We start from the raw sequence: 72,089 nt of genomic DNA, 5'->3' as shown, positions 1-72,089 counted from the left end.
CCCACTTGCACTAGAGTCAATAATCTAGATCACATCGCCATGTGATTTAACATCAATAGTTCACATCTTTATGTGATTGGTTCACATCTCCATGTGACTAACACCCAAAGGGTTTACTAGATTCAATAATCTAGTTCACATCGCTATGTGATTAAGACCCAAAAAGTGATCATGTTTTGCTTGTGAGAGAAGTTTAGTCAACGGGTCTGCCACATTCAGATCCGCATGTATTTTGCAAATTTCTATGTCAACAATGCTCTGCATGGAGCTACTCTAGCTAATTGCTCCCACTTTCAATATGTATCCAGATTGAGACTTAGAGTCATCTGGATCAGTGTCAAAGCTTGCATCGACGTAACCCTTTACGACGAACCTTTTGTCACCTCCGTAATCGAGAAACATATCCTTATTCCACTAAGGATAATTTTGACCGCTGTCCATTGATCTACTCTTAGATCACTATTGTACTCCCTCTCTTAACACAGTGTATGGTATACAATAGATCTGGTACACAGCATGGCATACTTTATAGAACCTATGACTGAGGCATAGGGAATGACTTTCATTCTCTTTCTATCTTCTGCCGTGGTCGGGCTTTGAGTCTTACTCAACTTCACACCTTGTAACACAGGCAAGAACCCTTTCTTTGCTTGATCTATTTTGAACTTCTTCAAAATCTTGTCAAGGTATGTGCTTTGTGAAAGTCCAATTAAGCGTCTTGATCTATCTCTATAGATCTTTATGCCTAATATGTAAGCAGCTTCACCGAGGTCTTTCATTGAAAAACTCTTATTCAAGTATCCCTTTATGCTGTCCAGAAATTCTATATTATTTCCAATCAGTAATATGTCATCCACATATAATATCAGAAATGCTACAGAGCTCCCACTCACTTTCTTGTAAATACAGGCTTCTCCGAAAGTCTGTATAAAACCAAATGCTTTGATCACACTATCAAAGCGTTTATTCCAACTCCGAGATTCTTGCACCAGTCCATAGATGGATCGCTGGAGCTTGCATATTTAGTTAACACCTTTAGGATCGACAAAACCTTCTAGTTGCATCGTATACAACTCTTCTTTAGTAAATCCATTAAGGAATGCAGTTTTGTTTATCCATTTGCCAGATTTCATAAAATGCGGCAATTGCTAACATGATTCGGACAGACTTAAGCATAGATACGAGTGAGAAAATCTCATCGTAGTCAACACCTTGAACTTGTCGAAAACCTTTTGCGACAATTCTAGCTTTGTAGATAGTAACACTACTATCAGCGTCCGTCTTCCTCTTGAAGATCCATTTATTTCCTATGGCTTGCCGATCATCGGGAAAATCCATCAAAGTCCATACTTTGTTCTCATACATGGATCATATCTCAGATTTCATGGCCTCAAACCATTTCGCGGAATCTGGGCTCATCATCGCTTCCTCATAGTTCGCAAGTTCGTCATGGTCTAGTAACATGACTTCCAGAACAGGATTACCGTACCACTCTAGTGCGGATCTCACTCTGGTTTACCTACGAGATTTGGTAGTAACTTGATCTGAAGTTACATGATCATCATCATTAGCTTCCTCACTAATTGGTATAGTAGTCACAGGAACAGATTTCTGTGATGAACTACTTTCCAATAAGGGAGCAGGTACAGTTACCTCATCAAGTTCTACTTTCCTCCCACTCACTTCTTTCGAGAGAAACTCCTTCTCTAGAAAAACTCCGAATTTAGCAACAAAAGTCTTGCCTTCGGATTTGTGATAGAAGGTGTACCCAACAGTCTCCTTTGGGTATCCTATGAAGACATATTTCTCCCATTTGGGTTTGAGCTTATTAGGATGAAACTTTTTCATATAAGCATCACAAACCCAAACTTTAAGAAACGACAACTTTGGTTTCTTGCCAAACCACAGTTCAGATTGTGTCGTCTCAACGGACTTAGATGGTGCCCTATTTAACGTGAATGCAGCTGTCTCTAAAGCATAACCCCAAAATGATAGCGGTAAATCAGTAAGAGACATCATAGATCGCACCATATCTAGTAAAGTACGAATACGACGTTCGGACACACCATTACGCTGTGGTGTTCCGGGTGGCGTGAGTTGCGAAACTATTCCGCATTGTTTCAAATGTACACCAAACTCGTAACTCAAATATTCTCCTCCATGATCAGATCGTAGAAAGTTTATTTTCTTGTTACGATGATTTTCAACTTCACTCTGAAATTCTTTGAACTTTTCAAATGTTTCAGACTTATGTTTCATTAAGTAGATATACCCATATCTGCTTAAGTCATCTGTGAAGGTGAGAAAATAACGATATCCGCCACGAGCCTCAATATTCATTGGACCACATACATCTGTATGTATGATTTCCAACAAATCTGTTGCTCTCTCCATAGTACCGGAGAACGGTGTTTTAGTCATCTTGCCCATGAGGCACGGTTCGCAAGTACCAAGTGATTCATAGTCAAGTGGTTCCAAAAGTCCATCAGTATGGAGTTTCTTCATGCGCTTTACACCGATATGACCTAAACGGCAGTGCCACAAATAAGTTGCACCATCATTATCAACTCTGCATCTTTTGGCTTCAACATTATGAATATGTGTGTCACTACCATCGAGATTCAATAAAAATAGACCACTCTTCAAGGGTGCATGACCATAAAAGATATTACTCATATAAATAGAACAACCATTATTCTCTGATTTAAATGAATAACCGTCTCGCATCAAACAAGATCCAGATATAATGTTCATGCTCAACGCTGGCACCAAATAACAATTATTTAGGTCTAATACTAATCCCGAAGGTAGATGTAGAGGTAGCGTGCCGACCGCGATCACATCGACTTTGGAACCGTTTCCCACGCGCATCGTCACCTCGTCCTTAGCCAATCTTCGCTTAATCCGTAGTCCCTGTTTCGAGTTGCAAATATTAGCAACAGAACCAGTATCAAATACCCAGGTGCTACTGCGAGCATTAGTAAGGTACACATCAATAACATGTATATCACATATACCTTTGTTCACCTTGCCATCCTTCTTATCCGCCAAATACTTGGGGCAGTTCCGCTTCCAGTGACCAGTCTGCTTGCAGTAGAAGCACTCAGTTTCAGGCTTAGGTCCAGACTTGGGTTTCTTCTCTTGAGCAGCAACTTCCTTGCTGTTCTTCTTGAAGTTCCCCTTCTTCTTCCCTTTGCCGTTTTTCTTGAAACTAGTGGTCTTGTTGACCATCAACACTTGATGCGCCTTTTTGATTTCTACCTCCGTAGCTTTCAGCATTGCGAAGAGCTCGGGAATAGTCTTGTTCATCCCTTGCATATTATAGTTCATCACGAAGCTCTTGTAGCTTGGTGGCAGTGATTGGAGAATTCTGTCAATGACGCAATCATCTGGAAGATTAACTCCCATCTGAATCAAGTGATTATTATACCCAGACATTTTGAGTATATGCTCACTGACAGAACTATTCTCCTCCATCTTGCAGCTATAGAACTTATTGGAGACTTCATATCTCCCAATCCGGGCATTTGCTTGAAATATTAACTTCGACTCCTGAAACATCTCATATGCTCCATGACGTTCAAAACGTCGTTGAAGTCCCGATTCTAAGTCGTAAAGCATGGCACACTGAACTATCGAGTAGTCATCAGCTTTGCTCAGCCAGACGTTCATAACATCTGGTGTTGCTCCTGCAGCAGGCCTGGCACCCAACGGTGCTTCTAGGACGTAATTCTTCTGTGCAGCAATGAGGATAATCCTCAAGTTACGGACCCAGTCCGTGTAATTGCTACCATCATCTTTCAACTTTGCTTTCTCAAGGAACGCATTAAAATTCAACGGAACAACAGCACGGGCCATCTATCTACAATCAAACATACATGAGCAAGATACTATCAGGTACTAAGTTCATGATAAATTTAAGTTCAATTAGTCAAATTACTTAAAGAACTCCCACTTAGATAGACATCCCTCTAATCCTCTAAGTGATCACGTGATCCAAATCAACTAAACCATGTCCGATCATCACGTGAGATGGAGTAGTTTCATTGGTGAACATCACTATGTTGATCATATCTACTATATGATTCACGCTCGACCTTTCGGTCTTCGTGTTCCGAGGCCATATCTGTATATGCTTGGCTCGTCAAGTATAACCTGAGTATTCCGCGTGTGCAACTGTTTTGCACCCGTTGTATTTGAACGTAGAGCCTATCACACCCGATCATCACGTGGTGTCTCAGCACGAAGAACTTTCGCAACGGTGCATACTCAGGGAGAACACTTCTTGATAATTTAGTGAGAGATCATCTTATAATGCTACCGTCAATCAAAGCAAGATAAGATGCATAAAAGATAAACATCACATGCAATCAATATAAGTGATATGATATGGCCATCATCATCTTGTGCCTGTGATCTCCATCTCCGAAGCACCGTCATGATCACCATCGTCACCGGCGCGACACCTTGATCTCCATCGCAGCATCGTTGTCGTCTCGCCAATTTTATGCTTCCACGACTATCGCTACCGCTTAGTGATAAAGTAAAGCATTACAGCGCGATTGCATTGCATACAATAAAGCGACAACTATATGGCTCCTGCCAGTTGCCGATAACTCGGTTACAAAACATGATCATCTCATACAATAAAATTTAGCATCATGTCTTGACCATATCACATCACAACATGCCCTGCAAAAACAAGTTAGACGTCCTCTACTTTGTTTGTTGCAAGTTTTACGTGGCTGCTACAGGCTTAAGCAAGAACCAATCTTACCTACGCATCAAAACCACAACGATAGTTTGTCAAGTTGATGCCGTTTTAACCTTCGCAAGGACCGGGCGTAGCCACACTCGGTTCAACTAAAGTTGGAGAAACAGTCACCCGCAAGCCACCTATGTGCAAAGCACGTCGGGAGAACCGGTCTCGCGTAAGCGTACGCGTAATGTCGGTCCGGGCCGCTTCATCCAACAATACCGCCGAACCAAAGTATGACATGCTGGTAGGCAGTATGACTTATATCGCCCACAACTCACTTGTGTTCTACTCGTGCACATAACATCAAACCATAAAACCTAGGCTCGGATGCCACTGTTGGGGAACGTAGTAATTTCAAAAAAATTCCTACGCACACGCAAGATCATGGTGATGCATAGCAACGAGGGGAGAGTGTGATCTACGTACCCTTGTAGATCGACAACGGAAGCGTTTGGTTGATGTAGTCGTACGTCTCCACGGCCCGACCGATCAAGCACCGAAACTACGGCACCTCCGAGTTCTAGCACACGTTCAGCTCGATGACGATCCCTGGACTCCGATCCAGCAAAGTGTCGGGGAAGAGTTCCGTCAGCACGACGGCGTGGTGACGATCTTGATGCTCTACTGCAGCAGGGCTTCGCCTAAACACCGCTACAATATTATCGAGGACTATGGTGGCAGGGGGCGCTGCACACGGCTAAGAATAAGATCACGTGGATCAACTTGTGTGTTCTGGGGTGCCCCTGCCTCCGTATATAAAGGCTCAAGGGGGGGGGGGTGCGGCCGGCCTAGGAGAGGCGCGCCAGGAGGAGTCCTACTCCCATTGGGAGTAGGATTCCCCCCCCCCCAATCCTAGTTGGAATAGGATTCACGAAGGGGGGAAAAGAGAGAGGGGGCCGGCCCCCTCTCCTTGCCCTATTTGGACCAAGGGAGGGGAGGGGCGCGCGGCCCATCTTGGGCTGCCCCTTCTCTTTTCCACTAAGGCCCACTTAGGCCCATATAGCTCCCGGGGGTTCCGATAACCTCCCGGTACTCCGGTAAAATCCCGATTTCACCCGGAACACTTCCGATATCCAAACATAGGCTTCCAATATATCAATCTTTATGTCTCGACCATTTCGAGACTCCTTGTCATGTCCATGATCACATCCGGGACTCTGAAAAACCTTCGGTACATCAAAATGTATAAACTCATAATATAACTGTCATCGTAACCTTAAGCGTGCGGACCCTACGGGTTCGAGAACAATGTAGACATGACCGAGACACGTCTCCGGTCAATAACCAATAGCGGAACCTGGATGCTCATATTGGCTCCTACATATTCTACGAAGATCTTTTATCGGTCAGACCGCATAACAACATACGTTGTTCCCTTTGTCATCGGTATGTTACTTGCCCGAGATTCGATAGTCGGTATCCAATACCTAGTTCAATCTTGTTACCGGCAAGTCTCTTTACTCGTTCCATAATTCATCATCCCGCAACTAACTCATTAGTTGCAATGCTTGCAAGGCTTAAGTGATGTGCATTACCGAGAGGGCCCAGAGATACCTCTCCGACATTCGGAGTGAGAAATCCTAATCTCGAAATACGCCAACCCAACATGTACCTTTGGAGACACCTGTAGAGCTCCTTTATAATCACCCAGTTACGTTGTGACGTTTGGTAGCACACAAAGTGTTCCTCCGACAAACGGGAGTTGCATAATCTCATAGTCATAGGAACATGTATAAGTCATGAAGAAAGCAATAGCAACATACTAAACGATCGGGTGCTAAGCTAATGGAATGGGTCATGTCAATCAGATCATTCAACTAATGATGTGATCCCGTTAATCAAATAACAACTCTTTGTCCATGGTTAGGAAACATAACCATCTTTGATTAACGAGCTAGTCAAGTAGAGGCATACTAGTGACACTCTGTTTGTCTATGTATTCACACATGTATTATGTTTCCGGTTAATACAATTCTAGCATGAATAGTAAACATTTATCATGATATAAGGAAATAAATATTAACTTTATTATTGCCTCTAGGGCATATTTCCTTCAGTCTCCCACTTGCACTAGAGTCAATAATCTAGATCACATCGCCATGTGATTTAACATCAATAGTTCACATCTTTATGTGATTGGTTCACATCTCCATGTGACTAACACCCAAAGGGTTTACTAGATTCAATAATCTAGTTCACATCGCTATGTGATTAAGACCCAAAAAGTGATCATGTTTTGCTTGTGAGAGAAGTTTAGTGAATGGGTCTGCCACATTCAGATCCGCATGTATTTTGCAAATTTCTATGTCAACAATGCTCTGCATGGAGCTACTCTAGCTAATTACTCCCACTTTCAATATGTATCCAGATTGAGACTTAGAGTCATCTGGATCAGTGTCAAAGCTTGCATCGACGTAACCCTTTACGACGAACCTTTTGTCACCTCCGTAATCGAGAAACATATCCTTATTCCAGCAAGGATAATTTTGACCGCTGTCCATTGATCTACTCTTAGATCACTATTGTACTCCCTCTCTTAACACAGTGTATAGTATACAATAGATCTGGTACACAGCATGGCATACTTTATAGAACCTATGACTGAGGCATAGGGAATGACTTTCATTCTCTTTCTATCTTCTGCCGTGGTCGGGCTTTGAGTCTTACTCAACTTCACACCTTGTAACACAGGCAAGAACCCTTTCTTTGCTTGATCCATTTGGAACCTCTTCAAAATCTTGTCAAGGTATGTGCTTTGTGAAAGTCCAATTAAGCGTCTTGATCTATCTCTATAGATCTTTATGCCTAATATGTAAGCAGCTTCACCGAGGTCTTTCATTGAAAAACTCTTATTCAAGTATCCCTTTATGCTGTCCAGAAATTCTATATTATTTCCAATCAGTAATATGTCATCCACATATAATATCAGAAAATGCTACAGAGCTCCCACTCACTTTCTTGTAAATACAGGCTTCTCCGAAAGTCTGTATAAAACCAAATGCTTTGATCACACTATCAAAGCGTTTATTCCAACTCCGAGATTCTTGCACCAGTCTATAGATGGATCGCTGGAGCTTGCATATTTAGTTAACACCTTTAGGATCGACAAAACCTTCTAGTTGCATCGTATACAACTCTTCTTTAGTAAATCCATTAAGGAATGCAGTTTTGTTTATCCATTTGCCAGATTTCATAAAATGCGGCAATTGCTAACATGATTCGGACAGACTTAAGCATAGATACGAGTGAGAAAATCTCATCGTAGTCAACACCTTGAACTTGTTGAAAACCTTTTGCGACAATTCTAGCTTTGTAGATAGTAACACTACTATCAGCGTCCGTCTTCCTCTTGAAGATCCATTTATTTCCTATGGCTTGCCGATCATCGGGCAAATCCATCAAAGTCCATACTTTGTTCTCATACATGGATCATATCTCAGATTTCATGGCCTCAAACCATTTCACGGAATCTGGGCTCATCATCGCTTCCTCATAGTTCGCAAGTTCGTCATGGTCTAGTAACATGACTTCCAGAACAGGATTACCGTACCACTCTAGTGCGGATCTCACTCTGGTTTACCTACGAGATTTGGTAGTAACTTGATCTGAAGTTACATGATCATCATCATTAGCTTCCTCACTAATTGGTATAGTAGTCACAGGAACAGATTTCTGTGATGAACTACTTTCCAATAAGGGAGCAGGTACAGTTACCTCATCAAGTTCTACTTTCCTCCCACTCACTTCTTTCGAGAGAAACTCCTTCTCTAGAAAAACTCCGAATTTAGCAACAAAAGTCTTGCCTTCGGATTTGTGATAGAAGGTGTACCCAACAGTCTCCTTTGGGTATCCTATGAAGACATATTTCTCCCATTTGGGTTTGAGCTTATTAGGATGAAACTTTTTCATATAAGCATCACAACCCCAAACTTTAAGAAACGACAACTTTGGTTTCTTGCCAAACCACAGTTCAGATTGTGTCGTCTCAACGGACTTAGATGGTGCCCTATTTAATGTGAATGCAGCTGTCTCTAAAGCATAACCCCAAAATGATAGCGGTAAATCAGTAAGAGACATCATAGATCGCACCATATCTAGTAAAGTACGAATACGACGTTCGGACACACCATTACGCTGTGGTGTTCCGGGTGGCGTGAGTTGCGAAACTATTCCGCATTGTTTCAAATGTACACCAAACTCGTAACTCAAATATTCTCCTCCATGATCAGATCGTAGAAAGTTTATTTTCTTGTTACGATGATTTTCAACTTCACTCTGAAATTCTTTGAACTTTTCAAATGTTTCAGACTTATGTTTCATTAAGTAGATATACCCATATCTGCTTAAGTCATCTGTGAAGGTGAGAAAATAACGATATCCGCCACGAGCCTCAATATTCATTGGACCACATACATCTGTATGTATGATTTCCAACAAATCTGTTGCTCTCTCCATAGTACCGGAGAACGGTGTTTTAGTCATCTTGCCCATGAGGCACGGTTCGCAAGTACCAAGTGATTCATAGTCAAGTGGTTCCAAAAGTCCATCAGTATGGAGTTTCTTCATGCGCTTTACACCGATATGACCTAAACGGCAGTGCCACAAATAAGTTGCACCATCATTATCAACTCTGCATCTTTTGGCTTCAACATTATGAATATGTGTGTCACTACCATCGAGATTCAATAAAAATAGACCACTCTTCAAGGGTGCATGACCATAAAAGATATTACTCATATAAATAGAACAACCATTATTCTCTGATTTAAATGAATAACCGTCTCGCATCAAACAAGATCCAGATATAATGTTCATGCTCAACGCTGGCACCAAATAACAATTATTTAGGTCTAATACTAATCCCGAAGGTAGATGTAGAGGTAGCGTGCCGACCGCGATCACATCGACTTTGGAACCGTTTCCCACGCGCATCGTCACCTCGTCCTTAGCCAATCTTCGCTTAATCCGTAGTCCCTGTTTCGAGTTGCAAATATTAGCAACAGAACTAGTATCAAATACCCAGGTGATACTGCGAGCATTAGTAAGGTACACATCAATAACATGTATATCACATATACCTTTGTTCACCTTGCCATCCTTCTTATCCGCCAAATACTTGGGGCAGTTCCGCTTCCAGTGACCAGTCTGCTTGCAGTAGAAGCACTCAGTTTCAGGCTTAGGTCCAGACTTGGGTTTCTTCTCTTGAGCAGCAACTTGCTTGCTGTTCTTCTTGAAGTTCCCCTTCTTCTTCCCTTTGCCGTTTTTCTTGAAACTAGTGGTCTTGTTGACCATCAACACTTGATGCGCCTTTTTGATTTCTACCTCCGTAGCTTTCAGCATTGCGAAGAGCTCGGGAATAGTCTTGTTCATCCCTTGCATATTATAGTTCATCACGAAGCTCTTGTAGCTTGGTGGCAGTGATTGGAGAATTCTGTCAATGACGCAATCATCTGGAAGATTAACTCCCATCTGAATCAAGTGATTATTATACCCAGACATTTTGAGTATATGCTCACTGACAGAACTGTTCTCCTCCATCTTGCGGCTATAGAACTTATTGGAGACTTCAAATCTCTCAATCCGGGCATTTGCTTGAAATATTAACTTCAACTCCTGGAACATCTCATATGCTCCATGACGTTCAAAACGTCGTTGAAGTCCCGATTCTAAGCCGTAAAGCATGGCACACTAAACTATCGAGTAGTCATCAGCTTTGCTCTGCCAGACGTTCATAACATCTGGTGTTGCTCAGAAAACATCTTTCTGTGTTGCATCACTCTTTTGTTGAAGTAAAGGTTCGACAACCTCATCAAGTTCTATCTTCCTCCCACTCAATTCTTTCGAGAGAAACTCCTTCTCGAGAAAGGACCCGTTCTTAGCGACAAACAATTTGCCCTCAGATATGAGATAGAAGGTTTACCCAACTGTCACCTTTGGGTATCCTATGAAGATGTGTTTGTCCGCTTTGGGTTCGAGCTTCTCCGGCTGAAACCTTAAGCATCGCAGCCCCAAACATTAAGAAACGACAACTTTGGTTTCTTTCCAAACCAATGTTCATATGACGTCATCTCAACGGACTTAGATGGTGTCCTATCTAAAGTGAATGCAGCTGTCTCTAACGCATATCCTCAAAATGAAAACGGTAGATCGGTAAAAGACATCATAGATCGCACCATATCTCATAAGGTTCGATTACGACGTCCGGACACACCATAACCCGGTGGTGTTCCAGGTGGCTTCAACTGTGAAACAATTCCACAAGTGATTGCCAAACTCACAACTCAGAAAATCCCCTTTTGATCAGATCGTAGGAACATGATCTTATTGTTATGATGATTCTTAACTTCACTCTGAAATCGCTTGAACTTTTCAAACGTTTCAGACTTGTGCTTCATTAAGTAAATATACCTATATCTACTCAAATCGTCAGTGAAGATGAGAAAATAGCGATATCCACCGCACGCTTCAATTCTCATTGGATCACACGCATCAACATGCATGATTTCCAACAAGTCACTTGCCCGTTTCATTGTACCTGAGAACGGGGTCTTAGTCATCCTGATATGACCTAAGCGGCAGTGCCACGAGAAAGTGGTACTATCATTATTAACTCTACATCTTTTGGCGTGAACATGTGTATTACCACGACCGAGATTCAATGAACCATTCACATAGGGTGCATGACCATGAAAGGTATCATTCATGTAAACAGAATAACCATTATTCTCTAACTTAAATGAATGACCGTATTGCAATGAACATGATCTAATCATATTCATGCTCAACGTAGACACCTGATAACATTTATCTAGGTTCAATACTAATCCCGAAGGCAGATGGAGCGTGCGATGGTGATCTCATCAACTTTGGAAACACTTCCAACACACATCGTCACCTCGCCCTTAGCCAGTCTCTGTTTAGTCCGTTGCTTTTGCTTCAAGTCACCAATAATAGCAACTGAACCGGTATCCAATACCCAGGTGCTACCAGGAGTACTAGTAAGGTACACATTAATAACACGTATATACTTTGTTGAAGTTGCCAGCCTTCTTATCTACCATGCATTTGGGGTAATTCCGCTACCAGTGACCGTTCCCCTTACAATAGAAGCACTTAGTCTCGGGTTTGGGTTCAACCTTGGGTTCCTTCACTGGAGCGGCAACTAGTTTGCCATCCATGAAGTTTCCCTTCTAGCCCTTGCCCTTCTTGAAACCAGTGGTCTTGTTAAACCATCAACAATTGAAGCTCCTTCTTGATTTCTACCTTTTGCGGTCTTAAGCACCGCGAACAGCTCCGGGATCAACTCCATCCCTTGCATGTCATAGTTCATCATGAAGATCTAGTAGCTTAGTGATAGCGGCTAGAGAACTCTATCAATCACTATCTTATCTGGAAGTTTAACTCCCACTTGATTTAAGTGATTGTAGCACCCAGACATTCTGAGCACATGCTCACTAGCTGAGCTATTCTCCTCCATCTTGTCGGCAAAAGAACTTGTCAGAGGTCTCACACCTCTCAACACAGGCATGAGCCTGAAATCCCAATTTCAGCTCTTGGAACATCTCATATGTTCTATGGCGTTCAAAACGTCATTAGAATCCCGATTCTAAGACGTAAAGTATGGTGCACTAAAATATCAAGTAGTCATCAGGATGTGTCTGTCAGGTGCTCACAACATCCACAGACGACGTTGTAGGGGTTTGCACATCGAGCGGTGCATCAAAGACGTAAGCCTTCTGTGTAGCAGTGAGGACACTCCTCGGACTACGGACCCAGTCCGCATCATTGCTTACAATATCTTTCAACTTAATCTTTCTCTAGGAACGTATTGAAACAGGGAGCTACAACGTGAGCTATTTATCTACAACATATTTGCAAAGACAATTTAGACTATGTTCATGATAATTGAATTCATCTAATCAAATTATTTAATGAACTCCCACTCAGATAGACATCCCTCTAGTCATCTAAGTGAAACATGATCCGAATCAACTAGGCCGTGTCCGATCATCACATGAGACGGACTAGTCATCAACGGTGAACATCTCATGTTGATCCTATCTTCTATACGACTCATGCTCGAACTTTCGGTCTTCCGTGTTCCGAGGCCATATCTGTACATGCTAGGCTCGTCAAGTCAACCTAAGTGTATTGCGTGTGTAAATCTGGCTTACACCCGTTGTATTCGAACGTTAGAATCTATCACACCCAATCATCATGTGGTGCTTCGAAACAACGAACCTTCGCAACGGTGCACAGTTAGGGGGAACACTTTCTTGAAATTTTAGTGAGGGATCATCTTATTTAAGCTACCGTCGTTCTAAGCAAATAAGATGTAAAACATGATAAACATCACATGCAATCAAATAGTGACATGATATGGCCAATATCATTTTGCTCCTTTTGATCTCCATCTTCGGGGCTCCATGATCATCGTTGTCACCGGCATGACACCATGATCTCCATCATCGTGTCTTCTTGAAGTTGTGTCGTCATCTATTACTTCTACTACTATGGCTAACGCTTTAGCAATAAAGTAAAGTAACTACCTGACGTTTATGTTGACACGCAGGTCATAAATAAATTAAGACAACTCCTATGGCTCCTGCCGGTTGTCATACTCATCGACATGCAAGTCGTGATTCCTATTACAAGAACATGATCAGTCTCATACATCTCATATATCATTCATCACATCCTTTTGGCCATATCACATCACAAGGCATGTGCTGCAAAAACAAGTTAGACGTCCTCTAATTGTTGTTGCAAGTTTTTTCGTGGCTGCTATAGGTTTCTAGCAAGAACGTTTCTTACCTACGCCAAAACCACAACGTGATATGCCAATTTCTATTTACCCTTCATAAGGACCCTTTTCATCGAATCCGATCCGACTAAAGTGGGAGAGACAGACACCCTCTAGCCACCTTATGCAACTAGTGCATGTCAGTCGGTGGAACCAGTCTCACGTAAGAGTACGTGTAAGGTCGGTCCGGGCCGCTTCATCCCACGATGCTGCCGAATCAAGATAAGACTAGTAACGGCAAGTAAATTGACAATATCGACGCCCACAACAACTTGTGTTCTACTCGTGCATAGAAACTACGCATAGACCTAGCTCATGATGCCACTGTTGGGGAACGTAGCAGAAATTCAAAATTTTCTATGCATCACCAAGATCAATCTATGGAGTAATCTAGCAACGAGGGAAGGAGAGTGCATCTACATACCCTTGTAGATCGCAAAGCGGAAGCGTTCAAGTGAACGTGGTTGATGGAGTCGTACTCGTCGTGATCCAAATCACCGATGATCCTAGTGCCGAACGGACGGCACCTCCGTGTTCAACACACGTACAGCCCGGTGACGTCTCCTATGCCTTGATCCAGCAAGGGGAGAAGGAGAGGTTGGGGAAGACTCGATCCAGCAGCAGCACGACGGCGTGGTGGTGGTGGAGGAGCGCGGGACTCCAGCAGGGCTTCGCCAAGCACTACGAGAGACAAGGAGGGAGAGGGGTAGGGCTGCGCCAACAGGGGAGGAACTTCATGTCTTGTGCTGCCCCTTTGCCTCCACTATATATAGGGGGAGAGGGAGGGCTGCGCCCCACCTAGGGTTTCCTCCCTAGGGGTGGCGGCAGCCCTAGATCCCATCTAGGGTGGCGGCCACAAGGGGGAGAGGGGGAGGCGCACCTGAGGTGGGCCTTAGGGCCCATCTGCCCTAGGGTTTGCCCCCCTCCCCTCTTGGAGGCGCCTTGGGCCTTGGTGGGAGGTGCCCCAGCCCACCTAGGGGCTGGTCCCTTCCCACTATTGGCCCATGTAGGCCTCCGGGGCTGGTGGCCCCACCCGGTGGACCCCCGGACCCCTCTGGTGGTCCCGATACACTACCGGTGATGCCCGGAACACTTCCGGTGGCCAAAACCATACTTCCTATATATTAATCTTTACCTCCGGACCATTCCGGAACTCCTCGTGACGTCCGAGATCTCATCCGGGACTCCGAACAACATTCGGTAACCGCGTACATACTTTCCCTATAACCCTAGCGTCATCGAACCTTAAGTGTGTAGACCCTACGGGTTCGGGAGTCATGCAGACATGACCGAGACAACTCTCCGGTCAACAACCAACAGCGGGATCTGGATACCCATGTTGGCTCCCACATGCTCCACGATGATCTCATCTGATGAACCACGATGTCAAGGACTTAATCAATCCCGTATACAATTCCCTTTGTCTAGCGGTACGATACTTGCCCGAGATTCGATCGTCGGTATCCCGATACCTTGTTCAATCTCGTTACCGGCAAGTCTCTTTTACTCGTTCCGTAACACATCATCCCGTGATCAACTCCTTGATCACATTGTGCACATTATGATGATGTCCTACCGAGTGGGCCCAGAGATACCTCTCCGTTTACACGGAGTGACAAATCCCAGTCTCGATTCGGCCAACCCAATAGACACTTTCGGAGATACCTGTAGTGTACCTTTATAGCCACCCAGTTACGTTGTGACGTTTGGCACACCCAAAGCACTCCTACGGTATCCGGGAGTTGCACAATCTCATGGTCTAAGGAAATGATACTTGACATTAGAAAAGCTTTAGCATACGAACTACACGATCTTTGTGCTAGGCTTAGGATTGGGTCTTGTCCATCACATCATTCTCCTAATGATGTGATCCCGTTATCAACGACATCCAATGTCCATGGTCAGGAAACCGTAACCATCTATTGATCAACGAGCTAGTCAACTAGAGGCTTACTAGGGACATGGTGTTGTATATGTATCCACACATGTATCTGAGTTTCCTATCAATACAATTCTAGCATGGATAATAAATGATTATCATGAACAAGGAAATATAATAATAACCAATTTATTATTGCCTCTAGGGCATATTTCCAACAGTCTCCCACTTGCACTAGAGTCAATAATCTAGTTCACATCGCCATGTGATTAACACTCACAGGTCACATCGCCATGTGACCAATATCCAAGAGTCTACTAGACTCAATGATCTAGTTCACATCACTATGTGATAAACACTCAAAGAGTTGTGGGTTTGATCATGTTATGCTTGTGAGAGAGGTTATAGTCAACAGGTCTCGCCATATTCAGATCCCTATGTACTTCGCAAAACTTTGTGTCATATCGTAGATGATGCTACCACGTTCCACTTGGAGCTACTCCAAATTGTTGCTCCATTATACGTATCCAGTATCTCTACTCAGAGCTATCCGGATAGGTGTTAAGCTTGCATCGACGTAACTCTTTATGTCAAACTCTTTATCACCTCCATAACCGAGAAACATTTCCTTATTCCTCTAAGGACAATTTTGACCGCTATCTGGTGATCCATTCCTAGATCACCTTTGTACCCTCTTGCCAGACATGTGGCAAGGCACACATCAGGTGCGGTACTCAGCATGGCATACCGTATAGAGCCTATGACAAGAGCATAGGGGACGACCTTCGTCCTTCCTCTTTCTTCTGTCGTGGTCAATCTTTGAGTCTTACTCAACTTCACACCTTACAACTCAGGTAAGAACCCCTTCTTTGACTGATCTATTTTGAACTCCTTCAAAAACATGTCAAGGTGTGCATTCTTTGAAAGTATCATCAGGCGTCCTGATCTATCTCTATAGATCTTGATGCCCAGTATGTAAGCAGCTTTATCCAGGTCTTCCTTTGAAAAAAATTACTCTTCAAACAACCATTTATGCTTTCCAGAAATTCTACATTATTTCGGATCCACAATATGTCATCCACATATACTTATCAGAAATGTTGTAGTGCTCCCACTCACTTTCGTGTAAATACAAGTTTCTAGCAAACATTGTGTAAACCTAAAAGCTTTGATCACTCCATCAAAGCATATATTCCGATTCTGAGATGCTTGCTCTAGTCCATAGAACGATCGCTGGAGCCAGCATACCTTTTAGCATCCTTAGGATCGACAAAACCTTTTATTGTATCACATACAACTTTTTCTTATGAAAACTGGTAAGAAAACTTGTTTTGACATCCATCTGTCAGATTTCATAATCGAAAAACACAGCTAATGCTAACATGATTCCGACGGACTTAAGCATCGCTATGGGTGAGAAATTCTCATCGTAGTCAACTCCTTGAACTTGTGAAAAGACTCTTTCCCACAAGTCAAGCTTCATAGAAGGTAACATTACCGCCCACGTCCGTCTTCTTCTTAAAGATCCATTTATCTCGATGGCTTGCCGATCAACGGGCAAGTCCACCAAAGTCCATACATGGATCCTATCTCGGATTTCATGGCTTCTAACCATTTGTCGGAATACGGGCCCACCATCGCTTCTCCATAGCTCGTAGGTTCATTGTTGTCTAACAACATGATATCTAAGACAGGATTACCGTACCACTTAGGAGTAGTACATATCCTTGTCGACCTACGAGGTTCGATAGCAACTTGATCCGAAGCTTCATGATCACTATCATTAACTTCCTATTCAACAGACGTAGGCGCCACAGAAAACATCTTTCTGTGTTGCATCACTCTCTGGTTGAAGTAAAGGTTCGACAACCTCATCAAGTTCTATCTTCCTCCCACTCAATTCTTTCGAGAGAAACTCCTTCTCGAGAAAGGACCCGTTCTTAGCGACAAACAATTTGCCCTCAGATATGAGATAGAAGGTTTACCCAACTGTCACCTTTGGGTATCCTATGAAGATGTGTTTGTCCGCTTTGGGTTCGAGCTTCTCCGGCTGAAACCTTAAGCATCGCAGCCCCAAACATTAAGAAACGACAACTTTGGTTTCTTTCCAAACCAATGTTCATATGACGTCATCTCAACGGACTTAGATGGTGTCCTATCTAAAGTGAATGCAGCTGTCTCTAACGCATATCCTCAAAATGAAAACGGTATATCGGTAAAAGACATCATAGATCGCACCATATCTCATAAGGTTCGATTACGATGTCCGGACACACCATAACCCAGTGGTGTTCCAGGTGGCTTCAACTGTGAAACAATTCCACAAGTGATTGCCAAACTCACAACTCAGAAAATCCCCTTTTGATCAGATCGTAGGAACATGATCTTATTGTTATGATGATTCTTAACTTCACTCTGAAATCGCTTGAACTTTTCAAACGTTTCAGACTTGTGCTTCATTAAGTAAATATACCTATATCTACTCAAATCGTCAGTGAAGATGAGAAAATAGCGATATCCACCGCACGCTTCAATTCTCATTGGATCACACGCATCAACATGCATGATTTCCAACAAGTCACTTGCCCATTTCATTGTACCTGAGAACGGGGTCTTAGTCATCCTGATATGACCTGAGCGGCAGTGCCACGAGAAAGTGGTACTATCATTATTAACTCGACATCTTTTGGCGTGAACATGTGTATTACCACAACCGAGATTCAATGAACCATTCACATAGGGTGCATGACCATGAAAGGTATCATTCATGTAAACAGAATAACCATTATTCTCTAACTTAAATGAATGACCGTATTGCAATGAACATGATCTAATCATATTCATGCTCAACGTAGACACCTGATAACATTTATCTAGGTTCAATACTAATCCCGAAGGCAGATGGAGCGTGCGATGGTGATCTCATCAACTTTGGAAACACTTCCAACACACATCGTCACCTCGCCCTTAGCCAGTCTCTGTTTAGTCCGTTGCTTTTGCTTCAAGTCACCAATAATAGCAACTGAACCGGTATCCAATACCCAGGTGCTACCAGGAGTACTAGTAAGGTACACATTAATAACACGTATATACTTTGTTGAAGTTGCCAGCCTTCTTATCTACCATGCATTTGGGGTAATTCCGCTACCAGTGACCGTTCCCCTTACAATAGAAGCACTTAGTCTCGGGTTTGGGTTCAACCTTGGGTTCCTTCACTGGAGCGGCAACTGGTTTGCCATCCATGAAGTTTCCCTTCTAGCCCTTGCCCTTCTTGAAACCAGTGGTCTTGTTAAACCATCAACACTTGATGCTCTTTCTTGATTTCTACCTTTTGCGGTCTTAAGCACCGTGAACAGTTCCGGGATCAACTCCATCCCTTGCATGTCATAGTTCATCACGAAGATCTAGTAGCTTAGTGATAGTGGCTAGAGAACTCTATCAATCACTATCTTATCTGGAAGTTTAACTCCCACTTTATTTAAGTGATTGTAGCACCCAGACATTCTGAGCACATGCTCACTAGCTGAGCTATTCTCCTCCATCTTGTTGGCAAAAGAACTTGTCAGAGGTCTCACACCTCTCAACACAGGCATGAGCCTGAAATCCCAATTTCAGCTCTTGGAACATCTCATATGTTCTATGGCGTTCAAAACGTCATTGGAATCCCGATTCTAAGACGTAAAGTATGGTGCACTAAACTATCAAGTAGTCATCAGGTGTCTGTCAGGTGTTCACAACATCCACAGACGACGTTGTAGGGTTTGCACATCGAGCGGTGCATCAATGACGTAAGCCTTCTGTGTAGCAGTGAGGACACTCCTCGGACTACGGACCCAGTCCACATCATTGCTTACAATATCTTTCAACTTAATCTTTCTCTAGGAACGTATTGAAACAGGGAGCTACAACGTGAGCTATTTATCTACAACATATTTGCAAAGACAATTTAGACTATGTTCATGATAATTGAATTCATCTAATCAAATTATTTAATGAACTCCCACTCAGATAGACATCCCTCTAGTCATCTAAGTGAAACATGATCCGAATCGACTAGGCCGTGTCCGATCATCACGTGAGACGGACTAGTCATCAACGGTGAACATCTCATGTTGATCGTATCTTCTATACGACTCATGCTCGAACTTTCGGTCTTCCGTGTTCCAAGGCCATGTCTGTACATGCTAGGCTCGTCAAGTCAACCTAAGTGTATTGCGTGTGTAAATCTGGCTTACATCCGTTGTATTCGAACGTTAGAATCTATCACACCCAATCATCATGTGGTGCTTCGAAACAACGAACCTTCGCAACGGTGCACAGTTAGGGGGAACACTTCCTTGAAATTTTAGTGAGGGATCATCTTATTTAAGCTACCGTTGTTCTAAGCAAATAAGATGTAAAACATGATAAACATCACATGCAATCAAATAGTGACATGATATGGCCAATATCATTTTGCTCCTTTTGATCTCCATCTTCGGGGCTCCATGATCATCGTTGTCACCGGCATGACACCATGATCTCCATCATCGTGTCTTCTTGAAGTTGTGTCGTCATCTATTACTTCTACTACTATGGCTAACGCTTTAGCAATAAAGTAAAGTAATTACATGACGTTTATGTTGACACGCAGGTCATAAATAAATTAAGACAACTCCTATGGCTCCTGCCGGTTGTCATACTCATCGACATGCAAGTCGTGATTCCTATTACAAGAACATGATCAATCTCATACATCTCATATATCATTCATCACATCCTTTTGGCCATATCACATCACAAGGCATGTGCTACAAAAACAAGTTAGACGTCCTCTAATTGTTGTTGCAAGTTTTTTCGTGGCTGCTATAGGTTTCTAGCAAGAACGTTTCTTACCTACGCCAAAACCACAACGTGATATGCCAATTTCTATTTACCCTTCATAAGGACCCTTTTCATCGAATCCGATCCGACTAAAGTGGGAGAGACAGACACCCTCTAGCCACCTTATGCAACTAGTGCATGTCAGTCGGTGGAACCAGTCTCACGTAAGAGTACGTGTAAGGTCGGTCCGGGCCGCTTCATCCCACGATGCTGCCGAATCAAGATAAGACTAGTAACGGCAAGTAAATTGACAATATCGACGCCCACAACAACTTGTGTTCTACTCGTGCATAGAAACTACGCATAGACCTAGCTCATGATGCCATTGTTGGGGAACGTAGCAGAAATTCAAAATTTTCTATGCATCACCAAGATCAATCTATGGAGTAATCTAGCAACGAGGGAAGGAGAGTGCATCTACATACCCTTGTAGATCGCAAAGCGGAAGCGTTCAAGTGAACGGGGTTGATGGAGTCGTACTCGTCGTGATCCAAATCACCGATGATCCTAGTGCCGAACGGACGGCACCTCCGCGTTCAACACACGTACAGCCCGGTGACGTCTCCTATGCCTTGATCCAGCAAGGGGAGAAGGAGAGGTTGGGGAAGACTCGATCCAGCAGCAGCACGACGGCGTGGTGGTGGTGGAGGAGCGCGGGACTCCAGCAGGGCTTCGCCAAGCACTACGAGAGACAAGGAGGGAGAGGGGTAGGGCTGCGCCAACAGGGGAGGAACTTCATGTCTTGTGCTGCCCCTTTGCCTCCACTATATATAGGGGGAGAGGGAGGGCTGCGCCCCCACCTAGGGTTTCCTCCCTAGGGGTGGCGGCAGCCCTAGATCCCATCTAGGGTGGCGGCCACAAGGGGGAGAGGGGGAGGCGCACCTGAGGTGGGCCTTAGGGCCCATCTGCCCTAGGGTTTGCCCCCCTCCCCTCTTGGAGGCGCCTTGGGCCTTGGTGGGAGGTGCCCCAGCCCACCTAGGGGCTGGTCCCTTCCCACTATTGGCCCATGTAGGCCTCCGGGGCTGGTGGCCCCACCCGGTGGACCCCCGGACCCCTCTGGTGGTCCCGATACACTACCGGTGATGCCCGGAACACTTCCGGTGGCCAAAACCATACTTCCTATATATTAATCTTTACCTCCGGACCATTCCGGAACTCCTCGTGACGTCCGAGATCTCATCCGGGACTCCGAACAACATTCGGTAACCGCGTACATACTTTCCCTATAACCCTAGCGTCATCGAACCTTAAGTGTGTAGACCCTACGGGTTCGGGAGTCATGCAGACATGACCGAGACAACTCTCCGGTCAACAACCAACAGCGGGATCTGGATACCCATGTTGGCTCCCACATGCTCCACGATGATCTCATCTGATGAACCACGATGTCAAGGACTTAATCAATCCCGTATACAATTCCCTTTGTCTAGCGGTACGATACTTGCCCGAGATTCGATCGTCGGTATCCCGATACCTTGTTCAGTCTCGTTACCGGCAAGTCTCTTTTACTCGTTCCGTAACACATCATCCCGTGATCAACTCCTTGATCACATTGTGCACATTATGATGATGTCCTACCGAGTGGGCCCAGAGATACCTCTCCGTTTACACGGAGTGACAAATCCCAGTCTCGATTCGGCCAACCCAATAGACACTTTCGGAGATACCTGTAGTGTACCTTTATAGCCACCCAGTTACGTTGTGACGTTTGGCACACCCAAAGCACTCCTACGGTATCCGGGAGTTGCACAATCTCATGGTCTAAGGAAATGATACTTGACATTAGAAAAGCTTTAGCATACGAACTACACGATCTTTGTGCTAGGCTTAGGATTGGGTCTTGTCCATCACATCATTCTCCTAATGATGTGATCCCGTTATCAACGACATCCAATGTCCATGGTCAGGAAACCGTAACCATCTATTGATCAACGAGCTAGTCAACTAGAGGCTTACTAGGGACATGGTGTTGTCTATGTATCCACACATGCATCTGAGTTTCCTATCAATACAATTCTAGCATGGATAATAAACGATTATCATGAACAAGGAAATATAATAATAACCAATTTATTATTGCCTCTAGGGCATATTTCCAACACTCCCTCCATGAGCTTGACTGCCTCAGCTCTCACCTCTTCGCCTGGCATTGGCTCCCTTCTAGTGGGACCACGGGCCACTCCGGTGGCATCCTTTTAGGGGTTAATGATGCCACCTTCGAGGTGGGCGGCATGGACCGGGGCGAATTCTTTGTTAGCATGGAGATTCTTGAGCGAGCTCTGAACTTCAAATGGGAGGTCGTGATTGTCTATGGTCTGGCGGATCACCGCCGTTCCCCGACCTTCCTTGCGGAGCTCCACCAAAAGATCTCCGCCTCCCTCCTCCCAGTAGTTGTGGGCGGAGATTTTAACCTCATCCGTTCTCCGGACGAGAAGAATAATGATAGGATTAACCTCCCCCGGATGCAGTTGTTCAATGACTGGATCGCGGAGCTCGGCCTCCGGGAGATCGAGCGGACGGGGGCGCGATTCACCTGGACTAACCGCCAGGCCGACCCGACGCGATCCGTCTTGGATCGTGTCCTAGTTTCCCTGGAGTGGGAGTTGAGGTGCCCCCGGACCTCGCTCCGGGCGATTACCCGGATTAGGTCTGACCACGTCCCTCTCCTCCTATCCTCTGCGGACGAGCGCCCCCCCCCTCCCGCCGCGGTTTAGATTTGAGTCCTTTTGGCTCAACCAGGCCGGATTTCGGGATGCGGTCTCTGCTCGTTGGACTCTTGCTCGCGCCTCTCCCCATCGCTCCATGTACACCGTTGACTCGTGGCACTTCTGCGCCAAGCTTGCCCGCCAATTCATGAAGGGCTGGGGCGCTAATCTTGGCCGTGACCTCCGCGAGCGTAAAAGATCCCTCCTGTTGGCTATTCAGGCTCTGGACGCCCGAGCCGACTCCTCCGGGCTCTCCCCAGATGAGTGGATGCTGAGATATGATCTTGAGGATCAACTCTTCTCCATCTACACAGATGAGGAGGCATACTGGAGGTTGCGTGGTACCCAAAGATGTGTGCTCCACGGTGATGCGAACACTGCATATTTCCAGGCGGTTGCGAATGGCCGACGCCGGAGAAATTCCATCCACTGCTTGTGGGAGGATGACGCCCCCCTTGTCCGCCCCGCGGCCATTCGGGCTCATGTAGACGTCTTCTACAAAGCCCTCTTTACCCCCACCCCTCGGGGTGGGGCTAGTCTCGCCCCCGACACTTGGACGGGGGTGGAGTTGGTTTCCGACGAGGCCAACGCGGCCCTTGTTGCCCCCTTCACCGAAGAAGAGGTACTCGCGGCCATTAAAGGAATGAACCCCTCCTCGGCCCTGGGTCCGGATGGCTTGCCCGTTACGTTCTTTAAAACGTTCTGGCAGACAGTCAAACCTGAGGTCATGGCCCTCTTCGAGGAGTTCTATTCGGGCTCTATGGACCTTGGACGCCTCAATTATGGGATCATTACCCTCATCCCAAAGGTTCCGAGCGCCTCTGATATTCGCCAGTTCCGTCCCATCACCGTGATTAACGTGATATTCCGGATCCTGGCCAAAGGGTACGCCAATAGGGTGACCCTACTCGCTAACTCGATCACTCACCCGAACCAATCGGCCTTCATCCAAGGCCGGTTTATTTTAGATGGCGTGTTGGTCTTCCATGAAGTCCTTCACGAAGTTCGGGTGAAACAACATCGCGCTGTCTTCCTGAAGCTGGACTTTCATAAAGCTTATGATACTGTGCACTGGCCTTTCCTTCGGGAAGTGCTGCTGCGTAAGGGCTTTGACGACCGCTGGGTGACTCGCGTGATGCAATTAGTCTCCTGTGGGTGGACCGCGGTGAACATCAACGGCGAGATTGGGCCATACTTCCCCACTCTTTGTGGGGTGCGTCAGGGGGACCCGTTCTCGCCGTTCCTGTTCAACATGGTGGTCGATGCTCTGGCCGCCATCCTGGACAAAGCCAAGGGTGCTGGCCATATTCACGGCATTGTCCCCCACCTAGTCGGAGGGGGAGGGGTCTCCCTCCTTCAATACGCGGATGACACCATAATAATGGTTGAAGGTTCTACTCAGGACGTGGCTAACCTGAAGTTCCTCCTCCTGTGCTTCCAGCAGATGTCGGGCCTAACGATCAACTTCGATAAGAGCGAAGTGATGGTTCTTGGTTACCCTCCGGTGGAAGCTCAGGCTATCGCTGACCGACTTAACTGTCGGCTGGGTTCTTTCCCCACGACCTACCTGGGGATCCCCATTAGTGATTCGCGCCTCACCGTGGCGGACCTCCGCCCCACGGTGACCCGTATGCAACATCGCGTCGAGCCTTGGAAAGGGCGCTGGCTATCGAAGGCTGCGCATGTGATTCTCATCAACTCCTCTCTCGCCAGCCTTCTTTGGTACCTCATGAGCTTTTATAGCCTCCATGAAATGCTGCACACGGAAATTTCCAAGTACCAATCCAGGTTCTACTGGGCTGGCGAGGATGACAGACAGAAGTACCATATGGTCAGTTGGCCGGATATATGTAAACCCAAGGACTAGGGGGGGTCTGGGGATTTTGTCCTCCCGACGCATGAACATCGCCCTCCTGACCTGGTGGCTATGGCGTATTGCTAATGGTGACGGAGGGCTTTGGCTCACCATAATCCGGAACAAGTACCTCCGTGGACAGCCTCTGGCTTTCTGTCAGCGTTCGGGCGGATCCCAGTTTTGGCAGGCCGTCATTCAGCTGCTCCCTGTGCTTCGCATTGGCACGTCCATCTTGGTTGGGTCTGGGTCCGCGACCCTGTTCTGGTTTGATCGGTGGATCCTCGACACCCCTTTGGCCGCCCATTTTCCCGAGCTCTTCGCCATTGCTGTTGACCCACGGGTCTCTGTTGAGACGGCCCTTATTGACTTAGGGCGCCTCGCGTTTCGCCGCCCTTTTGGCCCGCCCGAAGTGGCTGCCTGGGATGCCCTCCTCGAGGACATCGCCCTTCTCCCGATGAACGTCACCAACACCCCGGACACCATCTCTTGGCGCCTAGAATCTTCCGGACGCTTCTCTACTAAGTCCCTATACGCGGCCATCGCGCCTTCGCCCGCCCCCGAGCCCTTCAGTTTGATCTGGGATATCCGCCTGCCACTGAAGATTAGGATCTTCCTTTGGCAATGGATCCGTGGACGCCTCCCCTCCGGAGTCGAAGTCCTCAAGCGTAACAGACCTGGAGATGGGCTTTGCCCCTTGTGCGGCACGGTGGAGGACGCTAACCACATCTTCTTCGCGTGCTCCATGGCCCAGTTTCTTTGGTCCAGTTTCCGCGAGACGGTTGGTGGACAGTGGTGAAATTCCAATTTCCCCGACCTTCTTGCTGAGATCCATGCCTCCCCCCTCGCTACCGACATATCCGTTGGCTCTGCGTAGGGGTCCTCGCCTGGACGCTGTGGACTGTCCGCAATAAGCTTGTCATCCAAAAGGTCACTCTCAGACGTGCTACTGACGCCATTTTTAAAATGTGTGGGTACCTGCAGCTTTGGCGGCCGCTTAGCCGCCCTCAGGATCGGGACGTCATCAACACCCTCCTCGCCGACCTTCGATCGCTCGCCTTCCACCTGGCGCCACCGCTTCCGCCGCCCCCCCCCCCCCCAACCTGACTAGATGCAGTCGTTTATTTCTGTTCTGGGGCTTGTTGAGTTGTGCCCTCAGCATTAACCCTTATGGATCCTGTGTTCTGTTTGAACTTGGTGTGTGTGTGTGTGTGTGTTTGAACCTCTGTGGATTGTTGGCTTGGGCATGTGCTTTATAATATAAAGCGGGGTGAAAGCCTTTTTCGGTAAGTGTGTCGTCGCCGAGTGCTCCTAGTCCACATCCCTACAAGGTCCAACTACTACTCCTTCCAACTCATAATAGCTCCTTTTTGTTCAAACATTTTTATTTTTAGGTTCGACCATCATTATAGAAATAAATACCAACATTTTTTAAAAAGGGGAATATATTAATATCTAGTAGATACCAAGCACACCCAGCCTCTTGATGGGTTTCGTAGTAATTTCAAAAAAATTCCTACGCTCACGCAAGATCATGATGATGCATAGCAACGAGAGGGGAGAGTATGATCTACGTACCCTTGTAGATCGACAACGGAAGCGTTTGGTTGATGTAGTCGTACGTCTTCACGGCCCGACCGATCAAGCACCGAAACTACGGCACCTCCGAGTTCTAGCACACGTTCAGCTCGATGACGATCCCCGGACTCCGATCCAGCAAAGTGTCGGGGAAGAGTTCCGTCAGCACGACGGCGTGGTGACGATCTTGATGTACTACTGTCGCAGGGCTTCGCCTAAGCACCGCTACAATATTATCGAGGACTATGGTGGCAGGGGCCCCGCACACGGCTAAGAATATGATCACGTGGATCAACTTGTGTTTCTCTGGGGTGTCCCTGCCTCCGTATATAAAGGCTCAAGGGGGGGGTGCGGCCGGCCTAGTAGAGGCGCGCCAGGAGGAGTCCTACTCCCTCTGGGAGTAGGATTCCCCCCCAATCCTAGTTGGAATAGGATTCACGGAGGGGGGAAAAGAGAGAGGGGGGCCGGCCCCCTCTCCTTGTCCTATTCGGACCAAGGGAGGGGAGGGGCGCACGGCCCATCTTGGGCTGCCCCTTCTCTTTTCCACTAAGGCCCACTTAGGCCCATATAGCTCCCGGGGGGGTTCCGGTAACCTCCCGGTACTCCGGTAAAATCCCGATTTCACCCGGAACACTTCCGATATCCAAACATAGGCTTCCAATATATCAATTTTTATGTCTCGACCATTTCGAGACTCCTCGTCATGTCCGTGATCACATCCGGGACTCCGAAAAACCTTCGGTACATCAAAATGTATAAACTCATAATATAACTGTCATCGTAACCTTAAGCGTGCGGACCCTACGGGTTCGAGAACAATTTAGACATGACCGAGACACATCTCCGGTCAATAACCAATAGCGGAACCTGGATGCTCATATTGGCTCCTACATATTCTACGAAGATCTTTTATCGGTCAGACCGCATAACAACATACGTTGTTCCCTTTGTCATCGGTATGTTACTTGCCCGAGATTCGATCATCGGTATCCCATACCTAGTTCAATCTCGTTACCGGCAAGTCTCTTTACTCGTTCTGTAATACATCATCCCACAACTAACTCATTAGTTGCAATGCTTGCAAGGCTTAAGTGATGTGCATTACCGAGAGGGCCCAGAGATACCTCTCCGACAATCGGAGTGACAAATCCTAATCTCGAAATATGCCAACCCAACATGTACCTTTGGAGATACCTGTAGAGCACCTTTATAATCACCCAGTTACGTTGTGACATTTGGTAGCACACAAAGTGTTCCTCCGGTAAACGGGCGTTGCATAATCTCATAGTCATAGGAACATGTATAAGTCATGAAGAAAGCAATAGCAACATACTAAACAATCGGGTGCTAAGCTAATGGAATGGGTCATGTCAATCAGATCATTCACCTAATGATGTGATCCCGTTAATCAAATAACAACTCTTTGTCCATGGTTAGGAAACATAACCATCTTTGATTAACGAGCTAGTCAAGTAGAGGCATACTAGTGACACTCTGTTGGTCTATGTATTCACACATGTATTATGTTTCCGGTTAATACAATTCTAGCATGAATAATAAACATTTATCATGATATAAGGAAATGAACAATAACTTTATTATTGCCTCTAGGGCATATTTCCTTCAGTCTCCCACTTGCACTAGAGTCAATAATCTAGATCACATCGCCATGTGATTTAACATCAATAGTTCACATCTTTATGTGATTGGTTCACATCTCCATGTGACTAACACCCAAAGGGTTTACTAGATTCAATAATCTAGTTCACATCGCTATGTGATTAAGACCCAAAAAGTGATCATGTTTTGCTTGTGAGAGAAGTTTAGTCAACGGGTGTGCCACATTCAGATCCGCATGTATTTTGCAAATTTCTATGTCAACAATGCTCTGTATGGAGCTACTCTAGCTAATTGCTCCTACTTTCAATATGTATCTAGATTGAGACTTAGAGTCATCTGGATCAGTGTCAAAACTTGCATCGACGTAACCCTTTACGACGAACCTTTTGTCACCTCCGTAATCGAGAAACATATCCTTATTCCAGTAAGGATAATTTTGACCGTTGTCCATTGATCTACTCCTAGATCACTATTGTACTCCCTCTCTTAACACAGTGTATGGTATACAATAGATCTGGTACACAGCATGACATACTTTATAGAACCTATGACTGAGGCATAGGTAATGACTTTCATTCTCTTTCTATCTTCTGCCGTGGTCGGGCTTTGAGTCTTACTCAACTTCACACCTTGTAACACAGGCAAGAAACTTTTTCTTTGACTGTTCCATTTTGAACTACTTCAAAATCTTGTCAAGGTATGTACTCATTGAAAAAACTTATCAAGCATCTTGATCTATCTCTATAGATCTTGATACTCAATATGTAAGCAGCTTCACCGAGGTCTTTCTTTGAAAAACTCCTTTCAAACATTCCTTTATGCTTTGCAGAATAATTCTACATTATCTCCGATCAACAATATGTCTTTCACATATACTTTATCAGAAATGTTGTAGTGCTCCCACTCACTTTCTTGTAAATACAGGCTTCACCGCAAGTCTGTATAAAACTATATGCTTTGATCAACTTATCAAAGCGTATATTCCAACTCCGAGATGTTTGCACCAGTCCATAGATGGATCGCTGGAGCTTGCACATTTTGTTAGCACCTTTAAGATTGACAAAACCTTCTGGTTGTATCATATACAACTCTTCTTTAATAAATCCATTAAGGAATGCATTTTTGTTTATCCATTTGCCGGATTTCATAAAATGCGGCAATTGCTAATCATGATTCGGACAGACTTAAGCATAGATACGAGTGAGAAACTCTCATCGTAGTCAACACCTTGAACTTGTCGAAAACCTTTTTGCGACAATTCTAGCTTTGTAGATAGTAACACTACTATTAGCGTCCGTCTTTCTCTTGAAGATCCATTTATTTTCTATGGCTTGCCGATCATCGGGCAAATCCATCAAAGTCCGTACTTTGTTCTCATACATGGATCATATCTCAGATTTCATGGCCTCAAACCATTTCGCGGAATCTGGGCTCATCATCGCTTCCTCATAGTTCGCAAGTTCGTCATGGTCAAGTAACATGACCTCCAGAATAGGATTACCGTACCACTCTGGTGCAGATCTCACTCTGGTTTACCTACGAGATTCGATAGTAACTTGATCTGAAGTTACATGATCATCATCATTAGCTTCCTCACTAATTGGTGTAGTAGTCACAGGAACAGATTTCTGTGATGAACTACTTTCCAATAAGGGAGCAGGTACAGTTACCTCATCAAGTTCTCTACTTTCCTCCCACTCACTTCTTTCGAGAGAAACTCCTTCTCTAGAAAGGATCCATTCTTAGCAACGAATGTCTTGCCTTCGGATCTGTGATAGAAGGTGTACCCAACTGTCTCCTTTGGGTATCCTATGAAGACATATTTCTCCGATTTGAGTTTGAGCTTATCGAGATGAAACTTTTTCACATAAGCATTGCAACTCCAAACTTTAAGAAACGACAACTTAGGTTTCTTGCCAAACCATAGTTCACACGGTGTCGTCTCAACGGATTTAGATGGTGCCCTATTTAACGTGAATGCAGCTATGTCTAATGCATAACCCCAAAACGATAGTGGTAAATCGGTAAGAGACATCATAGATCGCACTATATCTAATAAAGTACGGTTATGACGTTCGGACACACCATTACACTATGGTGTTCCAGGTGGCGTGAGTAGTGAAACTATTTCACATTGTTTTAATTGAAGGCCAAACTCGCAACTCAAATATTTTACCTCTGCGATCATATCGTAGAAACTTTTATTTTCTTGTCACGATGATTTTCCACTTCACTCTGAAATTCTTTGAACTTTTCAAATGATTCAGACTTATGTTTCATCAAGTAGATATACCCATATCTGCTCAAATCATCTGTGAAGATTAGAAAATAATGATACCTACCACGAGCCTATTCATCGGACCACATGCATCAGTATGTATGATTTCCAACAAATCTGTCGCTCGCTCCATTGTTCCGGAGAACGGAGTCTTAGTCATCTTTGCCCATGAGGCATGGTTCGTAAGCATCAACTGATTCATAATCAAGTGATTCCAAAATTCCATCAGCATGGAGTTTCTTCATGCGCTTTACACCAATATGACCTAAACGGCAGTGCCACAAATAAGTTGCACTATCATTATTAACTTTGCTTCTTTTGGCTTCAATATCATGAATATGTGTATTACTACGATCGAGATCCAACGAACCATTTTCATTGGGTGTGTAACCATATAAGGTTTTATTCATGTAAACAGAACAACAATTTATTCTCTTACTTAAATGAATAACCATATTGCAATAAACATGATCAAATCATATTTATGCTCAACGCAAACACCAAATAACACTTATTTAGGTTCAACACTAATCCCGAAAGTATAGGGAGTGTGCGATGATGATCATGTCAATCTTGGAACCACTTCCAACACACACCGTCACTTCACCCTTAACTATTCTCTGTTTATTCTGCAACTCTCGTTTCGAGTTACTAATCTTAGCAACTGAACTAGTATCAAATACTGAGGGATTGCTATAAACACTAGTAAAGTACACATCAATAACATGTATATCAAATATACTTATGTTCACTTTGCCATCCTTCTTATCCTCTAATCACTTGGGGTAGTTCCGCTTCCAGTGACCAGTCCCTTTGCAGTAGAAGCACTTAGTCTCAGGCTTAGGATCAGACTTGGGCTTCTTCACTTGAGCAGCAACTTGCTTGCTGTTCTTTTTGAAGTTCCCCTTCTTCCCTCTGCCCTTTTCTTGAAACTAGTGGTCTTGTCTACCATCAACACTTGATATTTTTCTCGATTTCTACCTTCATCAATTTCCGCATTACGAAGAGCTTGGGAATCGTTTCCATTATCCCTTGCATATCATAGTTCATCACGAAGTTCTACTAACTTGGTGATGGTGACTAGAGAATTCTGTCAATCACTATCTTATCTGGAAGATTAACTCCCACTTGATTCAAGCGATTGTAGTACTCAGACAATCTGGGCACATGCTCACTAGTTGAGCGATTCTCCTCCATCTTTTAGCTATAGAACTTGTTGGAGACTTCATATCTCTCAACTCGGGTATTTGCTTGAAATATTAACTTCAACTCCTGGAACATCTCATATGGTCCATGACGTTCAATACGTCTTTGAAGTCCCGATTCTAAGCTGTTAAGCATGGTGCACTAAACTATCAAGTAGTCATCATATTGAGCTAGCCAAACGTTCATAACGTCTGCATCTGCTCCTGCAATAGGCCCGTCACCTAGCGGTGCATCAAGGACATAATTCTTCTGTGCAGCAATGAGGATAAACCTCAGATCACGGATCCAATCCGTATCATTGCTACTAACATCTTTCAACACAATTTTATCTAAGAACATATCAAAATAAACACAGGGAAGCAACAACGCGAGCTATTGATCTACAACATGATTTGCAAAATACTACCAGGACTAAGTTCATGATAAATTTAAGTTCAATTAATCATATTACTTAAGAACTCCCACTTAGATAGACATCCCTCTAATCCTCTAAGTGATTACGTGATCCAAATCAACTAAACCATGTCCGATCATCACGTGAGATGGAGTAGTTTCATTGGTGAACATCACTATGTTGATCATATCTACTATATTATTCACGCTCGACCTTTCGGTCTCCGTGTTCCGAGGCCATATCTGTATATGCTTGGCTCGTCAAGTATAACCTGAGTATTCCGCGTGTGCAACTGTTTTGCACCCGTTGTATTTGAACGTAGAGCCTATCACACCCGATCATCACGTCGTGTCTCAGCACGAAGAACTTTCGCAACGGTGCATACTCAGGGAGAACACTTCTTGATAATTAGTGAGAGATCATCTTATAATGCTACCGTCAATCAAAGCAAGATAAGATGCATAAAAGATAAACATCACATGCAATCAATATAAGTGATATGATATGGCCATCATCTTGTGCTTGTGATCTCCATCTCCGAAGCACCGTCGTGATCACCATCGTCACCGGCGCGACACCTTGATCTCCATCGTAGCATCGTTGTCGTCTCGCCAATCTTATGCTTCCACGACTATCGCTACCGCTTAGTGATAAAGTAAAGCATTACAGCGCGATTGCATTGCATACAATAAAGCGACAACTATATGGCTCCTGCCAGTTGCCGATAACTCGGTTACAAAACATGATAATCTCATACAATAAAATTTAGCATCATGTCTTGACCATATCACATCACAACATGCCCTGCAAAAACAAGTTAGACGTCCTCTACTTTGTTGTTGCAAGTTTTACGTGGCTGCTACGGGCTTAAGCAAGAACAAATCTTACCTACGCATCAAAACCACAACGATAGTTTGTCAAGTTGGTGCTGTTTTAACCTTCGCAAGGACCGGGCGTAGCCACACTTGGTTCAACTAAAGTTGGAGAAACTGTCACCCGCAAGCCACCTATGTGCAAAGCACGTCGGGAGAACCGGTCTCGCGTAAGCGTACGCGTAATGTCGGTCCGGGCCGCTTCGTCCAACAATACCGCCAAACCAAAGTATGACATGCTGGTAAGCAGTATGACTTATATCGCCCACAACTCACTTGTGTTCTACTCGTGCATATAACATCAACACATAAAACCTAGGCTCGGATGCCACTGTTGGGGAACGTAGTAATTTCAAAAAAATTCCTACACACACGCAAGATCATGGTGATGCATAGCAACGAGGGGAGAGTGTGATCTACGTACCCTTGTAGATCGACAACGGAAGCGTTTGGTTGATGTAGTCGTACGTCTCCACGGCCCGACCGATCAAGCACCGAAACTACGACACCTCCGAGTTCTAGCACACGTTCAGCTCGATGACGATCCCCGGACTCCGATCCAGCAAAGTGTCGGGGAAGAGTTCCGTCAGCACGACGGCGTGGTGACGATCTTGATGTACTACTGTCGCAGGGCTTCGCCTAAGCACCGCTACAATATTATCGAGGACTATGGTGGCAGGGGCCCCGCACACGGCTAAGAATATGATCACGTGGATCAACTTGTGTTTCTCTGGGGTGTCCCTGCCTCCGTATATAAAGGCTCAAGGGGGGGTGCGGCCGGCCTAGGAGAGGCGCGCCAGGAGGAGTCCTACTCCCTCTGGGAGTAGGATTCCCCCCCCCCAATCCTAGTTGGAATAGGATTCGCGGAGGGGGGAAAAGAGAGAGGGGGGCCGGCCCCCTCTCCTTGTCCTATTCGGACCAAGGGAGGGGAGGGGCGTGTGGCCCATCTTGGGCTTCCCCTTCTCTTTTCCACTAACGCCCACTTAGGCCCATATAGCTCCCGGGGGGTCCGGTAACCTCCCGGTACTCCGGTAAAATCCCGATTTCACCCGGAACACTTCCGATATCCAAACATAGGCTTCCAATATATCAATCTTTATGTCTCGACCATTTCGAGACTCCTCGTCATGTCCGTGGTCACATCCGGGACTCTGAACAACCTTCGGTACATCAAAATGTATAAACTCATAATATAACTGTCATCGTAACCTTAAGCGTGCGGACCCTACGGGTTCGAGAACAATGTAGACATGACCGAGACACATCTCCGGTCAATAACCAATAGCGGAACCTGGATGCTCATATTGGCTCCTACATATTCTACGAAGATCTTTTATCGGTCAGACCGCATAACAACATACGTTGTTCCCTTTGTCATCGGTATGTTATTTGCCCGAGATTCGATCGTCGGTATCCCATACCTAGTTCAATCTTGTTACTGGCAAGTCTCTTTACTCGTTCTGTAATACATCATCCGCAACTAACTCATTAGTTGCAATGCTTGCAAGGCTTAAGTGATGTGCATTACCGAGAGGGCCCAGAGATACCTCTCCGACAATCGGAGTGACAAATCCTAATCTCGAAATACGCCAACCCAACATGTACCTTTGGAGACACCTGTAGAGCACCTTTATAATCACCCAGTTACGTTGTGACGTTTGGTAGCACACAAAGTGTTCCTCCGGTAAACGGGAGTTGCATAATCTCATAGTCATAGGAACATGTATAAGTCATGAAGAAAGCAATAGCAACATACTAAACGATCGGGTGCTAAGCTAATGGAATGGGTCATGTCAATCAGATCATTCACCTAATGATGTGATCCCGTTAATCAAATAACAACTCTTTGTCCATGGTTAGGAAACATAACCATCTTTGATTAACGAGCTAGTCAAGTAGAGGCATACTAGTGACACTCTGTTTGTCTATGTATTCACACATGTATTATGTTTCCGGTTAATACAATTCTAGCATGAATAATAAACATTTATCATGATATAAGGAAATGAATAATAACTTTATTATTGCCTCTAGGGCATATTTCCTTCACCTCTGCACCAACAAAATGCCTAAAAATATCTAGAATGCACACAACCAAAAAAGAAAATTAAAAAAAAAGGAAAAATAAAAAAAATGACCCTGCCACGGTGATCAGTTACCCGTGGTAGTAGCACTCTAACCACCAGCAAATACAACACCTGGACTAGAAAAAAGGTTCTATAAAGGCAACGAGGAAACAATGCACAAGCATTGCCATTGCCCAATCAAAGATTGTAGGTTTTCGCCGTGGACAAAGAAGGTGTTCCCAAAACAACAACGAAGTCATTGCCAGGTACAAACCAAAAAGGCCAGACCTTGGATTTTCACCGTGGAAATCACGCCTCGGTACTCAAAGGAGCACCAACAACAAAGAAGTCCTTCAATGCTGTCGCCCCACTTGCGGAGGCTACTACTACAAGTCACGTACCACAGGGCTCACAGAAACTCGTGCCCGGTCTGGACAGGAACATATCCCGCAAGGCACAAGCCTAGTCGGAACAACTGCCTGTGAAGCAAAATTTTCATTGTATCCAAGGGTATGTTTGGTTTAAGCCCCAGCTTGTCACACCAAAATTTTGATATGACCAATGCCAAGGTATGACCAAAAATTTGGTAAGCTATTCTTGTTTGGATTGTAGCCATCGGATGATCGCCCACAAATGCATGTGCATGCTAATCATGAGGGCCCACTAAGTAACTACCGGTCAAAGAATCTGCAGCCTAGTTGCATGCACCATAGTAATAAAAAAAGGTAAAACTGGCTGGGGCCCACCAAAACAGAGAGGGCAAAAGGTGACGCCAATTTTTTGGCGAAGCTTCTTCACGCCCTTGGCTCGCCAACTCGTTGGCCAAAATTATACACGCGATTAGTGGCTGTCGTTGGCGCTCCGATTTTTTGGCAGCAGTCCAAAGTAGCACCAAATTCTGCGGGTAAGCCAAAATTTTGATATGGTATGCTTTGGTTGTCATCCAAATACACCCCAAGTCCCGCTCACCGCAGAGAATAGAGACCAGATCCGCCGCCGATGGAAGGCCACGTCCAGGGTCCCCGCGGCCGTCCAAGCCAGAGGCAGACGAATCCACCGCAGCCGGACGCCGCCCTCACTACCAAGGGACCGACCTCATGTCACGCGCGCCATGGTAGCGCCGTAGCCGTGGAGGTCGCCACTAGCCGACGGAAAAATAGATCTTGGCGCCGCCAAAGGCCAGCAGCCATCGAGGCTAGGGTACCTAATCTCAGTTCACATTCTCCGATTAAGCAATCACATGCAAATACCAACATCTACAACACTAAACTGACACTACAAGATCGATCTATCACTAAATACACTTATATTCTATCATGCAGGTTTTGGAAAGTCAGGCAAAGGCCAGTGCTGTTCCAAAAAGATTTGGCGATGCTTTCCTTCCCAAAAAGAAAAAGACATTGCAGTGCTAAATTTAGACATGAATCCATGAGCTCATGCAGGAGGATGGATCTGCATTCATCCCTCAGAATGCATCAAATTGGATTAGGTGGTTACATCTACGCATGTGAACAAACCAAACCATAGAGCCTGCCCACCTACACTACACCCACCCAGACAGACATGAATTCATTTATCCAACAAACAGACCCTGCTGAGCTACACGAGTGTTAAGAGTATCTCCAACCGCGCTCCCAGAAAGATCTTCTTAGACGTTTTTTTCGTGTCGGCGCCGAAAAAATGGCCCAGTCGTGCTCCAGGAGCCTGATTTTCGCCGACCTGGGCCGAAATCAGCGCCGACGGACCCAGGCCAAACCCGGCACGCTGGGGGGTGCCGGGGCGAGTTGTTTTGGCGCGAAGCAGCCGCGAGCCCGCCGAGTCAGCGAGAACGGCGCTTCGTCGCCCTCATCGCCTCAGTTTTCACGGAAATTAATGCCAAGGCTGCCGCGCTGCCGCCGCCGATTAGCCTTGCCATTGATTCCTCACGGGGGCGCGTCACGGGGCGGCACGACGACGCCTCCCCTCCCGCGCAAGCATACACACGGGCGCGGCTATATAAGCCGGTAGCCTCCCTCGCCTCTGGTCACACCAGCCCTAGCCACCGAGCTCTCCCTCTCCCGTGCGCAGCCGCCGAGTCCTCCCTCTCCTGTGCGCCGCCTCCGAGCCCTCCGAGCACTCCGACAACCCCGGCGATGGCCGAACGTTTCCCCGGCGACGGCCAACGGCTTCGTCCGCCGCTCGCTCCGCGAACAGGAGTCGTGGCTCCTGTTCGAGGCCAACATCCCGGCGCCACCGGACATATGCGCCGGGCCGACGGGGTGGAGGCTCAGCAACGGGGGAGTTCTCATTCCCCCGCTGCCCGACGCCGTGGCGCGCGCCCCCTACTTCGCCGCCGAGGTAGAGCTCGTGCACGCCTCCCTCACCGACGAGCAGCTCGCCCTCCCCCAGTACGCCGCTTACAACCACGCGGCGTGGGCGGCGTACTTCGAGCGCCGTCAGGAGCAGAGGCTGGCGTCCACCAACGGGGCGCGGGTGGTGGGCGGCACGAAGAACAGTGAGGGGCGCCGCGTGTGGTGGGGCGTCCCCAGCCGCACGCTCGAGGGCATGCTGACGCACCTTGAGGACGACAACAACCCGCCGCTGGCATACCCTCCCCCGGCGGCCGTCCCCGCCCACCGCCGACGCGCCGGGCAATGGATGCCTAGGAGGTTCGGCTCCGCCTCGGCTTCCTCCTGGCACTCCTCCTCACGGTCTTCTTCCCACTCCTCCGGCTCTCCGGCGCTGCTCGGCGTCAAGGCCGAGTCCGCGGCGGAGATGCCACTCGGCCGGCGCACTCGCAGCGCCGGCATGGTCATCAACGAGGGAGGCCGGCACGCCTCCTCGTCAGCTCCTCCGCGCTTCGTCAAGCCAAAGACGGAGCCGGGTCTCGCGCCGGTGAAAACGGAGCCAGGGCTCCCCTCCGTGAAGACGGAGCACGGCGACGTGGAGCTCGACGACGAGGCGGCCCTGAAATGGGCGCGCGAGGACTTCCTGAAGATGGAGAGGGAGCGCCAGTGCGTCGCCTGCGGCGCTTCGAGCAGCACCGCCGGGGCCGCGACGAAGGAGGAGTCGTCGTCCTCGACGACAGCGACGACGATGACGCGCCGCCGCCGCCACCAGTCCGCCATGGCGACGCCGGGCAGGGGTGCAACAGGGACGGCCGCGTCAAGGAGGAGAAGGCCGCCGCCGACGACGGCGGCGACTACTCGGCGTTCAGCGATTTCTTTTTTTAGTTATATTTGCTATGTAGCGCGTCGCGAACATGTCTAATATATGCCAAAGTTTGTCGAAATTTAGCCGTATTTAACCGAACTTTGCCGGACGTTTTTTTTTAAATTAGACGCGTCTGGGGGCGGCCCTGGGGACCAACTCGCCCCAGGCCCTTTATTTGCGCCGGCTAGCCCCCAGGCGGCGATTTTAGGCGCCCCTGGGAGGCCAACGGCTGGAGACGCTCTAAATCCACTGTCTCGCTGCATCTTCTGCTGAGAGTTTTCCCTCTTACATGCAAGGCCATGTACACAAGTTAAGCGATAGTTAAATCTTTAAAGTCCTGACCTGCAATCTTATAGTACTTACTTTCCAAGGAGGCAAAAATCCTACAAGAAGAAACAGAACTGCTCAAAACTAATCATGAATATATTTTCTGAGGGGAGAATTTTTCCCATTATTTGTACCGCATATTTGGACACTAGGATACCCCAAGATGGTAGGGCTGATCACATGATGGTTGCACTGATTTAGACCATAAATAGCAGCCATTAACTCAATTGACTTGAACGTATATATGTGTTCAGATCTAGAAAAAACATGGAATCTGTACATATGGGTATCAAGATGCTCATATGCTCAGTGAAACGTTTCACTGGCATCGCGTTCAATTAAGAAGTGTGGAACCTACTTATGAGCTTAATTATATTGCAAAAAGACATTTTAATCTAGTAAATCATAAGGTAGTTGGTAAAAAAATCAGCTGCATCTTCAGTCAAATCAAGAATTTAACTTGTTTAGACGTTCTGGAGATAAGAATAAACTAAAGCAGAAGGAAATTACAAGGTGCTTCTACTATTACAGTGACCAGTATATAACCATGTACATTTAAAATGCAAAATGTGAAGCTTCCACTTGCCATAACTTCTTATGTGCTTCCTCCAGAGGAAATATTACCCTGCACAAATACAAAGTAATCAAGATAAACTTCTGAATAGGTCATGTGTACAGACAAAGGAACAACGAAACACACGGATATTGACTCACCAAAAGTTTGATGTTTTTTTTTATTGTAACCAAAGAAACAGAACTATGGATAGCAACTACAATAGCAGGTCTCAAGAAGAAATAGAGTAAGAAATTGCATCGTCCTCAATGTAGTGAATCTTCCTGCGTGGAAATGGCCGCATAACGCATCTTACAAAGTGACTCAAAGGATCCTGCAAGCCTTCCATTTCATAGTGGCCAAATCGCCAGTCCCGCAATACAAAAGTTCGCTCAATAGGCCGATCTAGACCCCCTGTAAGCCAAAGAAGACCAGTAATGCTTAGATTTGGGAAGCAAACACTGCAATACAACTCTCATTCTAGATAGCTGTTTTTTCTCAGCCCTCCCACAGCTCAATGAATAATTCAAACTGAGAATAGCTAAGCATATCTCAAACGTCATTATGATAACCAATTCAAGTGGAAATCTTAATCTTGAAGCTTAAGCAGAGGCCAGTAGCATTGACATATTTCATGACCAGTCAAAAGCAGTTGCAGGTTCTACTAATCAAGTTGTGTCTAGAAAAACAAGCCACCACCTATAGATCCTGGCAGTTCACTTCTTTACAAGAATGCTTTAAGAGAATCAATATATACCTGCATACATACGACCATGTTTATCTATTTCCCTGTAAAATGGGCGTGTTTTCTTCTGAATCGCAGCTTCTTGCAGTTCCCTCCAAGCAGATGTTCTGTCCTGTCTCATAATTTTTCCAGTTGTGACAACCTGTAACAAATATGTGTGCTTAATAATAAACATGCACAAGAAAAGACAAACTATTGATGGAAACAACATGTCTAGCAATGTTTCACCTTTTAAAGAACCAAAGTTTAACAAAAAAGAACACACTTATATTTTAGAAACAAGGAACAGACTTATCATGTTAGCAAGATTCGCTGAAACTAGAAGGTACCTTGGAGAACAAATAGTACGAAGGGCGAGGTTTCCGTGCTAGGTTATTAGCACGGTCAACAGCAACAAGCCCAAACTTGGGACCATAGCCATCAGCCCACTCCCAATTATCCGACGTTGTCCAGAATAGATAGCCAAGCACACGCACACCCTTCAAACAAATATGCTTATGAGTGTGCTGAAGTTACACACATTCCTCATGAAGACATACTACAATGCATGATTGACTAAGAACATACCATTAAAATGGCCGCGTATATGGCTAACAGGTGCTCCAGTATATATGGTTTCCGAATCAGATCAGTCTCATCAGAAACTCCATTTTCAGTAATGATAAAAGGTATGTTTAAGCTCTTGTATCGCTCATTGAACTTAAGTAGGATGCGAAACAGCCCATCGGGATAAACTCCACGACCAGATTCACTGTACTCATCATTTTCCACGTGCTTTAGGCCAGGTCCTGATATTACCTCCTGCATTAAAGAGGGAATTTTTTGAAATGTTGTCATATAGAGGACCAGGCAATTTATTTACGCAGACAGTACTCAACTCACCTGACCATAGTAATTGATGCCAATAAAATCCAACTTATCACAGATGCTATCGATGAAAGGGAATAGGGTCATTGAGTTAGCTATTGTGACAGCCGCAACATCAAATAGACCATATGGCCGTGTAAACGATACATGATGTGAAACACCAACTATTGGCATCATTGCATTCTTGCTGCCATCAATAAAGAATGGTTAGATAAAGAGAGGAACACATTCTTGCATTGAACCCATCATCATTGCTTTCTTGCTACCAATCAGTAAATGAATGGTTAGGAAAAGAGGGGACACACACTCTATCTATTCAGCTCATAATAGTATATATATTAATTAATACAATGCCACAAGATCCTATTTACCTTTCTGAATGAATGTAGTCATAAGCTTCAGCATGCGCAACAGCAATCCAATGCAAAGCTTGATTATATACACCGGTTGGTAAAGCAGATGTTGCTACTTCAATTGCATTAGGATCCCCACCAGGCCAAGCTCCGGCACAATAAGTTAGCATCACAAACACATGTGGTTCATTGAAAATCACCCAGTAGTCCACTAAATCTGACACACGGTCAACAACAAGCCTACACAACAAAACTAACGCGATTGTTCAAGAGCCCATAAACAAGAAAACAACATCCCAATGAAGAATGTATATGTTTGGCCAGTTTGACTACCAGAGAGGAGTACCTTACAAAATCCATGAAATAATTAGCAGTTTTTTCCATCTTCCATCCACCATATTCCCCAGCCCAAGGTGGAAGTGAGTGATGAAATAGGGTAAGCATTACTTTCATCCCATGCTCATGAACTCTTTGAATGATCCATCTATACCGCTCAAGTGCTGCAAAATTAACCTAGAAAATACACAATGTATGTCTTTGTTTCAGCAATACAGAGATTTGCATGCTACAAAGGAAAGAAACAATGTAATGTTTTGGGAGGCATATGAAGTTCATAATCATGCTCCCATGCATCAACTTACCGAGCTCTTGAAATCTTCAGTTGGTTCCTTAGGCATTATTCTTGTCCAGTCTACGCCCATGCGGAAAACACTAACGCCGGTTTCCTTAGCAAGTTTCAACTCAGTATCAGGATCGGACCAAAATTTAAGCCTCTCTTGCCTGAAGAAATAGATTGAGTTCTGTTATGACCGGTTTGGTCTATACCAGGAAGAGGCCCACCGGGCATTAGTATTAGGGGCTTGGCCCACAAGTTATCTTAGGCAAGTTACCTTAGGCTAAAGTTATAAATACTAGTTGTAAGACACCGTTTGAGATTAAGCAATAAAGATATTATAATCTTCTGTTGCCCGGCTCCCCAAGGAGCCGGAACCCTAGCCGCCGCCGCACCCAACCCTAGCCGCGACGGCGCCTGCTCGCCGGCGCGCCCGCTCCAGCCCTCATCCCCCTCCTCCTTGCCCATACAACCTGCGCCGAAGGCCTGGTAGGAACCCTAGTCCTACCAATTTGGTATCCAGAGACACCAGACCGATCATGTCGCTTCCTCCATCACCGCCGCCGCTGCCAAACACCACCGCCCCACCTACGCTGCCGCCAGCCCCTTCCGCGCCGATGCCGGCGAGCACGTCTGGGACCGCCACCCCGCCAGCGCCGACCACCACCGCGGCGGAGCCGCCCCCCATCCTCTCGCCCGAGGAGGTGTCGGGCACCCTTCGGGAGCTTGTCCAGGCGGTCAAGGGCATCAACCTCTATCTCGCCGGGAACCAGCCCCCGCCGCCGAGCGCTGCCACCGCTGCTCCAGTGGCCCGCCCGGCCTTCCAGTCGCCCTACGGAGGGGCGCCCCCGCCGCCGCTGCTGCTGCAGCACTACCCGTCCGCGGGGACTCCTTGGCCAGCGTGGCCGGCCACCACCACACCGCTGGGGGGCCCTCCCCAGCAGTTTCTACAGGCGCCCCCGCTGGCCACCTCGATGCTGGCTGCGGCGCCGCAGCACCACCAGGAGCCGCCACCGTCGACAGCACCACCACCCGCGCCCAGGCCCACTGGTCGGCCCCTGCACCAGGTGCAGTTTCCGCCATCGCCATCGCCAATTCCCGCGTGGGCGGCCGGCTCGTCTCCGGGCCTGGTGTATACCACGGCGCCGGAACACCCGACGCCCTCCCTTCGGTTTGACCGTCCCTCCGGCTCGGCGAACTACGGCCCGGAGATCCCCGACCCGGCACACGCGCTGCCGCCGACTGCAGCAACCCCCGGGCACGGCGGTCCGACACCCCCTCGATTCGCCAAACTGGACTTCGCCACTTACGAGGGCACGGAGGACCCTCTCAACTGGCTCAACCAGTGCGAGCAGTTCTTTCGCGGGCAGCAGACGCTCGCTTCGGACCGTACCTGGCTCGCGTCCTATCATCTCCGAGGCGCGGCGCAGACCTGGTACTACGCCCTCGAGCAGGACGAGGGCGGCATGCCACCATGGGAGCGCTTCTGGGAGCTCTGTCTCCTCCGGTTCGGGCCTCCTATCCGCGGGAGCCGACTGGCGGCCCTCGGCCGCTTACCTTTCACATCCACGGTGCAGGACTACGCCGACCGCTTCCAGGCCCTGGCGTGCCACGCGCTGAACATCTTCGGGATTCAGCACGCCGAGTTATTTGTGGGCGGTCTGCTGGACCATATTCGCGTGGACGTCGAGCTCCGGGATCCCCCCGACCTCCAGACGGCCATGTACTACGCCCGGGCTTTCGAGCAGCGGGCCCAGGCACTGCAGCAACCGTCCGGACGGGGCGGCCGCCAGCCCAGTCGACCAACGCCGACTCCTCCAGCACCGGGCCGGCCTCCTCCAGCCGCACCCCCGGCCACCACACGGACCTTCCGTCGGTTGTCACTGGCCGAGCAGCAGGAGCGTCGCCGTCAGGGCCTCTGCTTCAACTGCGATGAGCCCTACACGCCGACCCATGTCTGCCCCCGCCTATTTTACTTGGAGACGGTCGACTACACCGAGGCGGACGACTCGACCGACGCGCCACCACCACCCGAGGCGGCCGCGGACACGCCCGCGGATTCCAGGGCGACGGCGTGTGTCGTCTCCCTCCACGCCCTCGCCGGCATCCGTGGCGAGCGGACCATGCTGCTGCCGGTGACGATCCATGGTGAGCGGCCGGTGGCCCTGCTGGATACTGGCTCCACCCATAACTTCCTGCCCGAGGCGACCATGCGTCGGCTAGCCCTTCTGACGACGGGCGGGGAGCGCCTGCGGATCACGGTGGCGAACGGCGATCGCCTCCGGTGTCATGGGCTCGCCCGCGACGTTCCCATCTCCATCGGTGGCGAACACTTCTCCATCACCTGTGCAGGGATCGACCTCGACTGCTTCGACTTCATCCTCGGGGTGGATTTTCTCCGGACCCTCGGTCCCATCCTGTGGGACTTCGACGCGCTCACGATGACGTTCTGGCGGCTGGGCCGCCGCATCCGGTGGGACGGCCTTGGAGGCGCTGCGCCAGCCGTGCCACACCTCCAGCTGGTCGCCGCGTCCTCGGAGGCCGAGCAACCCCTGCTGGATTCCCTTCTGCAGCAGCACAGCGACCTCTTCGACGAGCCACGGGGTCTTCCGCCCGCTCGGGTGTACGACCATCATATTCACCTCATGCCGGGCACCACTCCCGTGGCGGTTCGGCCCTACCGCTACCCTCAGCTGCAGAAGGATGAGTTGGAGCGACAGTGTGCCCTTATGCTCGCCGTGGGCATCATCCGGATCTCCACATCACCCTTCACCGCACCGGTGCTTCTCGTCCGCAAGTCGGACGACACGTGGCGTTTCTGCATTGACTACCGCGCCCTGAACGCGCTCACGCTCAAGGAAAAGTTCCCTATACCGGTGGTCGACGAGCTCTTGGATGAGCTCCATGGGGTGCGCTTCTTCACCAAGCTCGATCTCCGGTCGGGCTATCATCAGGTGCGTATGCATCCAGACGACATCGCCAAGACGACGTTTCGCACCCACCATGGCCACTTCGAGTTCTTGGTGATGCCCTTCGGCCTCGCCAACGCCCCAGCGACTTTCCAGGCCCTGATGAACGACGTCCTCCGACCCTACTTACGGCGGTTTGTGCTTGTTTTCTTTGATGACATTCTTATCTACAGCGCCACTTGGGCCGAGCACCTCCAGCACGTCGCCATCGTCTTCAACGAGCTTCGGGCGCACCACCTCCACCTTAAGTGCTCGAAGTGCTCGTTCGGGACACCTACCGTCGCCTACCTCGGCCATGTCATCTCGGCCGACGGGGTGGCTATGGACGCCGACAAGGTGGCGGCCGTCTCCGCATGGCCGATGCCTCACTCGCCGCAGGCTCTCCGCGGGTTCCTTGGCCTCGCCGGCTACTACCGGAAATTTATCCGGGAGTTCGAGCTCATCGGGGCGCCCCTCACGCGGTTGCTTCGCCGCGACGCTTTCGCCTGGGACGACGAGGCGACGACGGCGTTCGAGGCCCTCAAGGGGGCCCTCACGACGGGCCCCGTCCTCCAGATGCCCGACTTCAACCGCCCGTTCGTGGTGGACTGTGATGCCTCGGGCGCCGGTTTCGGCGCCGTGCTTCATCAGGGCGATGGGCCCCTCGCCTTCTTCAGCCGGCCTTTCGCTCCGCGCCATCTTAAGCTGGTGGCATACGAGCGGGAGCTCATTGGCCTTGTACAGGCCGTTCGTCATTGGCGGCCGTACTTGTGGGGACGGTCCTTCCGCATTCGCACGGACCACTACAGCCTGAAGTTCTTGCTGGACCAACGGCTGTCGACCGTGCCACAGCACCAGTGGATCAGCAAGCTCTTCGGCTTCAACTTCTCCGTCGAGTATCGGCCGGGCCGCCTTAACACTGTGGCTGACGCGCTGTCCCGTCGTGACTCCGACCTCGCTCCCTCCGCCGACGAGTCCGCCGGGGCGGTCCTGTGCATCCGCTCCGGACCGACGTTCGGTCTCTTCGCCGACATTCGCCGCGCAACTGCGACGGCCGACGACGCCTTCCTTCTTCAGCAGTAGCTCACGGCCGGCGACCTGGAGGAGCCTTGGCGCTTCTCTGACGGACTACTTCTCCATGGGTGCCGGATCTTTGTTCCGGCGCATGATGATCTCCGTCACCAGGTGTTACAGCTCGCCCACTCGGTGGGTCATGAGGTGTGCAGAAAACCCTCCATCGTCTTCGCGCCGACTTCTACATCCCTGGCGATCGCGCCCTGGTCCGCGACTGGGTTCGGTCTTGTCAGACATGCCAGCGCAACAAGACGGAGACCCTGAGGCCGGCTGGGTTACTTCAGCCCTTGGAGGTGCCGTCTCAGGTCTGGGCGGATACATCCATGGACTTCATCGAGGGCCTCCCCAAGGTGGGCAGCAAGTCGGTCATCCTCACGGTGGTCGACCGCTTCTCCAAGTACGCCCACTTCATCGCGCTCGGCCATCCGTACACGGTGGCGTCCGTGGCCCGGGCCTTCTTCGACGGCATTGTCTGCCTACACCGGTTCCCTGCTTCGATCTTCAGTGATCGGGACCCAGTGTTCACGGGCCATGTCTGGCGCGACCTCTTCAGGATGGCGGGTGTCCAGCTCCGCCTGAGTACGGCGTTCCATCCTCAGACGGACGGTCAGTCCGAGGTGGTTAACAAGGTCATTGCCATGTATTTGCGTTGTGTGACAGGTGATCGGCCTCGCGCGTGGGTGGACTGGCTCTCTTGGGCGAAGCACTGCTACAACACCTCCTATCACTCCGCCCTGCGCGCTACGCCGTTTGAGGTGGTCTATGGTCGACCACCCCCGCCTATACTACCGGTGGACCCGGAGACGGCTCGGACAGAGGTTGCTGGTGACCTTATCCGCACCCGTGACGAGATGCTTGCTGAGGTCCGTCAGCGTCTCCTTCAGGCCCAGTAGCTGGCCAAGCACTACTACGACAATCATCATCGCAAAGCGGAGTTCGCGGTGGGTGACTGGGTGTGGCTGCGTCTTCTCCACCGCTCTACGCAGTCACTTGACCCGCGCGCGAAGCGCAAGCTCGGCCCTCGCTACGCCGGGCCCTTCCCTATCTTGGAGCGCATTGGGAAGGTGGCCTATCGTCTTCAGCTTCCAGCCCGCGCTCGCATCCACGACATCTTCCATGTGGGGCTGCTCAAGCCTTTCCGTGGCGAGCCACCGGCGGCTCCTCCGGCGCTTCCTCCAACCGCCGATGGTCGCATTCTTCCAGAGCCGGCAAAGGTGTTGCAGAGCACAGCTCTGTCGTGGCGTGTGGTTCGTCCTCGTTCAGTGGGCGGGCCTTCCGGAGGAGGAGGCTACTTGGGAGCAGCGTGAGGAATTCCGCCAACACTATCCAGACTTTCAGCTCGAGGACGAGCTGTTTGCGCAGGCAGAGAGAGATGTTATGACCGGTTTGGTCTATACCAGGAAGAGGCCCACCGGGCATTAGTATTAGGGACTTGGCCCACAAGTTATCTTAGGCAAGTTACCTTAGGCTAAAGTTATAAATACTAGTTGTAAGACACCGTTTGAGATTAAGCAATAAAGATATTATAATCTTCTGTTGCCCGGCTCCCCAAGGAGCCGGAACCCTAGCCGCGACGCACCCAACCCTAGCCGCGACGGCGCCTGCTCACCGGCGCGCCCGCTCCAGCCCTCGTCCCCCTCCTCCTTGCCCATACAACCTGCGCCGAAGGCCTGGTAGGAACCCTAGTCCTACCAAGTTCACAGACATGTGAGAGTTCATTTCACATAAGCAACCTTTTAGGCACAACACTGCCTGTGAAACAGCATCACCCAGATAATTGGACTGAATAAAAAGATGAATAGTAACATGAAGAATTATCATAAATAGATAACTGTAAATATGCACTTATGCTCTTCTCTTGGCACCGTATTTACAAATGGAACTGGTATCTAAAGTAGGAAAAAGGCAATAACATGAGGAGATCATCAGCCAGTTAAGGCAAACTGAAGTACTTTCTTAGTGGGCGGTTTCTATAGGGGCGTACCCACATAAATCCGGCCAGGTGCACAGGACATTGGGTACAAATGCTAGTTAACATATACATATAGTCCATATGTGTGTGACATCCCTGATCCAAATAGCTAAACACTGGGCAGCCAGGCAGGCCCAGCCAACAGAAGCTGCGGGGTCTAGCTAGCAGCAGCTTGGCCAGGGAATGCGGGCTAGATAGCCCAGGCATCCAAAGACAGGATTCCCCCTTATGCTAGAAACTGATCCAAATCTTTGCGCTGCTCTTTGTTTTTGCAGCATCGTCAGGCCGTCTTTGTTCTGTAGAAGTGAGAATAGAGAAGGCGTTCTATTTTGCTATTGGAGTCTGATGTTTTATTATTGTTCAATTTTGTATGTCGATTAATGATTCAAGTAAACTCTTTATTTGGTAACTAATCATTTAGACTACTATATCTATCTAATTATGGTGTATTGTTAATTGTTAAAGTATCACTTTATGCATAGTATATAAGTTTTTTTTAAATCTACACATCTTTGATGTCTACACGTACATACATCCGATAACCTTTTCCCTGGGTCCGCCCCTGGGCTTCTTATCATGAAAAAGAGGCCTTGGATTACAAAACTGAACTAAACTATCTCTTCATTCAGAAACAGTTTTGCCATGAACATAGATGTACTTACGGGCATGGAACATTGTGCCAAGCAGCAACATTGTGGCTGCAGTTATCTCCACCACTAGATTCTTCACCCTCAGAAAACTTTTCAAATCCTCTGAGCATAGCCTCCATGGCTACCCTAAGAGGCTTCCTTTTCTCTCCATCGGTACCCTTTTCGTCCCCACTTAGCCTAGAAGATGGCTGAGAGCCTCCATCACCACCAGCAGAGGCCATCACTGCATCGACTTGTTTCTGGTTGCGCATGGACTCCTTGTCATCAACGGATTGTTCGGTCGCAAACTGAAGCCAAGCATCGTCCAGCCTGTCTTCAACATGCGCAGGCGCGGTCGCTAACCCGAAGAAGAAATCATCATCTTCTGCAAACAATTTGAAGCACCATCAATGATTTTTGATGCTACAAGTATGCTAAACAAAATGTGAAACATGGTTTTAGTCTATTTCGATTTTTTTTTCCAAAGTGTGAACAGAACTGTGCCAACGAAGATCCACAAATACAGTACTGCATGACAATGGCAAATCTGATCAGCCACACCCACAGCACCACAGTTTCCAAAAATGGATTGATTATAGGTTGATCAATTGGCAGACAATGAATTGGACCTTTCCGAAAAAAAATAGACAATGAATTGGCGAACCATACAACTACATCGATAACCCACCAAATTCATCGTTACCATATAGCTAAATCGCATCAATGTAGCGCCTTTCTCAGGAGGCAGATATTAAAAACATGGTTCAGTAAAGAGAACCGGGAGGAACGCGGACCTGCTGCGGTGGCGGAGGAGGGCAGGGAGCGGAAATCGACAACGGGGTCGGCCGACTCGTCGATGGGGCTACGGATGCGGCGGAGGTGGCGCCTCCGGAACCGCGCGTAGGAGGCCGCGTTTGCCGCCGTCGCGGCGGCCGCCGCAAGGACGATGAGCTTCGCGGCCACCGCCAGGAAGGCCGGCCATGGCATTTCCGTAAATACAACCACTCAGCCAGGTTTTATTTATTTTTCCTGGAGGAGAAGATAGGAGTGGCGGGAAGAGTACTGCGGCGCTCCCGGGGATGAGGATAGGGGCTTGGTCCGTTGGTTGAGGGCCCACAAGACACTTGGCGTTAGCAGGTGGTGTTCCCAGATTTTTCTAGGCCCACCAGTGAGTGCGACCGTTGACGAGAGTGTGAGACTTATCGTTTTTAACGGACTTTCTTGGATATTTTTTCCTAGGCTTGCTCCAGTTCTTATAGTCCTCTCGTCACTAGATGGTCTATGAATGATGAATGTAATTATTATTATGATTGATGTTTGTTGTACTGTTATGACTAAAGATGAATAAGTCCGAAATTTTCTCATAAAAAAACGCCCATCAAAACAGACATAGTATTTGTTCACGAACACGTCCGCAGCCAACCATCCAACCACAATACAAATAAATTTGAATATGATTCATACAAATACGATGAAATTCATGCAAACGAACATAAAGTTTGATAAAATTTCATTCGTAAAACTTAATAAAACCTAAACTGATTTGTAGCCGACGGTGACCTCGTCCGCCTGGCTGGACGGCGGCACCTTCATCGCCGTATGTGTTGTCATCATCATCGGAGTGATCCTTCCAACGACGAAAGGGCGCGGGGTGTCGTGGTTTTGTCACGGCAGATGTCCTCGTGAAAGGATGAAGTCTAGAGGCCACTGCAACTAGGATGTCGCTTGAGAGGGATTGATTGGGAAATGAAGGACACAAATTTACCCAGGTTCGGCCCTCACGATGGAAGTAAGGACCTACTTCTTGATTGATATTGCTGGAAATCTCAATTACAAGGATGCGGATTCGCCAACCTAGCTCTCGATTGATCGTAATTTAGTCTTTTCGTCTCCAGAGGCTCTCTTTTCCGTCTCCAGAGGTTCTAACTGAGTCCGGGTTGTATTACGACCCGTGTTCTATCCCGCTTTCTACTTATCTCCCAAGTAAAAAGAGTCTTCGCCTTTTGAGCCTGCGTCAAGCCGACCCGTCATACTCCTTTACGAGCTGGCCTTTAACAAGCCATGCATTAGTCTTCGAGGCCTTCCTCATATATGTTGATCCGATGGGCCGAAGTGACCCATGAGCCGGCGTGCTCCTGGCCGAGTCATTTCTTCCTAGCCGGGTCACTCCGTGGGGAATGTCCCCAACATTAGCTCCCACTTTTGGTTGGATTTATTCATGCTAAACTTCATTCTGCAAAGAATATGAAAAGTAAAGAAAAGAAAAAAATATCAAAGGTTAAAAAACCCGGGTCTAGACTTGTGAGCGGGAATCCCTTGTTCATGTAATCTTCATCTTTTCGGTTTGTGTCTTCTTGGCCGGGTCAATAATTGCCAGCTTACGAAGCTTTCTTCAAACTTGGTGTTTTTTTTCCTTTCCGCCCCATTTTTGTGACATCACTATGTTACCTTCATGTAATTAGGGCATGACATCACAACGGATCTTTTAAACATATATGTATATCTCGTCTGGCGCGAAAATCAAGGAGCCCTTTTAGCCACAATTCAATGCGCTCCCTGGAATTACGCGGCTGTCGTTTCAGGTCCTTTGATCCTTATAAATAGGCCCGAGGAGCCCAGAGTTCACTTTTCTACCATCTCTGCTCCTCGTGCTTCTTCTTCCTTTCGCCCTCCCCCGACGCCGCTGCGCTTTCTCGAGCTCGCCGCCTTTGACGACAACCGGGACAACTAGACCGGCATCTCCGGACCTTCATTGGAACTACATCAACCGCCGCCGCTGCCACCATCAGCTTTCTTCCCGTCTTCAGATCTGTAAGTATCCTTCTCCATTGTTCTTCATACAAAGCTCGCTTGAGTTCATATTAGTCCTCCACGATTCATCTTTAGAGGTCTAGATTTACTTCAATGAGATGCTCAGATCTTCTAACATCCTTGCGCTATATTTTTCCAATCTAGATTTCCTCCTGCCGCGTTCGATAGATCTCGTTGCTCCCTCTGTGTTCCGACCTTGCCATAATTAGGTCTTTTATTTTTATTTTCCAGTATTTTCTAGATCTATTTCTGTTTATGACTTGCTTCGTTATGAAATCCATTATCACTTTGCCGAAATTATGAGCCATGTCAGTGTCTCATGCCGGGTTAGTCCTTGGCCGGCTTGTAGAACCGTTGTACACCGCAATTTACTAAAACTTTAGCTTGTTTGGTACTCATGACCCAGCTACTTTCAGTCAATCCTAATATTTGCGTTGTCAACTGTCATGACCCGGAACATCTTCATGACTTGCCCGGCTCATATTTGTCTTTTTACTTTCTATAGTTTTAGACTTCACCGAAGACAAGAAAATGGCTCCTAGGACCAACAAGATAGTTAGCTGGGCCAAGTCCACTTCTTCTCAGTTGGAGACCTTGGTGAGCTCTAGAATGTTGCCGCCTCAAAACAAATCCATTGGCGCCCACACGAAGAAGAAATTCATCCTCAACTAACTCAGAGCGATATCATCGTTTTCACTGACCACCTGGACGAGGTTTTCGCCCTTCCGGCTCAAAGTTATTTCGGGACGCACTTCATCATTTCATCATCAGGCCCCAAGATCTGGGTCCCAACTCTATTTCGAACTTGTGTCAGTTTCAAGTATTTTGCGAGGTGTATTTTGCAGAATGAGCCGTCCGTCAGCTTCTTCCAAGAATTTTTCTATTTCAACCATCAGATGGAGTACAAGAACGGCCCAAACATCGAACTTGGGGGCGTGATGCGGCTTCAACTACATTGATATTTCCCTAAAGAGGAAGGGATGATGCAACACATCTACAGTAGATATTTCCCTCAGTGCTGAGACCATGGTTATCGAACCAGTAGGAGAACCACGCAACACTACGTGAACGACACCTGCACACAAATAACAAATACTCGCAACCCGACGTATTAAAGGGGCTGTGAATCCCTTTCGGGTAACGGCGCCAGAAATTGGCAAGTAGACGGGATAAAATTGTAATAGATTGGATAAATAGATCTCACAGGAACGCGAGATATAATAAATACATAAAAATTGCAGCAAGGTATTTTTGGGTTTTTGAATTAATAGATCTGAAAATAAAATCAAATAAAAGTAGATCGCGAAGACAAATATAATAAAGAAGAGACCCGGGGGCCGTAGATTTCACTATTGGCTTCTCTCGAGAAAATAGCAACGGTGGGTAAACGAATTACTGTTGGGCAATTAATAAAACTTCAAATAATCATGATGATACCCAGACAATGATCATTATATAGGCATCACGTCCAATATTAGTAGAACGACTCCTACCTGCATCTACTACTATTACTCCACACACCGACCGTTATCCAGCATGCATCTAGTGTATTAAGTTCATGGAGAATTGGAGTAATGCAACAAGAATGATGACATGATGTAGACAAGATCTATTTATGTAGAAATAGACCCCATCCTGTTATCCTTAATAGCAACGATACATACGTGCCGTTTCTGAAGGAAATATGCCCTAGAGGCAATAATAAAGTTGTTATTTATATTTCCTTATATCATGATAAATGTTTATTATTCATGCTAGAATTGTATTAACTGGAAACTTAGTACATGTGTGAATACATAGACAAACAGAGTGTCACTAGTATGCCTCTACTTGACTAGCTCGTTAATCAAAGATGGTTAAGTTTCCTAACCATAGACATGAATTGTCATTTGATGAACGGGATCACATCATTAGAGAATGATGTGATTGCCTTGACCAATCCGTTAGCTTAGCACTATGATCGTTTAGTTTATTGCTATTGCTTTCTTCATGACTTATACATGTTCCTATGACTATGAGATTATGCAACTCCCGAACACCGGAGGAACACTTAGTGTGCTATCAAACGTCACAACATAACTGGGTGATTATAAAGATGCTCTACAGGTATCTCCGATGGTGTTTGTTGAGTTGGCATAGATCGAGATTAGGATTTGTCACTCCGATTGTCGGAGAGGTATCTCTGGGCCCTCTCGGTAATGCTCATCACTATAAGCCTTGCAAGCAATGTGACTAAAGAGTTAGTTACGGGATGATGCATTACAGAACGAGTAAAGAGACTTGCTGGTAACGAGATTGAACTAGGTATTGAGATACCGACGATCGAATCTCGGGCAAGTAACATACCGATGACAAAGGGAACAATGTATGTTGTTATGCGGTTTGACTGATAAAGATCTTTGTAGAATACGTAGGAGCCAATATGAGCATATAGATTTTGCTATTGGTTATTGACTAGAGATAAGTCTCGGTCATGTCTACATAGTTCTCGAACTCGTAGGGTCCGCACGCTTAATGTTCGGTGACGATCGGTATGATGAGTTTATGTGTTTTGATGTACCGAAGGTAGTTCGGAGTCCCGAATGTGATCACAGACATGATGAGGAGTCTTGAAATGGTCGAGACATAAATATCGATATATTGGATGACTATGTTTGGACATCGGAAAGGTTTCGAGAGAGTTTGGGCATATACCAGAGTACCGGGGGGTTACCGGAACCCTCCGGGGAGTCAATGGGCCTTAATGGGCCATAGTGGAAAGGAGGAGGAGGCATCCAAGGTGGGGGCACGCCCCCCAAGCCCAATCCGAATTGGGAGGGGGGGGGGGCGGGCCCCCTTTCCTTCTCTCCCTCTTCCCCTTCCTTCCCTCTCCTACTCCAACTAGGGAAGGGGGAATCCTACTCCCACCGGGAGTAGGGCTCCCCCCTTGGGCGCGCCTAGGAGGCCGGCCCTCTCCCCCTCCTCCACTTCTTTATATATGGGGGAAGGGGGCACCCCATAGACACACAAGTTGATCATTGATCTCTTAGCCGTGTGCGGTGCCCCCTCCACCATAATCCACCTTGGTCATATCGTCGTAATGCTTAGGCGAAGCCCTGCACCGGTAGCTTCATCATCACCGTCATCACGCCGTCGTGCTGAAGAAGCTCTACCTCGACACTCAACTGGATTGAGAGTTCGTGGGACGTCACCGAGTCGAACGTGTGCAGATCGCGGAGGTGCCGTACTTTCGGTACTAGGATTGATTGGATCGTGAAGATGAACGCACTACTAGGAAAAGGGCTATAGATGATATGGCCACTAATGGCGCACTAGACATGTGGTGCGCCATTACTATATTCTAATGGCGCACCATGTATTGGTGCGCCATTAGTAATATATTACTAATGACGCACCTGGTGTGTGGTGCGCCATTAGTAGTTTTGAAATAAATAAAAAAAATTGTTACTAATGGCGCACCGTGGTATAGTGCGCCATTACTAGTTGACATAGTAATGGCGCACCACACCCACCGTGCGCCATTAGTAGTTTTGAAAAAAAAATTGTTAGTAATGCCGAGCCCCACCTCCCCTCGCCCCGTCGCCCCCCTCCCCTCGCCGCCCCCTTGCCCCACCTCCCCTCGCCCCGTCGCCCCACCGTCCCAACCACCCACCGCCGTCGCCACCCGCCACCGCCCCTGGCCCCACCGCCCCTCGCCCCGTCGCCCCCACCACCCGCCACCGCCCCGACGCCGCCGCCCCGACCCCCGCCGGACTCCACCCCCGCCGCCCCCGCGCCCCCACCCCCGCTGCCCTGACCCTCGCCGGACTCCTCAACGTCTTCGCCTTCCTCCTCGCCGTCGGCGCCGAGCAGCGACGCAGCACCGTACGCCCCCCGACCCTCCTCCCCTTGCCCCCCGCCTGCGTCGGGGCTGACGGCCCCTTCTCTGTCTCGCAGGGCAAGGTCTCCGGCGCCTCTACGACACCGACGCCTCCACCGTCTACGACATCTGCGCCTTCTTCCACCTCTGGCCACCGCGGCCTCACAGTCGATCCGCGTCACCTCGTCAACCCCGGCCCCGCACGAGCTCGCCATCATCTTCCTCTCGGTGAGCTGCACCGGTTCCCCTTCCCCCCCTTCGATTTCATCGCCGTGGAGTGTCGCACCACCGCGCCCCAGCTCCTGGTTGCCGCCCCCAGTGACCGTGCTCCCCTCGGCCCCTGGCCCCGCCCAGGCGCGCTCACCGCACCGCGACCGCGCCTCCACTACGCTCGGGCCGCGCCTCCACTATGTATGTTGTCCAGCCATTGTTTTTTAGTGCAAATTTCTCGTGTATGTGTGTGTGATCGATTCTATTCTTCTTAACCTTGTGTCTTGTGTGATCGATTCTATTCTGCATAAGTGGATGGAGCATCTGTAGATGCAGGTGCTTGGTTAGCGTAAATTGCAGCGTGCAAGGGGAGGGAGTTAGTACTGATTATGGTAGGATTATGGTAGGATGAGTGTCGTAAAACTTAAACATGCTGCCAATCTTGTGGGTTCCTTTGTACCTTGAGATCATTCCTTGTTGGCAAAATGCAGTTTCCGTAAGACATAGATCTCTCCTTCGTAGCGGCCTTACAAATGTGTGTAAATCTAACCGGTGGAATGCATAACACGTAGCTAAGCAGCCTGAAAGCAGACACAGTGCAGCAAGTATCAGTGGTAATTTTTTCTCTTTCTTGGAAAGGTGCACACCAGGATCTCTTGGCATTAGTTAGGGATGATAACCCATTCATGAGTTGGGTGACCTGGCTGTCTGGCTTAAGTTGGAGGCTGCAACGGAAGAGTTCATTCAGAAAAAAATACAGGCTTTAAAGATGTTTGTGAGTTTCTAGTTCCAAGATATCAAGAGGAAGACAAGTCTTCTAGAATTGTTAAATCTAGTGATGTGATTAAAGATGACATTGCTGCTGAACCTAGTGACACCGAAATAGCTGATGTGTCTAACAGTAATTAGTCTCTGAATTTTGACAGTGCAGACTACTTCTTTTCATACCTATGCAGCTTTTATCTTGCCTCATAATTTGAGTTTATTTGTTGTACTGATGCTATTTGTAAAATTGTAATTGCGCTTACGGATAATGCCCCTTGATTTTTCTTTCTGCCTAGACTAACTCTATCTACAACCTCTTGTATGTATTTTTCCCGGATGTTTATCTAAACTAGCTTTTGTCCTTTTATTTATAAATAACCAAACAAGTTTCTTCTACTTATAAAGAGTGCTGGAGCTCATGGCCTTGCCTAAGAAAAACCATCTATAATTGCTAAGTTTAGAATAATAGGCGAGCAACTTTGTCTCGGGTATACAATGCAAACTTCCAGACCATAAGCTAGATACACTATTCAGCAAAAAAATTGTCGCACTGATGTCCCATTCTGAAGTCTCAGTCCATGTATACTGACCGAGCCATCATACTGCTAGCTAATTTTTTCTTTTCTTTAGATGAATGTTTTTATACTGCTAGCTAGTTGCCTACTTTGCATTTTTTGACGACTAGTGGTACTAATAAATTCAACTAGAGCCATCATATGTCCACAAGTGCATTGGTGTAGTTGATTATCTTCTGCTCAAAATTTATGCTGCTATAATGTTGTATGATAATGTTGTAAGGGTACTAATTGGTCTCTTCTGCTGCTTATCAGAGATGGGGGGAAGCAGCCACCGCCGCTCTGCCTCACTGGAGTACGAGTTGGATGCTTTCGAGTTCTTCAGTATCATACTTAGGACTTCAGTATCAGCCATGAGGCAGGTATATAAAATGAGAGATCTCCCCTTCACCCATCTCATTATGATAACTCTGTTGTTTGCTACATCACTCCTTGTCCCAAATTGCAGAGGCTGCCTGACACTTTTATGAACATGCTGGGTGAAGATCCGCCAGATAATGTGAAGCTCCGACAGGCCAGCAGCGGGGTTCGTAGGCTGTGGGACGTGGAGTTGGTGATCGAGGAGGGCCACATGTACCTGTGCCGTGGCTGGGAGAAGTTCTACAGTGCCTACGACCTGCGGACCGGGTACTTTCTTCTCTTCAGGTACGACGATGACGCCACAATGCTCATCGTGAAGGTTTTCAACGCGACTATGTGTCGCATGCGCTACGCTGACGACAAAGATGCCAGTGCGTTCTGCCTCTTCTTATTCCTCTACATTTGGCTTTGTCTCACATCGATTGTTAACGGTCATTGTTGCATTTGGACAGGCAATGGGAGCAGCAGCAGCGACACTGGCTACAGCCAAAGCAACAGCGATTATGGCTGTAGCAAAAGCAACAGCGATTCTGGCTTTAGCGAAAGCAGCAGCGATTCTGACAACAAGAAGGATGATCCGGACTGGAGTGGGGGAGAAGAGGAGCAGAGTGGGGATGAGGAGCTGCAGGATGATGATGTGCATCAGGCTAAGGATGACCTAGCGCTAGTGGTGGCTGGCCAAGGGCAAGAGATGGTGGTGGTTGACCATGGGCAAGAGATGGTGGTAGCTGACCATGGGCAAGAGATGGTGGTGGCCGACCATAGGCAAGAGATGGTGGTGGCTGAGGATGACCTAGCGATGGTCGTGCCCGTCCTGCCTGAAGGTGGCCTCGCGATGGTGGTGGTGCCTGACAATGACCACGCACCGGTGGTGGTGCTGGCGATCCCACAGCTGGGCGACATGACCACGCCAATTGTGGTAGAAGACTACATCCCACAGCTGTCTCCACCGCCTCGCCGCTCTTGGCGCTCAGGCTAAGAAAGGAGAAGGAGAAGAACAATGAGAACTGAACTATGTCAGGTATGTCAAATCTCCAAAATGATATATATATATATATATACTTAGTTACCTATGTTATCTCTAATATGCTTAGTTTCCTATAGGTTAGCTCCAAAATTACTTATGTTAGCACAAAATGATCAAGTTTACATAATAAGCTTATAGTCTTCTTCTTATTCTTCTTCTTTTCCAAAATGACATATGTTAGCTTCATTTTACCTAAGTTGGCTCTAATATGCTAACTTAGAGCTTATATGCTTAGTTTCCTATAGGTTAGCTCCAAAATTACTTATGTTAGCACAAAATGATCAAGTTTACATAATAAGCTTATAGTCTTCTTCTTAATCTTCTTCTTTTCCAAATGACATAGGTTAGCTTCATTTTACCTAAGTTGCCTCTAATATGCTAACTTAGAGCTTATATGCTTAGTTTCCTATAGGTTAGCTCCAAAATTACTTATGTTAGCACAAAATGATCAAGTTTACATAATAAGCTTATAGTCTTCTTCTTATTATTCTTATTCTTCTTCTTATTCTTCTTCTAGTATTCTTCTAGTGTTCTTCTTCTTCTAGTATTCTTCTAGTCTTCTTCTTCTTCTCTTCTTCTTCTTCTCTTCTTCTTCTTCTTCTTCTTCTAACTTTTTGTTTATCATTTTGCAGATTTGATTTAATTCACGGAAGCTTGCATGGATGGAGTGCTTCATTTCCATTTGTGTTTTTATTTTGTATCAATGTGAAACTTTTGTGAATTGATGGATAATGGTGTTGGATGATGAACAATGTGAAACTTTTGTAATATGTAACGATGGAACTATGTGTTGGCTATGTATGTATATATGATGAAACTTGTGTGTTGGATATGATTGTTATATGGATGCTTGTTGTATATATATGTGTTGGATATCTCATATGTGAAATAGTGACCTGAGATTAAGAAAAAAAACGATTTTTTTTAAAATGTTACTAATGGCGCACTTTCATGTGGTGCGCCATTAGTATACCAGATACTAATGGCACACCTGTGGGATACTAATGGCGCACCTGTGGTGCGCCATTACTAAAATATACTACTGGCGTGGTACTAGTGGCGCACCAGTAGTGCGCCATTAGTAGGAAAAACTGGTGCGCCACTAGTAGCCCTTTTCCTAGTAGTGACGACTACATCAACCGCGTTGTCATAACGCTTCCGCTTACAGTCTACAAGGGTACGTGGAAAACACTCTTCCTCTCTCATTGCTATGCATCACCATGATAGATCTTGTGTGTGCGTAGGAATTTTTTTGAAATTACCGCGTTCCCCAACAGTGGCATCCGAGCCAGGTCTATGCGTAGATGTTATATGCACGAGTAGAACACAAAGGAGTTGTGGGCGTGGGTATATACATATTTCTTGCCGTCACTAGTTGATTCTTGATTCAGCGGTATTGTTGGATGAAGCGGCTCAGACCGACATTACGCGTACGCTTACGCGATACTGGTTCTACCAGCGTGCTTCGCACACAGGTGGCTAGTGGGTGTCTGTTTCTCCAACTTTAGTTGAATCGGTTTCAATGAACAGGGTTCTTTCTAAAGATCAAAAAGCAATCACTATACTATGTTGTGGTTTTGATGCGTAGGTAAGAACGGTTCTTGCTAGAAGCCCGTAGCAGCCACGTAAAACTTGCAACAACAAAGTAGAGGACGTCTAACTTGTTTTTGCAGGGCATGTTGTGATGTGATATGGTCAAGACATGATGTGATATAAATGTTGTATGAGATGATCATGTTTTGTTAAAGTTATCGGCAACTGGCAGGAGCCTTATGGTTGTCTCTTTATTGCATAAGATGCAAGCGCCATATAATTGCTTTACTTTATCGTTGTGCGATAGCAATAGTTGCAAATACAATAGTTGGCGAGACAACCATGTGACGACACGTTGATAAAGATCAAGATAATGGAGATCATGGTGTCATGCTGGTAACGATGGAGATCATGACGGTACTTTGGAGATGGAGATCAAAGGCACAAGATGACGATGGCCATATCATGTCACATATTTTGATTGCATGTGATGTTTATCCTTTATGCATCTTATTTTGCTTAGTACGACGGTAGCATTATGAGATGATCCCTTAATAAAAATTTCAAGGTATAAGTGTTCTCCCTGAGTATGCACCGTTGCAACAGTTTGTCGTGCCGAGACACCACGTGATGATCGGGTGTGATAAGCTCTACGTTCACATACAACGGGTGCAAGCCAGTTTTGCACATGCAGAATACTCGGGTTAAACTTGACGAGCCTAGCATATGCAGATATGGCCTCGGAACACTGAGACCGAAAGGTTGAGCGTGAATTGATAACCCACAAGTATAGGGGATCGCAACAGTTTTCGAGGGTAGAGTATTCAACCCGAATTTATTGATTCGACACAAGGGGAGCCAAAGAATATTCTCAAGTATTAGTAGCTGAGTTGTCAATTCAACCACACCTGGAAACTTAATATCTGCAGCAAAATGTTTAGTAGCAAAGTAATATGATAATAGTGGTAACGATAGCAAAAGGTAACGGTAGCAAAAGTAATATTTTTGGGTTTTGTAGTGATTGTACCAGTAGCAACGGAAAAGTAAATAAGCGAAGAACAATATAGGAAAAGCTCGTAGGCATTGGATCGATGATGGAGAATTATGCCGGATGCGATCGATCATGTGACAGTCACAACATAGGGTGACACAGAACTAGCTCCAGTTCATCAATGTAATGTAGGCATGTATTCCGAATATAGTCATACGTGCTTATGGAAAAGAACTTGCATGACATCTTTTGTCCTACCCTCCCATGGCAGCGGGGTCCTATTGGAAACTAAGGGATATTAAGGCCTCCTTTTAATAGAGTACCGGACCAAAGCATTAACACATAGAGAATACATGAACTCCTCAAACTACGTTCATCACCGGTAAGTATCCCGATTATTGTCACTTTAGGGTTAACGGATCATAACACATAATAGGTGACTATAGACTTGCAAGATAGGATCAAGAACTCTCATATATTGATGAAAACATAATAGGTTCAGATATGAAATCATGGCACTCGGGCCCTAGTGACAAGCATTAAGCATAGCAAAGTCATAGCAACATCAATCTCAGAACATAGTGGATACTAGGGATCAAACCCTAACAAAACTAACTCGATTACATGATAAATCTCATCCAACCCATCACCGTCCAGCAAGCCTATGATGGAATTACTCACGCACGGCGGTGAGCATCATGAAATTGGTGATGGAGGAAGGTTGATGATGACGATGGCGACGGATTCCCCTCTCCGGAGCCCCGAACGGACTCCAGATCAGCCCTCTCGAGAGAGTTTAGGGCTTGGCGGCGGCTCCGTATCGTAAAACGCGATGAATCCTTCTCTCTGATTTTTTCTCCCCAAAAGTGAATATATGCAGTCAAGGTGGATGTCGGTGGAGCATCAAGGGGCCCACGAGGCAGGGGGCGCGCCCAGGGGGGTAGGGCGCACCCCCCATCCTCGTGAACAGGGTGTGGCCCCCCTGACGTGGATATTTCTTCCAGTATTTTTTATATATTCCAAAATAATTCTCCGTTGATTTTCAGGTCATTCTGAGAACTTTTATTTCTGCACAAAAATAACATCATGGCAATTCTGCTGAAAATAGCGTCAGTCCGGGTTAGTTCCATTCAAATCATGCAAGTTAGAGTCCAAAACAAGGGCAAAAGTGTTTGGAAAAGTAGATACGAGGGAGACGTATCAACTCCCCCAAGCTTAAACCTTTGCTTGTCCTCAAGCAATTAAGTTGATAAAATGAAAGTGATAAAGAAAAACTTTTACAAACTCGGTTTGCTCTTGTTGTTGTAAATATGTAAAGCTAGCATTCAGGTTTTCAGCAAAGATTATGAACTAACCATATTCACAATAACATTTAGGTCTCATGTTTACTCATATCAATGCCATAATCAACTAGCGAGCAATAATAGTAAATCTCGGATGACACCACTTTCTCAAAACAATCATGATATGATATAATAAGATGGTATCTCGCTAGCCCTTTCTAAGACCGCAAAACATAAATGCAGAGCACCTTTAAAGATCAAGGACTGACTAGACATTGTAATTCATGGTAAAAGGGATCCAGTCAAGTCATCCTCAATGTAAACTAACAGTAATGGATGCAAATGACAGCGGTGCTCTCCAACTGGTGCTTTTTAATAAGAGGATAATGACTCAACATAAAAGTAAATAGATAGGCCCTTCGCAGAGGGAAGCAGGGATTTGTAGAGGTGCCAGAGCTCGGTTTTGAAATAGATATGAATTATATTTTGAGCGGTATACTTTCATTGTCAACATAACAACCGAGAGATTTCAATATCTTCCATGCTACACACATTATAGGCGGTTCCCAAACAGAATGGTAAAGTTTATACTCCCCCTTCACCAACAAGCATCAATCCATGGTTTGCTCGAAACAATGAGTGCCTCCAACTAACAAGAGTCCCGGGGGAGTTTTGTTTGCAGTTATTTTGATTTGATTAGTATAAAGCATGGGACTGGGCATCTGCTACCTCTTGAGCACTTGCGTTGGTTTTTTCATGAAGAGGAAAGGGTGGTGCAGCAAAGTAGTATAAGTATTTCCCTCAGTTTTTGAGAACCAAGGTATCAATCTAGTAGGAGGCTACGCGTGAGTCCCTCACACCTACAGAAAACAAATAAATCCTCGCAACCAACGCGATAAGGGGTTGCCAATCCCTACACGGTCACTTACGAGAGTGAGATCTGATAGATATGATAAGATAATATTTTTGGTATTTTTATGATAAAGATGCAAAGTAAAATAAAAGGCAATGAAAATAACTAAGTATTGGAAGATTAATATGATCAAGATAGACCCGGGGGCCATAGATTTCACTAGTGGCTTCTCTCAAGAGCATAAGTATTTTACGGTGGGTGAACAAATTACTGTTGAGCAATTGACAGAATTGAGCATAGTTATGAGAATATCTAGGTATGATCATGTATATAAGCATCATGTACGAGACAAGTAGACCGACTCCTGCCTGCATCTACTACTATTACTCCACACATCGACCGCTATCCAGCATGCATCTAGAGTATTAAGTTCATAAGAACAGAGTAACACCTTAAGCAAGATGACATGATGTAGAGGGATAAACTCATGCAATATGATGAAAACCCCATCTTGTTTATCCTCGATGGCAACAATACAATACGTGCCTTACTGCCCCTACTGTCACTGGGAAAGGACACCGCAAGAATGTTACATCCCAAAATTTTAAAATTTGGAATGTTATATTATATATATAGTTTTGTTTGATTGTTGTGTGATTGATTGACTGAAAGTGAGTTAAATGAGAGGGAATAAAAGGACTTTCCCAAACTTTCATTCTTTCATTCGTGATCTCCATGAAATTCAAATTCTTTTCACCACAAAACCCTAGAGAGAAGATGACATAACTTCTTCCATTTATTTAAATGAAAAGGGGTGTTGAAAATATTTGAATTTCATTTGAAAATATTTCCAATTCTGAAACTTTATGCAACTCAATGATTTTCATGAGAAGATAAAATGACTTCTTCAAAACATATGAAATATGAATTGGGAGTTTAAAAGGATCAAATTTAAAGTCCTTTTGGAAATTATTTTCAATTTGGAGTTATTTGGATTTGTTTTTCAAATTATTTTTCTCCACAAGTAAAATATATGAAAAATAGGGTAACATGATTCCCTACATCAGAAAATTGGAGAGAAATATTTTTGAAATTATTTTGGTATTTCTAAAATGGTTTTTATTGGGTTTTATTGTAGAAGTAGCACTATTTGAATTATATGAATTTTTGTGGATTTTATGTGACACTAGGAAAATGTTCATGTTGTAGAAAATCTTTTTCTAAATTTTTTGATATATAATATGCCTATATATAATTTTACTTTGTTTTCGTTTTTCGGTCTTGCTTCTGTTTCTATTTAAAAGAAATATAACCGTACATGCGGCCCGTCCCTAAATGTTGCGTACGTGCGCATCATAGTACCAGTGGGCGCCCCATTTTTTTTCTTTTGCTACATGGGCCAGTCCCAGCCAGCCTTTTCATTTTTTTACTTACTTAGGCCGAATTTTGTTAAAAATAAAAAAACTGCAGCCCGTGTAAGCCGTGGCCGAGGCCTTTAGACCCGTGCGAGGCGTTAGCCTTTTTCTTCTCTGTTTCATATATTTTCATCTATGTTTAGTCCCACATTGCCTAGCCTTTAAACCTTAAACCTTTTTTCCACCTATAAATATAGACCCATAGAGCCTCCAAAAATCATCTGATTCAGATTAAATCAATATTTTGGTTTGACTAGATTAATTTAAGAAAAATATATTTTTCCTCTCCGGCGCGACTTCTGGAAATTATCTCCTCTCTCCGAAGTCGTCTTTTCTCTACCTTATAAAGGTATTTTTTTTGTTTTTTATACTTTCATAGTTTATTATTTCTAGACTAACACGATAGAATCATTAGATTATCAATTAGTCTAGCATTTATACATTAGACCTTAGCCGTAGCTATTTTTCTTCCGTAAAACAGCTTGGCTCTTATTTTTCAAATAGCCATAACTCTTCACCCGTTTATCCAAATTAGATGAACCAGCGCCTATAGCTTCGTCTTGTTTTCACCTATCCAGTGAACCTGTCACATCAACTTTTTAAAATTTTCAAATTTCAAATTTTGTTCAGATTCATATTCAAACTTCTTTTGATCATAACTTGGGTTTTATAACTCCGATTTAGTTGATTCTTTTTGCAAATCGTAGCACTTGACTTAAACTTTCTGATAAAGCCAAATTCACATAATTTTGGTACTGTTAGAAATTGTTTATGTTGCAAGAGTTATTTGTTGGTTTTGATGTTTTCCGAACTGTATTCTTCGTTCTTCCCGATCTTTTGAGTGATTGCTTACGTGTGGTTACTATTGCTTGCTCACGATAGATTGAACCGAGTGTGACGAGTAGAACTATCAAGAGTTATGAGTGCGAATCATCTTCATCAACAGTACAAGGCAAGTTCACACTTTGATCATACCCCTTTATCACCCAGTTTTTATGCATTAGTTCCAATCCTCAAACATTGCATGGTTAGGATGTGATTAACATGTGGGTTGGGAAGTAGTTGATGAGGTAGAACCTATTGCCCTGTTATATTCAAACCCTTGGGAGTTACTTCTACGTATTGCTTTTATTGCTATGCTATGCTCGTAGACGTGGTTTGGGTGAGTGAAATCCATGACAGATGTGAGATTGTTAATTAATGGTTCAACTTAAGGTGGCAACTTGAATACACATCTGGGTGGATTGTTTGCTGGGCACCTGGGGAATCCAGTGTTGTCCTAGGATATCCCAGAGTACCTGTTGGGGATATGATTACTGGAGGTAAACCGGCTAGGAGTGGCCGGGTTAGCTCCATGAAGATAAAAGCCCATGAAGACGTGAGGATGGAGGCGCTTTACGAAGGCCCAAGGCCCAAAGGCGGGTTAAGGCCTGTAGATGTAAAACCGACTCTTTCATGTAACTTGCATTGTAAGTTAAAGGAATAGAGACCGAGCCGGACACGTTTATGATCCGGCCTCGGGACTCTGTAAACCGGCAGGCGTCAAACTCTGTATATAAAGGGACGACCCGGCCGCGGTTTAGGGAGAACAGCCAACTACTCGAGAGCCAGGCAAAGCGGATTTGCTCCCTGGTCATCGAAACCCTAGCAATACCAATCACAACTAGACGTAGGCTTTTACCTTCAACGAAGGGGCCGAACTAGTATAAAATCCCTTGTGTCCCCTTGTCTGTTTTAACCCCTTTAAGCTAACCCGTAGTGATGGCTACGACTAAGTCCTTTCACGAGGACATCTGCCGTGACAAACCCACGACAGTTGGCGCCCACCGTGGGGTTATCGCACGATGGTTTCGAGTTCTTGAAGGGCAGCTTTGATGGACTCAAGGGATACGTTGTGGGCCAGATGACGAAGAGTCGTCGCGGCAAGCTCTACATCGACGACGCAGGATGGGGTCCCGAGGACGGTTCAATCGAACACGGGTATTAGGTCCCCTTTGGTGGGATTCACATCTTCATCGGCAAGATCGGGGAACCGGGCCCTGAGCCGGACACCTGCACCGACATCATCGAGACGGCTCAGCATGCAAGCCCTTCCCCGGTTCAGCCCGCAGCAAGGCATGTTTCCGTAGGCGTCATCCATGGGGCGGAATATGAGGACGGACCGGCATCTGATGGAGAAACCGTTGTCTGTTCTGATGAAGAGTCTTCAACTAGAGAGATCGAATCATTGTATCAGTTGCAGGATGGCCGGATTAGCGGAGGTTCCGACGGCAACAGTATTCCGGACCCCCTTGATCTGCCAAACCGGGTCACTGTTTTCATGGCCGATACACAGCCAGCGCATCACTCCTCTACTGCTGCGGCCATGCTCTCCGGTTCAGCAACAACAACGCCAGCAGGGGCAGGGGGCTCTGCACCGCCTCCGGCCCAAGTTTTGTCTGATTTGTTCGACCCTTTGGCAACGTTGATGGCAGCCGAGGTTGACGCCGCAGCCCGAGACCAGCACAATGCGGAGATTGCAAAGGTGAAAGACCAGATAACTCAAGCTAAAGCGGACTTGGCGGCAGAGAACGCCAGTATGGCTACAAAACGGGCCGGGTTGGAAGCTCAGGCCTAACGGCTTAGGTTGGACCGGAATGCTTCAGATGAGGTCATGAGGAGAAGATACCGGTCGCACCTCCCGCCGGGTTATGAGCCAAGAAATCCTTTCAACACGCCAGGAGCAGGAACCAGTAACCAACCAGTGGTAAACCGGACGGAGGCACCGGGAACAGGAGCACCGGTTCAGCCGCGCACGATGGACCCGCCTCGTCAGAACAACGTTGTGCCACAGTATGTTCCGACGCCCCTTGGGCATTACTCCAACCCGTTGGACAACATTGTGGCCGCCGCTTCACGATTGGCGGCCCTCTCGACCGACGGTGTGTCACCAGTTGCGATTGAGACACGACGGGTCAGAGAGCTCCTTCAAACAGCGTTAAACCAGCAGTAGGCTTATTCGCATAGTCACGAAAGGATTCATTCCATCCCCCGTCCAAGCCAGAGCTACAACAGGCACGTGGAGGATGAACCGGCTGTATCAAGCAGTGCACGTCACCGTAACTCGCCGCGAGGGCACAACCCGGCAGGTGGAGGTGCTAATGCGCAGGATGTGGTGGATCATGGTCGTGCACGTCGAGAGGCCGAGTTAGCAACTTTGCATGCATCTCATCAACCTACTCCGGTTCGCCCTACCGCTTCAGTGGAGCCAGTGTGGTCTTCAGTTCCTTAGGGGTGCCGTGTCTCACCCCCGCTTTACGTAATGTGCGACTGCCCAAGGATTTTAAAGGCCCTCGTAACACTACAAAAAAAAGACACATCCGTGACATTTTGGGCCGAACGAAATTTTTTTCTGTCATACATATGACACTTCTATGACGATAATTGTGACAAAACCTGGTATCATCATAGATGTGGTGGGCTCCTACTTCTATGACAAAAAATCATGACAGAAAATGGGCTTTTCGTCTTGAGCGGGCCGGAGACGCAGCTGCATGACATTCTTTGGGCCGTCCATGACGAAAAAACGGTGGTAGAAGCGAGGGGGAGGAAAATTTCGCGGAGTTCCCGGTTACGGTGGGAGGTCGGGGCCGAGCGATGCGCGTTTCTCTCATACACGTACGCGCGTGTGTGCGAGGCGTTGTCTCTAACTGAACCCGAGCGAGGCGTTGGGCTCTAACTGAACCCGAGCGATTGCACTGCAGGCTACGCGTTACTGAACCCGAGCGATCGATCGATGGCTGTTAACTGAACCCGATCGAGCAATTCCTTGGCTACTGCTGCTAACTGAAGCCGATCGATGGGATGAACAGTGAGCGTTGCGGGGGGGGGGGGGGGTTGGATGAACAGTGAGCGGTGGCGTTGCCTCTGGATGAACAGGACCCCGTGGTGTGGTGGAGGGCTGGATGAACAGTAGACGATGGAGGGGTGCCCGTGGAGGGGTGGATGAATAGGACCCCATGGTGTGGAGGGTAGGATGAACAGTAGACGGTGGGGGGGGGGGGGGTGCCCGTGGAGGGGTGGTTGAACAGGACCCCGTGGTGTGGAGGGCTGGATGAATAGTAGACGGTAGAGGGGTGGTTGAACAGTAGCCGGTGGAGTAGCGCGCGGAGGAGGCTGGATGAACAGGAGCCCGTGGAGGCTGGAGGAGGTCGATGGTGGATGAACAGTAGCTCGTGGAGGCTGGAGGGGGTCGACGGTGGAGATGAACAGTATCCCGTGGAGTCCCGTTTTGTGGTACACCACACCCCTCCCGATGATCAGGACCCCCGTTTCGACCGTAGCGCTCCAACACAAGTCCGTTTCCTCCGTTTTGCGGTACGCCACACCCCTCCCGATCAACAGGACCCCCGTTTCGACCGTAGGAGGTCCATTTCCTCCGTTTTGTGGTACGCCACACCCCTCTCGATCAACAGGACCTCCGTTTCGACCGTAGGAGGCCTGTTTCCTTCGTTTTGCGGCATGCCACACCCCTCCCGATCAACAAGACCCCCGTTTCAACCGTAGGAGGTCCGTTTACTCCATTGTGCGGTACGCCAGGCCTCGTTTCCATCGCCTCTTCCATCCAAGCCCTCCCGATGAACACGCCCACGCATTCCGTTCCGACCCATGAACACGACGACGACGCTGTTTCTCTGTTCCGACCCAGCCATGTACACGAGCCCTCGCCGTACGTATGCGCGAGTAGGCGTTCGACACCCCGCCCGTATGTACGTCATACGTGGCCGTATTTTCTTTCTTGCACCCTGGCGGCCTCTACTACGACACGTGCGCGCCTCTACATCCACCAGTATATATGTACGTACACGTTCGCAACCAGAATGACAACGCTACGTACGCTTCGACCAGGTGGGTCCCGACTGTGAGGCACTTCCTTGCGTGCGAAGGTGTAGCTGGTGGGTCCCAACAGTCAGGGGAGAAACGTTTTTTTTCGTGAAATACGATGGCCCGTCTGGTGGGTCCCTGCTGTCAGGTGGAGGAATCATTATTTTCCGCGTAATAAGGAGGCACTTCCTTGCTGCCATCGTGGACCCAGCTGTCAGCCTCTCCACGTACAGTCCACGTCTGATGGAAGTCGTTCCTTGATCACGTTGACCATGCCGCGCCGAGAGCACCAGGGCGGTGGAACGACGACGAGGCCTAGGAAGGGGACGACGCGGAGCCGGTGAAGACGCGGCAGTGGATGCCCACGCGGAGAGGAGTATGAGGGTTCACTCGTTCGGCTATGGTGTAAGGCTGCCTTCGCCGCAGGGCCTGGCCAGCGGTGGGAATAGTAGGGGGCGGTGAGGCCTTCGCGGCAGCATAGCCGGCCATGGCAGGCAGGAGCAGGCGGCACGACCGGCGCTGCTTTGGGCGGCTGGAGCAAGAAGACCAGAGGTTGAAGAAGCACTACGGCCATTGGATGGACATCGTACGGTCACTGGAGCTAGAATCATGCATATTGACTAAGTTGACAAAGCCCTCCGTCCCCGTCAACTTAGTAGGCCCACAAGTCAGCCTCCCACCAAGGTGGGTCCCAGCTAGCAGGGGGGTATTCATTTTTTTGTGTAATAAGGAGGCACTTCCGGTGGGTCCGAGCTGACAGCAGGGGGAATGTTTTTTTCACGAAATACGGTGGCCCGTCGGGTAGGTCCCAGCAGTCAGGGGCAAACGTTTTTTTCGCGATACACTAGTGGGCATCCGGTGGGTCCCTGCTGTCAGGTGGAGGAATAATTGTTTTCCGCGTAATAAGGAGGCACTTCCTTGCGGCTGCCGTGGACCCAGCTGTCAGCCTCTCCATGTACAGTATTCTTCCGATGAAATTCGGTCGTTGACCACATTGACCACGCCGTGCCGACAGCACCACGGCAGTGGATGACGGCGAGGCCTAGGAAGGGGACGACGCGGAGCCAGGGAAGACGCGGCAGTGGATGCCCACACGGAGAGAAGTACGAGGGTTCACTGGTTCGGCTACGCCGCCTTCGCCAGAAAATAACAGGGGGTGTGGGTGAGTGGAGTGGAGGGATGGCCTGGCCAGCGGTGGGGGTAGTATGGGGGCGGTGAGGCCTCCACGACAGCACAACCAGCCACGGGAGACAGGAGCAGGCGGCACGACCGACACTGCTTTGGGCGGCTGGAGCAAGAAGACCAGAGGTTGAAGAAGTACTACGGCCGTTGGATGGACATCGTACGATCACTGGAGCTAGAATCGTGCATATTGATTAAGTTGACAAAGCCCTCCGTCCCCGTCAACTTAGTAGGCCCACAAGTCAGCCTCCCACCAAGGTGGGTCCTAGTTAGCAGGGGGTATTCATTTTTTTGTGCGTAATAAGGAGGCACTTCCGGTGGGTCCGAGCTGACAGCAGGGGGAACGTTTTTTTCACGAAAGACGATGGCCCGTCGGGTAGGTCCCAGCAGTCAGGGGCAAACGCTTTTTTCGCGATATACTGGTGGGCGTCCGGTGGGTCCCTGCTGTCAGGTGGAGGAATAATTATTTTCCGCGTAATAAGGAGGCACTTCCTTGCGGCTGCCGTGGACCCAGCTGTCAGCCTCTCCACGTACAGTATTCTTCCGATGAAATTCGGTCATTGACCACATTGACCACGCCGTGCCGACAGCACCACGGCGGTGGATGACGGCGAGGCCTAGGAAGGGGACGACGCGGAGCCAGGGAAGACGCGGCAGTGGATGCCCACACGGAGAGAAGTACGAGGGTTCACTGGTTCGGCTACGCCGCCTTCGCCGGAAAATAACAGGGGGTGTGGGTGAGTGGAGTGGAGGGATGGCCTGGCCAGCGGTGGGGGTAGTATGGGGGCGGTGAGGCCTCCACGACAGCACAACCAGCCACGGGAGACAGGAGCAGGCGGCACGACCGACACTGCTTTGGGCGGCTGGAGCAAGAAGACCAGAGGTTGAAGAAGTACTACGGCCGTTGGATGGACATCGTACGATCACTGGAGCTAGAATCGTGCATATTGACTAAGTTGACAAAGCCCTCCATCCCCGTCAACTTAGTAGGCCCACAAGTCAGCCTCCCACCAAGGTGGGTCCTAGTTAGCAGGGGGTATTCATTTTTTTGTGCGTAATAAGGAGGCACTTCCGGTGGGTTCAAGCTGACAGCAGGGGGAACGTTTTTTTCGCGAAAGACGATGGCCCGTCGGGTAGGTCCCAGCAGTCAGGGGCAAACGCTTTTTTCACGATATACTGGTGGGCGTCCGGTGGGTCCCTGCTGTCAGGTGGAGGAATAATTATTTTCCGTGTAATAAGGAGGCACTTCCTTGTGGCTGCCGTGGACCCAGCTGTCAGCCTCTCCATGTACAGTATTCTTCCGATGGAATTCGGTCATTGACCACATTGACCACCCCCCGCCGACAGCACCATGGCGGTGGACGACGGCGAGGCCTAGGAAGGGGACGACACGGAGCCGGGGAAGACGCGGCAGTGGATGCCCATGCGGAGAGGAGTACGAGGGTTCACTGGTTCGGCTGTGCTGCCGTCGCCGCAGAATAACAGGGGGAAATCATTATTTTGCACGTAATAAGGAGGCATTTCCTTGCGTGCGGCCGTGGACCCAGCTGTCAGCCTCTCCACGTACAGTCCACTTCAGATGCATGTCGGTCGTTGACCACGCTGACCACGCCACGCCGAGAGCACCGGGGCGGTGGACGACGACGAGGCATAGGAAGGGAACGACACGGAGGCAGGGAAGACTTGGTCGTTGTTTTTGTTTCCCACACGGAGGGGAGTACGACTGTACGAGGGTTTACTGCTTCGTCTGCCGTCGCCGGAGAATAACAGCAGGTGTGGGTGAGTAGAGGGATGGCTAGGCCAGCAATGGGAGTACGGTGGGGCAGTGAGGCCTGCACGGCAGCACAGCCGGCCGCGGGGAGGAGGGAGCAGGCAGTCCCGCTGGCGCTTGTTTGAGCGGCTGGAGCAGGAAGAGCAGAGATTGAAGAAGCACGACGGCCGTTGGATGGACATCCAACAGTCACTGCTTGTGCGTCAACCTTTTTTAGGAAAGCCTCAAATCTATGGAAAACAGCATGCATCCCATCTGCCATTATTTCTAATAATTTTCAGCCCATTTGCTAATTCTTAAGGTTTTTTTGGAGCCCATATTCTTTTTGTTAGCATTACAGCCCAAATTGTGGCCACGGTTAAAAAATTATACGAAATTTTGCATATTTCGGTGCGGTCCGAACTGTTTTTGATCTCGAAATTTCGACTCACATTCAAACTGAT

At 47.4% G+C, this 72,089-nt stretch overlaps 1 protein-coding gene across 2 annotated transcripts; it reads right to left on the bottom strand.

Moving 5' to 3' along the window:
- Window positions 1-38,808: 38,808 nt before the first annotated feature.
- Window positions 38,809-49,214, bottom strand: SFR2 (Glycosyl hydrolase superfamily protein). 2 transcript variants are annotated; one of them, XM_087518077.1, is made up of 11 exons: window positions 48,943-49,214; window positions 48,182-48,530; window positions 41,554-41,692; window positions 41,259-41,425; window positions 40,931-41,152; window positions 40,575-40,746; window positions 40,260-40,493; window positions 40,022-40,171; window positions 39,705-39,834; window positions 39,109-39,361; window positions 38,809-39,019 (listed from the first exon to the last, which is right to left on the bottom strand). In XM_087518077.1, the coding sequence occupies exons 1-10, from the start codon at window positions 49,133-49,135 to the stop codon at window positions 39,180-39,182; spliced, it is 1,938 nt and encodes a 645-aa protein (XP_087374203.1). In that variant the 5' UTR covers window positions 49,136-49,214; the 3' UTR covers window positions 38,809-39,019; window positions 39,109-39,179. The 2 variants fall into 2 exon arrangements, with proteins under 2 accessions (XP_087374203.1, XP_048571119.1); XM_048715162.2 differs by having other exon boundaries at window positions 48,182-48,533; window positions 48,943-49,213.
- Window positions 49,215-72,089: the final 22,875 nt, after the last annotated feature.

This window comes from Triticum urartu, chromosome 4A (assembly GCF_056163025.1).
Source record: "Triticum urartu cultivar PI428250 chromosome 4A, HENAU_Tu73, whole genome shotgun sequence".
NCBI classification, from domain to species: domain Eukaryota; kingdom Viridiplantae; phylum Streptophyta; class Magnoliopsida; order Poales; family Poaceae; genus Triticum; species Triticum urartu.
Note: the sequence above shows the minus strand (reverse complement) of the source record. Positions and strands in the feature narration are given on the sequence as shown.

Excerpts from the sequence above, each read along its gene's own strand:
- SFR2 (XM_048715162.2), bottom strand. The coding sequence starts at position 49,135 with ATGCCATGGCCGGCCTTCCTGGCGGTGGCCGCGAAGCTCATCGTCCTT. Across the intron at positions 41,153-41,258 it reads TATTTCATGGATTTTGTAAG|GCTTGTTGTTGACCGTGTGT; the intron begins GTACTCCTCTCT and ends TTTGTTGTGTAG. Across the intron at positions 40,172-40,259 it reads TATACGCGGCCATTTTAATG|GGTGTGCGTGTGCTTGGCTA; the intron begins GTATGTTCTTAG and ends ATTTGTTTGAAG.